Source organism: Argopecten irradians, chromosome 14 (assembly GCF_041381155.1).
Source record: "Argopecten irradians isolate NY chromosome 14, Ai_NY, whole genome shotgun sequence".
Taxonomy (NCBI): domain Eukaryota; kingdom Metazoa; phylum Mollusca; class Bivalvia; order Pectinida; family Pectinidae; genus Argopecten; species Argopecten irradians.
Genome location: NC_091147.1, coordinates 11,067,499 through 11,131,585, shown reverse-complemented (window position 1 = coordinate 11,131,585; position 64,087 = coordinate 11,067,499). Strand labels below are relative to the sequence as shown.

At 34.5% G+C, this 64,087-nt stretch overlaps 2 protein-coding genes and 1 long non-coding RNA gene across 9 annotated transcripts; all 3 read right to left on the bottom strand.

The window, feature by feature from the left end:
• Positions 1-15,307: 15,307 nt before the first annotated feature.
• LOC138308212 (uncharacterized) lies at positions 15,308-19,245 on the bottom strand. The gene is made up of 3 exons (XM_069249183.1): positions 19,094-19,245; positions 17,837-17,984; positions 15,308-17,068 (listed from the first exon to the last, which is right to left on the bottom strand). Exons 2-3 carry the CDS (start codon positions 17,976-17,978, stop codon positions 16,830-16,832), a joined length of 381 nt encoding a protein of 126 aa, XP_069105284.1. The 5' UTR covers positions 17,979-17,984; positions 19,094-19,245; the 3' UTR covers positions 15,308-16,829.
• LOC138308210 (tumor necrosis factor ligand superfamily member 6-like) lies at positions 19,094-49,770 on the bottom strand. Of its 7 annotated transcripts, none has more exons than XM_069249179.1 (8): positions 49,745-49,770; positions 48,393-48,500; positions 47,974-48,008; positions 43,008-43,459; positions 42,611-42,647; positions 41,622-41,735; positions 23,674-41,273; positions 19,094-19,320 (listed from the first exon to the last, which is right to left on the bottom strand). In XM_069249179.1, the coding sequence occupies exons 1-7, from the start codon at positions 49,753-49,755 to the stop codon at positions 40,858-40,860; spliced, it is 1,173 nt and encodes a 390-aa protein (XP_069105280.1). In that variant the 5' UTR covers positions 49,756-49,770; the 3' UTR covers positions 19,094-19,320; positions 23,674-40,857. The 7 variants fall into 7 exon arrangements, with proteins under 7 accessions (XP_069105280.1, XP_069105277.1, XP_069105278.1 ...); XM_069249176.1 differs by lacking the exon at positions 49,745-49,770 and adding an exon at positions 19,718-19,795 and having other exon boundaries at positions 48,393-48,510; XM_069249177.1 differs by lacking the exon at positions 49,745-49,770 and having other exon boundaries at positions 19,094-19,299; positions 48,393-48,510.
• Positions 49,771-55,346: 5,576 nt separating this feature from the next.
• On the bottom strand, positions 55,347-61,861 carry LOC138308349 (uncharacterized). Its single transcript, XR_011206119.1, has 3 exons — positions 61,709-61,861; positions 56,562-56,675; positions 55,347-56,427 (listed from the first exon to the last, which is right to left on the bottom strand). It is a non-coding gene; the product is annotated as an uncharacterized lncRNA (long non-coding RNA).
• Between the last annotated feature and the right edge of the window lie 2,226 nt (positions 61,862-64,087).

Genomic DNA, 64,087 nt, shown 5'->3' with positions numbered 1-64,087 from the left:
CCAGAGTTCGATCCCCGGACCGATGTTTTGTGCTTTTGCCGGGCATTCCAATTTCCTCCCACTTTAAGAACCTAGGCATGCTTTCGTCCCGGTCATCGAAAAGTTGCATAATATTCGCAATCGATGTATAACAAATACAGTACATATTTTTAATGATAAATAAATAGCACAAATTATGGTTTACCAACTGTCAATCAAACTACACGTAACATTACGTTTTGCATTGCGCGTGATCCATTCTTTGAACAGTCACACGCACGTGTGCAAGCACGAGGCGTGGTTAAATTTGTTTGTTGCTGATCGGACACAAATAAATCCATATCCATGACCACTTGATTTAGGTATTTTATCGGACTCATTCCGTCCGATTTTCGAATACCCTGCTGGTATGCAGAATGCAACACGTACATGTTATATTCATGTACAAATGTTGCCGCTTGGATGAAGCTAAGCTGGTGTCGGAATTTGTTTATTAGTAGTTTACCTAATGACTGAACGGAACATTAATAAAAGTGAAAGGGGAGGTTATTCTGACCTTCATGTATGAAAGCCCCCATCAGAAACGGTCTGGTAGGAGCAGCTTAACATCTACCTGTGAGTGATTAAATGTTTTATTGATTTGAGATATATAATACTACCCAGACAGACAGGTGTAAGCCTCCATTTCATACCCAGTCATGTAGCATCACCGACTCTCAATGACATGTTTACGTAAAGCGCCAAATACTTTCATTCATAAATTTCTCTGCAAACGTGATGAGTATGGTCATATTAAATGTATATTTCTTTTCAATAAGCTTCAAGGGGGTAGTGGTATGACCGCCCACGTGTAGCACGTGTTTGGGTGAATTGACCTGGATGACCTTTAAGCACATTTATGTAACATATAATGTATAAATAACATATGTAGGGCAAACTAAACTATAGAAAATCCCGTTTTGATATAATTACAATTATAATAGTTATTATTAGTACAATGATTGTAACAATTAAATAGATCAATCGACGCAATCTTACTAGATTTGAACCGTTGATTGGTTGGTTAACATTCTATTACCGACTAGGGCTGTTTCAGGACAATGGGTAGTACATTGATATCTATGTTTTGGGAGGCTGTGGTATGATTATGTTTTATATCATTGTGATAGTGGAACCTTATCATAGTGTTATCTCACTGTTTTATGCCGCTAAAAGCACCAAACAACACACCTCATCCCTTCATGTTTTATTGAAAATCGGTAATCGAGTCCTACTCCGCGACATTATGGGGTTTTGAAGTTGCCTTTGTTCTCACTAATTCTCAAATATTATGTCGTGTTTTAGAAGAACTAAATAATTGCAAAATGTAGTTAATTTCATTCGTGTCATTCCATTTTATGTTCCTGTAAACAACTAATAATGTTTTATTTATCAATCCACATAACAAACTATTTTTATAAGCGCACATTCATAAAAGGGAGTAAAAAAACTATTATAAAATATTAAGTTGGTTTAACTCATTATTTTTGCGTTGACCTAACACTTTAATCTACTTAGACTTATCGACACCTTGGTGTAAAAACAACTTAAGCCAACCCGTTCTGTTAAGAGTATTATGTTAATGTGTGATATCACCAACTGGTTTTGTCTTTGACATCCAATTACGACCTGGAACAAAAGTTCGGGATCATTTTCGAACACCAAAAAAACGCATAAACTAAATGATATCCATATGCACTTCAATTAATGGACTGATTGTAAAATTGTTTAGAGGTTTACATCGACGTGTTTAACAATTGGAAATGTTAACACATTGTACAAATCCCAGCTGATACAATTAGAAAATGTCTATTCCACTGGTTTCAAGTGCAGCTGAGTAATTGACCCTGAAAAGCTGTCGCAATAAATGCGATTAAATGAAGAAATAAAGACTAAACTAAGGTTAACACTGCGGCCAAACCGTCTAGTATTGGTTAACCACATGTATGTAAGGTTGTAAGTAAATCATCGGCATCAGATCACTACATCAATTTAGGTCCAAAGGCCTTTATCGAATGTAGGACATCATACTTTACAATTACAAATAATATTCTAGTATACACAATAATGTGCGCGGAGAGCGATAATCACGCTGATTATTTTGAGTCACTTAGCATCTCACACTATCATGAGGTAGATGTTGTTCGGTATTTCATTGAATAATGTTCAGATGGCCTGAGTACGCTGCATCTTAATAATACAAACCATTATCTCCCGGGAATGATGCATGCGCATAGTTTCTTTTTCTGTGCCATTTTAGCCAAAGGATACCGAATCCTAGGTATATACTTTTCTTTCTTTTGTAGTCAAAACAGTATATAACTGTTGTATCTGAAGATTTGTCAGAGTATACGATGCATGAGATAATCCTATCAAATGATTTGCGAGGGGTTGTCAATGAAAAACATGCCATTCTAAACTTCATTATAAATAAGAAAGATGTCCAGATATGCTAATGACCATTTGTATGGTATCATGGCCCAGCTTCACGATTATTCCGTAACATGAGGAATCTCTAATTTAAATTCTTTGTAGGAAAGCATTCAACATTTAAAGAAGGTTCTTTAACTAAAGAATGTCTCCTTAGCGCCTGTGATGCTTTCCTATGATAATTTTTAAGTTAATGAATGTTCGTAAAACTGGTGACTATATAATGTATGAGATCAATGACTCTAGATTAAACACTGTACATACGAGTTCAGGTCTCCTGAGGGATTGCCGTTGTTTGGTTTCAGATTTTGATTTATTACCAATTGACTGGACAGTCTTGGACGATAAAGGCTAATTTGTCAATGCTTTTATTAGAGATGTGGACGACGTAGAAAGTAGGAAGACATTAAAACTATAAGTGAGCATAATAGAATAATAACTATTGGTATTACAGAGTATTCAGTATTACATTGAAGATAAAGCCTTGTCTCACTTAACCTTTCGTACAGACATGTTTCAAAATGTTCTTTATATTGTGCGACTCCGTATAATATCATAACTCAGATGTAGGGATGATGCTCGTGCCATTTTAAGTGACCCATCCCGGGGGCAATATGATATCTGGACTTTTGTAACTATTATGATCGGCAACTGACAACCTGACAGAACTCTTTCATTTAGATGTACGGCTACCCTAGGGATGTACCTAATAAGATATACTGTTTGATGTTTATTTTTTCTCTAGAAACTAATGTTCATATTCTGTTGAACCATGTGTAGATGAAAAAAATAGCAGATGCGTCAATTAGAAGCTTATATTGATAACATTATCTGGTGCCTTTTATCGGTATTTAATTGAGGGAGAGCTGTTCAGTGACTCTGTATGTTTCAGTAAGGTAACACCCTTCATGCAAGGCAAATTAAAGGAGAGCTGTACCTATATGTTTTAGTAAGGCAACACTATAAGCTAGAGAGTAATTCGACTATTATACACTAACATTACACATCCTCCCAAACTTCCATGCACTCTCACTTAATCTAACATTTGACAAACGAGGGAGACCCCTTGAATGGCATTGTATTTTGAGATCTTAAAGCGATCACCATCAAACAAAGCCTAATACTGTATTACATGTGAAGTGTTTTTTAGGTCAGACTGGGCTTCCGTAGATTTGTACTCCACGCGTGAATTACCGATTTATATGAAAGTAGACCATGCTCTGAGCGAAGTATGTGTTCCTATTATAAATACATACTTCCAAATAGTCACAATCTATGTATATGATATAGTAGGGGGCCGTTAATGTTTGATGCACCAAAGTCATCAAGTATATTGGAAGAACAGTATAGTTTTTGTTTGGTAAAATATTGTTTGTATTTCATTATTTCATTGGTTGGCTCACCACGCTTTCTAAATACAATAACTCGATGATTACGTTTTGTTTGTACTTTTTTTTATTTTTTTTTAAAACTTATTTCCCATTATCTTTCCATACATGTGCATTGTAATGGTAACATATTTGGCAGAGCCAACGGAACGAGCACCAGGATTTTCTCGCTTAATCGTCGACATTTTTATCAGGACCTTGGTGTAATAAACAACTTAAGCCGACCCGTTCTGCTAAGTGTATACTGTTAATGTGTGATTTCACCAACTGGTTTTGTCTTTGACATCCACTTACGACATGGAACACAATTCGAATCATATTAGAACTCCTTAAAAACATAAACTAAATGATATCCATATGCACTTCAATTAATGGACTTATTGTAAAATTATTTAGAGGTTTACATCGACGTGTATAAAAATTGGAAATAGTAGCACATTGTACAAATCCCAGCTGATACAATTAGAAAATGTCTATTCTACTGGTTTCATGTGCAGCTGAGTAATTGACCCTGAAAAGCTGTCGCAATAAATGCGATTAAATGAAGAAATAAAGACTAAACTAAGTTTAACACTGTGGCTAAACCGTCTAGTATTGGTTAACCACATGTATGTAAGGTTGTAAGTAAATCATCGGCATCAGATCACTACATCAATTTAGGTCCAAAGGCCTTTATCGAATGTAGGACATCATACTTTACAATTACAAATAATATTCTAGTATACACAATAATGTGCGCGGAGAGCGATAATCACGCAGATTATTTTGAGACACCTAGCATTTCACACTATCATGAGGTAGATGTTGTTTGGTATTTCATTGAATAATGTTCAGATGGCCTGAGTACGCTGCATCTTGATAATACAAACCATTATCTCCCGGGAATGATGCATGCGCATAGTTTCACTTTCTGTGCCATTTTAGCCAAAGGATACCACATCCTAGGTATATACTTTCCTTTCTTTTGTAGTCAAAACAGTGTGTAACTGTTGTATCTGAAGACTTGTCAGAGTATACGATGCATGAGATATAAATAAGAAAGATGTCCAGATTTGCAAATGACCATTTGGATGGTATCATGGTCCAGTTTCACGAATATTCAAAGGTAACATTAAGGAATCTCTCAACTTTAAATTCTGTGTAGGAAAGCAATACACATTTAAATAAGGTTCCTTAACTAAAGGATGTCTCCTTAGCGTCTGAGATGATTTTCGATGATAATTTTTAAGTTAACGAATGTTCGTAAAACTGGAGACTATATAATGTACAAGATCAATGACTCTAGATTAAACACTGTACATACGAGTTCAGGTCTCCTGAGGGATTGCCGTTGTTTGGTTTCAGATTTTGATTTATGACCAATTGACTGGACAGTCTTGGACGATAAAGGCTAATTTGTCAATGCTTTTATTAGAGATGTGGACGACGTAGAAAGTAGGAAGACATTAAAACTATAAGTGAGCATAATAGAATAATAACTATTGGTATTACAGAGTATTCAGTATTACATTGAAGATAAAGCCTGGTCTCACTTAACCTTTCGTACAGACATGTTTCAAAATGTTCTTTATATTGTGCGACTCCGTATAATATCATAACTCAGATGTAGGGATGATGCTCGTGCCATTTTAAGTGATCCATCCCGGGGGACAATATGATATCTGGACTTTTGTAACTATTATGATCGGCAACTGACAACCTGACAGAACTCTTTCATTTAGATGTATAAGTTTGACATCCTATTCTGTCAAACTCAACGCAGCACGGCTACCCTAGGGATAAACCTATTAAGACATACTGGTTGATGTTTATTTTTTTTCTCCTTAAACTAATATTCATATTCTGTTGAACCATGTGTAAATGAAACAAAATAGCAAATGCGTCAATAGAAGCTTATATTGATAACATTATCTGGTGCCTTTTATCGGTATTTAATTGAGGGAGAACTGTACAGTGACTCTGTATGTTTCAGTAAGGTAACACTATACGATAGAGAGTAATTCGACTATTATACACGAACATTACACATCCACACAAACTTCCATGCACTCTCACTTAATCTAACATTTGCCAAACGAGGGAGACCCCTTGAATGGCATTGTATTTTGAGATCTTAAAGCGATCACCATCAAACAAAGCCTAATACTGTATTACATGTGAAGTGTTTTTAGGTCAGACTGGGCTTCCGTAGATATGTACTCTACGCGTAAATTACCGATTTATATGAAAGTAGACCATGCTCTGAGCGAAGTATGTGTTCCCATTATAAATACATACTTCCAAATAGTCACAATCTATGTATATGGTATAGTAGGGGGCCGTTAATGTTTGATGCACCAAAGTCACCAAGTATATTGGAAAAACAGTATAGTTTTTGTTTGGTAAAATATTGTTTGTATTTCTTTATTTCATTTGTTGGCTCACCACGCTTTCTAAATACAATAACTCGATGATTACGTTTTGTTTGTACTTTTTTTTTAAACTTAAAAAAAAACAACTTATTTCCCAATATCTTTCCATACATGTGCATTGTAATGGTAACATATTTGACAGAGCCAACGGAACGAGCACCAGGATTTTCTCGCTTAATCGTCGACATTTTTATCAGGACCTTGGTGTAATAAACAACTTAAGCCGACCCGTTCTGCTAAGTGTATACTGTTAATGTGTGATTTCACCAACTGGTTTTGTCTTTGACATCCACTTACGACATGGAACACAATTCGAATCATATTAGAACTCCTTAAAAACATAAAAACTAAATGATATCCATATGCACTTCAATTAATGGACTTATTGTAAAATTGTTTAGAGGTTTACATCGACGTGTTTAACAATTGGAAATGTTAACACATTGTACAAATCCCAGCTGATACAATTAGAAAATGTCTATTCCACTGGTTTCATGTGCAGCTGAGTAATTGACCCTGAAAAGCTGCTACAATAAATGTGATTAAATGAAAAAATAAAGACTAAACTAAGTTTAACACTGTGGCTAAACCGTCTAGTATTGGTTAACCACATGTATGTAAGGTATGTAAGTAAATCATCGGCATCAGATCACTACATCAATTTAGGTCCAAAGGCCTTTATCGAATGTAGGACATCATACTTTACAATTACAAATAATATTCTAGTATACACAATAATGTGCGCGGAGAGCGATAATCACGCAGATTATTTTGAGACACCTAGCATTTCACACTATCATGAGGTAGATGTTGTTTGGTATTTCATTGACTAATGTTCAGATGGCCTGAGTACGCTGCATCTTGATAATACAAACCATTATCTCCCGGGAATGATGCATGCGCATAGTTTCACTTTCTGTGCCATTTTAGCCAAAGGATACCACATCCTAGGTATATACTTTCCTTTCTTTTGTAGTCAAAACAGTGTGTAACTGTTGTATCTGAAGACTTGTCAGAGTATACGATGCATGAGATATAAATAAGAAAGATGTCCAGATTTGCAAATGACCATTTGGATGGTATCATGGTCCAGTTTCACGAATATTCAAAGGTAACATTAAGGAATCTCTCAACTTTAAATTCTGTGTAGGAAAGCAATACACATTTAAATAAGGTTCCTTAACTAAAGGATGTCTCCTTAGCGTTTGAGATGATTTCCGATGATAATTTTTAAGTTAACGAATGTTCGTAAAACTGGAGACTATATAATGTACAAGATCAATGACTCTAGATTAAACACTGTACATACGAGTTCAGGTCTCCTGAGGGATTGCCGTTGTTTGGTTTCAGATTTTGATTTATGACCAATTGACTGGACAGTCTTGGACGATAAAGGCTAATTTGTCAATGCTTTTATTAGAGATGTGGACGACGTAGAAAGTAGGAAGACATCAAAACTATAAGTGAGCATAATAGAATAACAACTATTGGTATTACAGAGTATTCAGTATTACATTGAAGATAAAGCCTGGTCTCACTTAACCTTTCGTACAGACATGTTTCAAAATGTTCTTTATATTGTGCGACTCCGTATAATATCATAACTCAGATGTAGGGATGATGCTCGTGCCATTTTAAGTGACCCATCCCGGGGACAATATGATATCTGGACTTTTGTAACTATTATGATCGGCAACTGACAACCTGACAGAACTCTTTCATTTAGATGTATAAGTTTGACATCCTATCCTTTCAAACTCAACGCAGCACGGCTACCCTAGGGATAAACCTATTAAGACATACTGGTTGATGTTTATGTTTTCTCTATAAACTAATGTTCATATTCTGTTGAACCATGTGTAAATGAAACAAAATAGCAAATGCGTCAATTAGAAGCTTATATTGATAACATTATCTGGTGCCTTTTATCGGTATTTAATTGAGGGAGAACTGTACAGTGACTCTGTATGTTTCAGTAAGGTAACACTATACGATAGAGAGTAATTCGACTATTTTACACTAACATTACACATCCACCCAAACTTCCATGCACTCTCACTTAATCTAACATTTGACAAACGAGGGAGACCCATTGAATGGCATTGTATTTTGAGATCTTAAAGCGATCACAGTCAAACAAAGCCTAATACTGTATTACATGTGAAGTGTTTTAAGGTCAGACTGGGCTTCCGTAGATTTGTACTCCACGCGTAAATTACCGATTTATATGAAAGTAGACCATGCTCTGAGCGAAGTATGTGTTCCCATTATAAATACATACTTCCAAATAGTCACAATCTATGTATATGATATAGTAGGGGGCCGTTAATGTTTGATGCACCAAAGTCATCAAGTATATTGGAAGAACAGTATAGTTTTTGTTTGGTAATATATTGTTCGTATTTCATTATTTTATTGGATGGCTCATCACGCTTTCTTATTACAATAACTCTATGATAACGTTTTGTTTGTACTTTCTTTTTACTTGATTTTTTCAAAAATTATTTCCCAATATCTTTCTATACATGTTTATTGTAATGGATACATATTTGACAGAGCCAACGGAACGAGAACCAGGATTTGTTAGCTTAATCGTCGACAGGTTTGCTATTATGTTGTTAAAGTCACAATGTTTACTAAAATACCACACAAATTCCTGTCTAATAAGCAGGACAGATAAAATGAGCGTTAGATTTTTATTATATTTAGAACATGTCGTAATAGATATCTTGAATTATATTTACAATACCATTATGATCAAACAATACATATTCATGGAAACTCTAAAACATACCATAAATGCTTTAGGGAAAACCTATTGATAGCGAAATACCGCAACCTCTCAATGATACAGAACGGTCATACACATTGCATGCAGGGGAGGCCGTCCGTAAACCTATTGATAGCGAAATACCGCAACCTCTCAATGATACAGAACGGTCATACACATTGCATGCAGGGGAGGCCGTCCGTAAACCTATTGATAGCGAAATACCGCAACCTCTCAATGATACAGAACGGTCATACACATTGCATGCAGGGGAGGCCGTCCGTAAACCTATTGATAGCGAAATACCGCAACCTCTCAATGATACAGAACGGTCATACACATTGCATGCAGGGGAGGCCGTCCGTAAACCTATTGATAGCGAAATACCGCAACCTCGCAATGATACAGAACGGTCATACACATTGCATGCAGGGGAGGCCGTCCGTAAACCTATTGATAGCGAAATACCGCAACCTCGCAATGATACAGAACGGTCATACACATTGCATGCAGGGGAGGCCGTCCGTAAATGACATTTGCTGTTAATAGGACTTACATTATAGCAAAAATAACTGATATAATCGATAATTTCGTTTCCATGAAAAACACTATTTATTATATAACGAGTACAAATGTAGATTGTAACTAATATTTAAGGATAAACTTGAAAATATTACATAAAACCAGTTTATGATGAGAGTGCACCAAGATTTGAGTGCTATATCTCCACATAGGACATAAACTTTTTTTTCAAATCAACCCTTATCGTTATCTCAGCGAATCAGAAGCGACGTTACAATAGGCGCCGTTTTTCCCCTTTACGGACCGATAGTGACATGTTATGACAATGAAAACGATCGTAACAAGAATATATATATATATATCTTTTATATATATCTTTTGTTTCAAACCGATGCGCCGAAAGGCTCAAGGTAATAAAAGAATTGAATTGAATATCTAAGATCGATTTGCAAAAAAATCATTCTCTGATGTACGACCTTCACACTACGTCCTTGTACAGTACAGGACCGTCCGCTGGTCTGGAGATCGGCACGTAGTACCTGTAACTGTGATGACGTGTAGATATACTTATGATAATTACCTGAATTAACGTCAGAGGTGACACACACATTATTCAATCTCAGGTGTATGCTCGATTTATTGTCTTCGGTATCAATGTGGCAAATCTTGCAAGAGCGAAATGTACATTCACGTACTTGAAAAAGCAGAGTCAAACATGCTACTCTTTATTATACTAAGCTTGCATTAGATCTAAAAATGGAACCTCTATTACAAAAACTGATTGATATTCTGCCCTGAATGTAGCCTTTGTACCTGGATTGGTATTGAATACACTGCACCGGTGAATGCAGAGTGTGAACTTTATACACCCAAATACATGTAAATGTTCCGTGGTGAATTTGTTATGAATGATATTAACATATGTATTACATGTCCTGGCATGTTTATGCAGACTATGCATTTGTAGTTAATGCGGTTTGCTAAATGTAAAACCAACTGCAAAAGGTAGGAAAAGTGCATGCACTTTAAATGATGGTCGTTTCTTTATCACAAAAAAATATTCGTTTTGATATTGTTTGATACTTTACTAATAACGTAAGATATACTGCCAACACAATACCTCATTACATATAATTATATTAAGTATGTAGACCGTCATAGACCGTTTCTCTACCGTAATAAAGACACATATAATGGGAAGAATATGGTGATACATTAGCAGACAAATTTATACCTTTATTTGGCAGATGTTGACTACGACTACTAGGGTTATACAAACTTGTATATTGTACTTTAGATTAATTAACAGTCTACGTCGTAGAAAAAGCAGATGATGGTGAATGATTAGATACTCTGTTTGTGATATAGGCCTGATTTACCGTCTGGTATTATACCGTTCTATGTTCATAATTACAGTGTCGTGTTTAGTAAATGGCAGAGATGGCCAATTGTTGATAAATTGCCATATTATTGACGACCATTCGCTGTTTATTACTCATCTAACATTTGTTGATGTTTTTGCAAGCATTATACTGAAGTGTCTATATATCTTCCCCTTAATTTGTCCTATATGCTATGTAGCTACCGATGCCTAATACAATTTTCTGTCCAACATTACATCTATGATCACGTGACATTAGATGTCCCTCACGTGATCATGTTACCTCAAACATCGATTACCTTGTTGTGAACACCACTAACGCATTTATCTGTTTAAATGTCATATAGATGTGTTTATAACATAATCTTCACTCGGTGTATTTATCCGATGCGGTTAATGCATGTTCTGTTTTAGGAACTACCAGACTGCTAGACTTTTACCAATTTTGGATTTATATTTTGTATAAAAAGTCAGGTCGTAAACTTGCACATTCATGCAAAAGAAAACGTGAACCGCGCCACATGGTAATAGGAAATCCAGCTTTATTTCCCGTGCCTACTTTTATATAATCCCCTTAACTCACCATTTCCTGAGTTGGTTTAGTGTTTTATATAATAATGAGCATGAATTATCTCCTAAGCAAAAGTACTGTTTCACATTTTCATATTGCCTTTCTCCTTCAATACGACACTGTTTAATCTAAACTTCCAGAACTACATGAGAGTTAAAAGCCTTTTTTCACAATTCACAAAATCTCAAATAATGATAAATACATGCTTTGAATCTCTTTACATCCGCTCTACCAAATGAATGAGATTATTCCCTATCAACCTTTCCCTGTATTTACTATACAACGATGAATTATATCCTTGACTCTTTCGTACGATCATTTCCCATTATGACTGGCTGACAGGGGTCGTTAGATCACTGACCACGAACCATAAATGGTACAGTTAGATTACCTTATCATATTGTGAAGTCACCGTAAAGTTCCTTTATGTCTGTTTGTACGCACTACGGTCAGAGGTCATGGCAAAGGTCACAGACTAATAGGTAGCCAGACAAATAGTAAGCTTTATGACCTTTTTCACTGCATTCTTAAAATTCAAAAGGTTAAATACAGCTGGTTTCTCATAAAAAGATAGATTACAATACAGATCAATAGCATTGTAACATGCAGTTGTTAATGTGACAGGCAAAATGTTCACGTTAGGAAATTGTCTATTATTAAACATCAAACGAGGATAATTTGAATAATAATTTATTACAATATTGATAAATAGCACTTCTAATCGCGCACAGAGGCGTTCCGTCTTTGCATAATATAGAGTTACCTCCGATTCGGGTAGGTACATGTATCCATTGTGACGTCATTATTTTTGTGAGTAAATCTCATGTCGTTTTCTCTGAAGCTATGACGTTACTTTCGCACATATCACGTCACAATCATTACCTACCTGCAAGAGCAGATAACTCTGTAATATGCAAATACAGAATTCCAAAAAATACGAATGTTGTTATCTGTCCTTTGGTTTTAGACTATGTCATAATTTTCAGTGGAAACGACATAAAGTAATTTTGGCTCACATTAAGTGACGTTGCAAGAGGGATTATTCTGTGATATGCAAAGACGGAACAGAAATAGAGATCACCTAGCCCATATAAGTGCACTCTGCAGAGATTGCAGTGCTCGTAGCAGTAAAATGGTCGTATGGATTATGTAAGTGATACCGGCGGGAACTAAGAGGACGGCCTACCCCTGTAAACCTTATGGGGTTAAATTTAATCCATTCATGCGAAATCATATTATACCTTTTGAAATGATTAAGTCTCTCTACTGTTACGTGGATTAGAGCTGGATGGTGTGATTTTCTGGACATGATTCCGGTCAGGTTAAGTGTTAGACGGATAAAGGGTGGGGAATTAGAGTTGAACTAACTAAGTGTAATCTGACGGTTCTAGAGTGTTATTAGGGGTACCGAGCCATTGTAAGTGTTGGCACCCTGCTACGGCTCACCTGGTGATTCCAACACTATACTACAGATTGTTTTTCTGATACTTGGTACGAGCTTTGGTCCTCATTGTTGTACCATTCAGAAGTTGGTAATACGTGCAAAATATATAAGGACCATTGTAGCTGGAATTATTGGGATGACAAGGTCATATTCATGACATTTGGTATGCAATACGTTCTGAAACTTTTTGTAGGATTTATTATTTGTAAAACCTTGCAACTCAAGGTTGCATAGCAGGTTAATCTCACCTGCTTTAAAATCAGGACACTAGCACAGGAATAGATGGTTTGACACGTCAAACAGAGGTGTAAATGCAAAAGAAAAAAGACAGACTTTTCTCGATTCTCTTAGAGAGTAATTGATTTTATTGGATAATCCATTTCAGAGCTAGTTCGAACATACAATGCAGAACTGCATCTCATACAAGTACACATTAATTCCTTTTGAAATATTCTATCATAATTAACTTATTTTCTGCTTCATGAGCCGCGACTTTTTGGGAATTTACTCTGCATCATTTATTTTTCGAAAAATACTGGTATTCGCGAAATTTCGCGGGATAACTCAAAGATTAAATTAAATGTTTTGCGAATATTTGTAAAAAAGTTGAATATTTAAAAAAATGTAACTTACCAAGCCTTGATCGCGAACTTATAGACATTATATTAAAAAAATAGTATGCACGAAAATAAAACGGTATACAGTGGTGGTTTAGTATAGTGTTCTCAATAACGCTCACCTCATATAAAGTGTCGGAAAGGTCACATAATTGACAACATGTCTGTGTCTCAAAATGCTAGAATTGTACCAATCATTGACTCATAGGAAGGTCACATACTATGCACTGTCTAATTTTGTCTGTGAATGGGTTTATAATAGGAGGTATTATACACATTTAACAGATGGTATTCTCAAATAACGCTGATTCATTTTATTACTGCCACTGTTAACGCTATAGGACATTTGAATATATCCGATGTGTGCAAGAATGATCACAGTGCATATCAATTTCTGATGATGAAAAAAAAACAGCAAAAAAACCCAACCCAAATCAACCTCCAAATATGGTTAAATGGTTAAAATGTCCCGATAAATTACCACCTTCTCTGATCGGGAGTTTGAATCCATTGTGAGCCAGTTGCCAGGTACTTACCGCTAGTCGGTGGTTTTTCTTCGGACAATCAGGTTTTTCTCCACCATCGAAAGCTGGCACACCGTTAATGGTCATGACTACTATTAGGACGTTAAAGTTATGATAATAAAAAAACATATAAAACAAAACCAAAAGGTTCTCATCCATCTGTACTGATATTTTTTTACGGATATTAATTTATATTTATAACCCCCGCAAATTGAATCGCAGTTAAAAGTACATTTGTTTACAGTAGTCGATATGCCTTTTCAATCCTTAAACATAATTGTGATGGTAAAAATGATGTTATCTATAGTATAAAACATATCTATAGTATAAAACATATCCATGATTTAATTTCGCTTAGCAGGAAGGCTGCCATTCAATTTGATTCAATAATATATTGACGCATGTCAAATGATTTATCTGGTTTTTTTTTTTAGAATAAAAGATATATAGAAGTGAGTGGTATTAAAACTTTAACTTTACAAATATTTTTACCTTTACCGCCAAGTGTAATAGTATTCAAGTATAAAGAGCCAGTTACAATTTTAAGTTTCGGAAATTGTGTGCAATACCAAATATTTCAATGATTTAAATATAATTTGATTTGACAGGAATTACTTACAAAAAAGTTACCATTGTATATCAGTTTAATTTGAAATATCCTAATGAATTCGAAGTTGACTAAGATATAATGTTTTTACACGCCATTAACAGTGACGAAAGGAATTTAAGATAAAGAAGAGGCGGAGAGGTCCGAGTATTCACAGAAAAAAACAACTACTGATGTGCAGTCAGTAACTCACAACTACCCCACTTTGGTTTCGAATTACGTAGTTAGGGACAGGGGGGTAGTTGTCATGTGTCTGGACACCTTAACCACTCGACCACTGTGGTCTCGATTGAAATACGAATCGACGAAATTTACCATACCATCCTGGTAAAGTAGAAGAATATCCCTACTGTGTTACATAACCATGACATGTTCATTGCATTCTATTTTGTTATTTCTTAAGATATCAGGAGTGTCAAATAAAAAGTTAACGATCCATTTTACGGTTATCAATGTGTGATTGTCTGCATACGAAGTTCCATTTACAAAATTGAAAAAGTTCAATAGAAAATACGAACGATCATGTCATGGAGTACAGTTACGGGCTAGAGTGGTTTATCACTAAAGTTTTCTGCAGAAGCATAAACAGCAATGTTGATGTTGAACATACGAAAGAAAAAAACCTTTTTACTGCCTTGGTTTTTTATTGTCAAAGAATAACAACGATTAAATACGGGAAACCCATGGTATGGATTTCAGTCCGCACAAGGCACTGACAAAACTCAATGCCAGATGACAGACCTCCACTATATCTGGAGGCACCAATGTATTCCTCACCCACAATCATACCTTAACACTTGAGATGGAATTAATGGACCGATAATATATAGGCCCTAAGTCGTGAAATATTCCGTCTTTGTGTATTAGAGAGTTACCTTCCTTGCAGGTAGGTATTCAATTGTGACGTCATTATTTAGTGAGCGAAATTCACGTCGTTTTATCGGACAAGTATGACGTAACGCTCCCGCTCCAAAACCGATGACGTCACGATCAGTATATACTAGCAAGAGCAGAAAACTAGAATATTTCCAAATACAGAATTATCACCAAATACCGAGTTATTTTGGTAGGCATCGTTTGCATTTTTCTAGTAATTAGAAATTAGAAAGCTGGAAAATTACTTGGTTGATGTTTGATGCATTCCACTCGTTTAAATGAAACTAATGCCAAAACAACTAATGCTATATTGTATTACATTTTAAAGCTTGAAGAAACTTGAAATGACACATGACCCTATCAGTGTTAGCCTTTAAGCCCTATACCAACATAGAGAGGCGATGCAAACAAGTTCATGACTGGGACTAATTTATTAAGAACATGAGCGAGCGCAGCACTTACACTAAGAGTTTCTCGCTTTAATTAATGAACGCACCACTACAGCACTAACTTCTGCACCAATACCTGTGAATGCGTATCATAGATAGACCTTATACTCTGACATAGCCGCTTATAGAGGTACATGAGTACCTACGGAAGAAACAAATGAAGTTAGATATGAAATATATCACTCAGAAATAGGCAAAGTATTTGGTTATGCTGATAGTGATATTCTATTATTTAATAACTGGCTTTCTCCATTCGATCTTCACACGATTCGACTCTTCATACAAGTAATTAGCCCATGATCAGCGAAAACATATGATGCTGTGACATGGAATAGGTCTACATCCTGCGCTTCTCTCTTACACACTTGTAGTTAACTCTCACTCCGCACTACTTCAATCGTTAATAATTTAATGATTATGTTCCGTCTCCTAAGTAAATCACATTCATTCCTATAATGTCCGTCTGAATGTAGAGTAACGCAATGTCAGTAGCATCACATCGCTTTCATAAATAAGCAGAAGGGCCAACCTATATTATTGTAATATAAATAGACTCTTATATCGTTCTTGTAGGTACAAGAATGTAATAAAAACATTTCAAATATCTAATGTTCCTTGGTTTGAAATGAGTTTAAACCATTTTTGTCCTCTCTGCAATTGGAATGTGCCATGTTCGTACCATAATGAAGATCCAACAGCATATTGATGTTCATTTTGAGCGTTTTTTCAACGTCTTGTCATGCACGTGTGGCCGTTAAATGCAAGTCCTTGGTCAGAAACACTGTAATTATCATTGTCCTTATCCCTAATAACTTCTGTGTTTACTTTTCGATAATGATAACTGTAGCGTCGTCCCTTGACTCACTGTATGGCCTCAAAACTCGCTGGCATCTTGCAGAAATCTGTAATGGAGGGTTGCGCCTTGCATGCATAAGTTGGTTGAAGCAATGTCGGAATGCTATCACTCTTTCATTTGGGAAGCTTCGCCTGCGTCGGTTCGCGTTCCGGCTCCTGTGCCTTCTGGAATTGAATGCGTTCTCGGCGTCAAGGATGGAAAAAGCTGCAATAAAAATAAATTATTATGAACAAAGGCGAAACGATGCTATATACAAGCTTTATTAAACATTCTACTTATTAAAAGTGGACGTCTTAGTGAATAATTTCAAATACCGGTATAGCCAGGTATTTTCGTAGGTAAAATTTTGGACAAACAAAACCCATAACATCAATTTTAGCCGTTGTAAAATCTTTACAATCAACGCAATGCCCAATGAAAATACCTTCCCGCGACAGTGACTGTCTCTACGGTACATTATTGCTTCCCTCAGGTTCGCCCCCTCCCCAACGACTTTGATTAACTTCAGTTGTACCCGTTGCTGTGGAAAAATAAACTTAAATGCAACAACTTTCAGATATATAAGTGTTTTCGTTGTAACGTTGCCTATACAATAAAGTTTTTCACATAAAACATGACGAATGTTCACATCGTCAAAAGAACATAATTTATAATAATTTACTATTACATAATATCCCATGTCAAACCTTGAAAGCTTTAGATTTTTAATCATAGTCACTCAAAAGTGTACTCTGTGGCATCATTCGGAAGTGAAAAGTGTTATGCTACATATAAATGTATGGAACTTCATAAAGGCGTCAATAAGCTACATGTGCTAGAAGGTATTGAAATTAATGTTGGTTGCTTTTAATTTAGATTTATAATCAGAATTCAATACTAGGAATAATAACAAGAGTTATCATTTCCTACTTAATTTCATTCCATATTACATATAATTCTAGATGTCCTGTTGAGAATATATCAAAGCCTTACCTTCATTTAGGTCCTGTTCTACCCTGAAGTGGTTCGACCTCAGATGTCGGGAATGACGGGATATGATTGGCGTGGCTGTGAAAATGTCAGCCAGGAGAACAACTGCTAGGACACACAATAACACACTCTTGTAAAGTTCCATTTTTGTCTGTGGAAATAAAACATTTATTCTTAGTTTGTCTTGTATAACCTGTAACATTCGGGAACTTACTAGAAAGAGTGGGGTAAAACAATGATTTAATTTTGACATGAATAATATAGACCAAACAATGAAAGAAGAAAATAAAAATCTATGAATATAGAATATATATATATCAACTATACCAAGCAAAGTGGCCAACCTATGGTGGCTACAAGAGTATTAGGACCCAGGTATAACGGGGTTCACAGCTGGCTGCACAAGTAACCACGTGGATCGGATTTTGCTGGAATTATTGGAGGCCAAGCCAGTTGTAGCTATGCCTGAACGGCCTCAATGGTTATGGCTTACAGCCGGCTAAAACCAGTTCTCCGTGTATGATACCATTTACCGAAATTTCGTTTTGAATTTGAACAACCTTATAGAATGTTTTCAGATTAAAAGATAGCTTCAAAGGGATATTTTACCATTGAGGATTATCTGCGCGTTATTGTATTACCCCCCTAGTGTTAAGTGCATACTGATCTGATCTGCGGTAATTGCATAAGAAAGACTTCTTCAGAAAAGGGCAAAGTCAAGTGCTGGATATCATTTCCACTCCTGAATTAATCATTATTGAAAGCTTGTTGAAATGTTTGAAATCAACATTCACAAATTGTAATGGCCTGGGGGCATTACGAAATAGTTCTTTAGAACAAACAAATGTTATCATGCTTAAGATTTAAGAAATTGTTTACCATATTGGTAAATATGTTACAAACTTATATTCTACCCGAAAGAGGTACAAGGATTTGTTACAAAACTAGAACAGTTTATTGAACTTGTTGTTCTATTGATACTAGCTTACCACTGTTAGAATAAAACCAATGTTCATTTCAAATCGATAAAGGCCCTTCAAAATAATGGTATGATGTGCATTGATTCCGAAAATATTCCTTATTGGTTCTTTTTATCGAAACTGTGCATATATTTAAAATCAAAAAGCAAAGCAGAACAATTATATTATAGATCACAAAATTTGTGCACACCAAAAGAAGCACGTGTTTGTTTAGAACGTAACTAATGGTTTTCATACAAATATCCTTAACATAACGAGAACAATACAAACTAATACTTACTTTTGTTTGAAGGTATAATCTGCTTGAAAAGTCAATGAAAAAGTTAATTCCTCTGACACGTGGGTTGGTAGGTTCCGTGTAGTGTGTTCACGATCGGCCCGGTGGAGTGGCGATCAGCTGATCCAAGTATGTCGGCCTTATATACCGGCGCGCCGGGGGCTCGCTACCGGATAAATACTCACATTTAAATACGTCATATACGGCAGCTGTAAGGGGAAAACCAAAACCTGGAGGGGAGAAGTCAGTAAATACGTCATATACGGTAGCTGTAAGTGAAAATCAAAACCTGGAGGGGAGAAGTCAGTAAATACGTATTAATACTACTTATTACTTAAGCGTGTATACAATATCAATTAACTGATTTGGTTTTTCTATCCCGCATCATTATGGTTACTTAAAATACATAACAGTTGTCCATCCCGATCGACTGTGATTTGACGGAAACTATAATCTAAAATTGCAAGTAATGTCTGCACTTTTATCTTGGTTATTTGGTTCAAAATGTGAAAGACGCTTTAAGAACAGGGGATCTGCTATAAACTACAGTTAAAAATTAGGAGAGATTGTAATACACGTATTGTAGTTAACAATAGGATGACTACAACATGTCGTCACAGTACTCACCGGGTTAATCGGCCGTTTTAGGCCCTATGATTGGCTGTCACATTATGACATACATTGGTGTATATTAAATTCGTTGGACTGTACACCCGATTTATTCCATACAGCAATGGATATGAAAATATGACAATCAATACTATTGTCGGGATGAATATGAAAATAATTAATACGATAAAAATATGACATTTTTACTTTCATTTGTTAATGTAAATGTAAACCCAAACCGGAAATAGACACCAGATAACAATAGAAAAGCACGGTCTCAAATGTTACATATTTATGACGTCAAATTACTATTGATGTCAGAAGGTTTCACAAAAATTACATATATTTAGTTCAGTACATTGTTTGTGATGAAAATGAAATATTAATGTATGATTTTTAAGTTAAGGAATAAACTACCAACAAGTAAAATAACTATCAAGAAATAAGGTTAGTATTGATACGTCATACCATGTCGTTTGTTTGTTATCAACTAACATTCTAGATGTAAATCTAAAGCTTCTGAAGGCATAGCGCCCTGGATAACCCGTGGTCACTCACGATCTCCACACGTGTAAGATATTTAAGTGACCGTAACACCAGGAGATCGAGGATGGCTGGCTAAGTAACCAGTATTTATGCACACATACATATCATACCTCTCTCATATGTTATCCATAGTTGATGATTGCACTGCCGTGTGCCGTTTGATTTAAAGTACAGTCAGGTAAAAGGTCATCATCATAGTTTGTATGTAATATATCATTTTCCTTATTTTGTGTTTTCTTTTCCTGTTTTAAATGTTTTCAGATAAAATGTCATTAATGTTTGTATAACTAAATTTTATTGGAAAGTTTAGAGAAAGGCAGTAATAATTTCTCACGTTTGAAGTCTTGTTTTAATTTAACCGACTTCTATCTAGTATTTTTACATCTCCTTCATTATGGTTTTCCCTATCGGTTTTATAATGTATCCCAAACGTTACTCTTTTCCCAAAAAACAATTTTATCTATAATATATCCTAATCCTATGATACACCACCGGTGACATGCTAATCACTTGTTTCCTGTGGATACGCCTTTTCTCGGTATTACAAGCGTAATTTCCTATTTAGAACGTGAGTGAACGCCACGAATGTGCCTAAAATACATCGTACATCATTAAAGAAGACGAAGCTTCATTCGAGTGTTATAGATTTCCAGTTAAAGTCTAAGCGCATAAGAGAGAGGAAATTGTTTACGGATGTCAACGTTAGGCTACCGTAGCTACGCTCGTAACGATTAATGCGCAATGTAACATATTTTGGACACATTTTACATGGTTTTAGGCAAACACCAACCCACATTATACTAGTAATCAAAGTCGTCATCGGTCCACTGTGATGCTGCAGGGTTTGAAGTTAATGGTGGGTGTCTGTAGGGAGTCCATATGGTAGACTATACCTAATACTTATAATAAATACCATAATGGACAATAGCTTTTCGTATTAACTCTAGTTTAGTATACAAATTGCGAATATTTTAAAGATTTCTTGAGTTAAGATTACTGAAAAAATATAATATGATTTATCAAATCTGCTATATACATCGTCCTGGTTCTGGTTAATATGCCCCAGTGTTGCCTCACCTACATCAGCTGATCGTACATAGTAAAATGTACATTGTATACTGTTATTCGTGCTGATTTCATATAACTTAAAAGCACAAATATTTCATCGTGTGATAAAAGCTTAATCCATAAGTGCCAACCAGACCGTGGCGACCTTGATTCACAGTCAATGAGTCATACAGTCCCTCGGGTGCTACCTTATTCAAAGACAAATAAAACATGTTTTCCTATTATTGTAGGGGCCATACAATCGTATGAGGAACTCGTACGATGTGACAAGAGTCAAGGTATTTTGGAAGGGAGTCACCATAACTTATTGTTGGTCACGATTCGTATAATTGGAAAGAATGAATATTTGTAATACTTTTATTTTCTTTAACTGATTTCCTATCACTAAACTACGTTTGATATACAGTATACATTACATAATAATTAATCATTTTATACGTGTTGTTATAAGTTATAAGGCAAAGTAGAAATGACATGTTTGAATATAAATTAAAGTAATTGATATTTGGTCATTATATACTGATTAATAAAACATTACATAATACCATTACGTTATATAGCAGTACATCCAATGCTGCAACCGAAAACAAATATCGAATAATTACATAATCTGCCACATATAATTACATAATCTGCCACATATAATAACTTTTGTACCCTTTGAAAAATTACATATTTACTTATAATGATGGTATCATTTTCACCTAATGAACTGTGATGAATCATTGTCTAGTAATTGATATTGGAAAATGTAATTGACAATTAATCGTTGTGTCATCTACAATATTACATAGAAGTTGAAAGTTTTGAATTGATCAAATGTATCGAATAACATAATCAAATATGTTACAGAAATAGAAAAGTCCTCTATTCAATGTTAGGAACCATACATAATATGAATATTTATCCAATTTAGTCATGAAATATTACTCTATATATAGAAGTAAGCTAAATTAATGCCGAACTAGCGTAAAGACAATAAGGTATTGTACATTTGAAATATCCTATCAACATGTTTGTAGTCCGTCGTTGTTAGGACACTGCACCTCATCACTAACCCACCAACGATATAGTGTGAATAGCTGGGGATTATGTAAGGCCCTGATGGACAGACTCGGGGGAAATCAGGCTACATAGACCTCATTAATTATATCTATATCGGCCACATGTTCAATACACAGTGCTGTACTGTCAGCACATTTCTGTACATTGTCCTCTCGATCAGCACCGCGGCTCTAATATCACTAATGACCGCGTTACGTGCTCAAAGTTTATCTGCTCTTTTTGTTTTATTTGTATTTTTTGTTTTATTTGCTCTTTACGTTTTTCCCCATTTTTATGGATAACATTTATGCTCCTTTTCGGTATATCACAACAATAGTAATAAATCATGCTTCATCATGTTATATTTTTATTCCGCCTGATATCCAGGGACTTCGCCTATGTCAAAATACTAGTGTAATATAGCACGGAACGATTCCTATTGACTAGAAATCCATTGTGACGTCATGATTTGACATCAGTTAACAATAACGTGATGTCAGAAATCCATTGTGACGTCATGATTTGACATTAGTTAACAATAACGTGATGTCAGAAATCCATTGTGACGTAATGATTTGACATCAGTTAACAATAACGTGACGTCAGTATCAGACGACGTCATAACAAAATGGCGGCTTCCGCTAAATTTTGCATCACATTTTGACGTTGAAATTCTTTAAAATGTGAGTTAATGTTATTGTGTAATAACATGAAATATCTTAAGCTTGTATACATTTCAAAAGATAGAATCTCCTTTCATAAAATATAGTATGAAACTCTCAATTAGGATCCTATGTATATTAAGACAATATTTATCTATATAGGCCATAGGTTCGAAGGATCATCTGTAAAACTGACAAGTACATGTACCCCGTCCATATCTACTTTGATCACGGAATTCATATCTAGAAACTACATCTACAACTAACATAAATCACTTTCGATGGTCTGGATGTATACACACGAGGGAAAAACTAGTAAAAAGCAGAGTGCCCTGAAAAAAAAATTAATTGGGGATGTCAACACTGAAATTCATATCCACGCCGGAAGTCAAACACCAGCTAGCCATTAGTAGATGAAAGATTAAATCACCATGTTATATGACCATCCAAATCTATCAAATCTACAATAGAGAAGATACATAATATTATTGCGATTACATAGATATTATATAGTAAGAATCGTACAATAAGGTTTTTAAGACAACCGATGTAACGAATCTTTCCGAATCATTATAAAATTTCTCGAAGCACCTTTTACATCTTGTGTATTTCATATTCAACAATGAATACTATTTTAAGCATAATAATACAAACCTGTTTAACAATTGAGGTTGATAGGCAATCAACGACGATGATTGGTCAGTAATGTCTCAGCGCAGGAAGTCTATGTAAACAAACATGTTTATTGGAAATATTCGGTATCAACTAATGATTTTCAATGATAACGCTAGTGCTTCCGCATTCTATGTACATGTACATGTACGTGACTCTCTGCATGTGATTCGGACAATGTGAAGACAAGAAAGCAGTGGTCGATCACATCATCAGCAAAATCAGAACAAATGCACGTGGACAAAGGTCAAGGTCGTATGTTGTAATATAATGATCTACATCCCCAATAGCTATTCCTCTGACGTCAGCTAGTTCCTCTAATCATTTTCCTGTCTCCTTAACGCGCATGGCCTGGGTTTCACCCTGAATTGCTTGGAGTTGAATCCTAGTAAGTTTATGTGGTCAGGTGGCTAGGGAAACAGTGTTTGTAGGCTAAGGATCCATTCAGGAACTGTGTCTATACCAAGCATGATTACTAATTACCTTTGAATGGCTGCAGATCATACTCGACCTGGAATCGACCGAACTACATATGTTGCGCAATGGCGCCAGGCAGCTTATTAATGAGGTTTTGAGAGAAAAAAAGTCAAATCTCTTTTGTCGTTTAAAAAAACCCAGAAGCACAATTGGCAGAATCATCATCAGCAACAACAACAAAGTAAATCGATCTGAAGACGGTTTATTTGTTTCCGTAAACATTTTAATATTGTGCGCTCAATTTAACAAAATTGAAAGAAACATTTTCTGAAATATAGTTACATTATTATGAGTGTTATTTTAAAATAACTTCTCTTTGTAGGCTACATCTGGTAGTTACAGAAAATGATCATATATTCTGTTGTGTATATCAATGATGTTAAATGTGGGACAGAAGCCTCATATGTTATACATGGCTGTTGGTATGACACCATTTGTCAGTAAGACACCGGAAGTCTAATGGGAGCGGTCAGAATATCCATACATATCTGATTTTATTCTTATTGTGTTTCGACAGCATAAATAACCTTTCTACAAAGTAAATATCAGTATTCTTAACAAATCGTTATTTAATTGTTTTGTTAAAAAAATAATTAAAATCATACTATATGCCATATCGTCAAATATTGCAGAGAACATATTTGGACTTTTACTATATCACGTCATTGTATAGGAATGCATGTATAAACATATATGTACCTTAATATTATACATGTGAATGCATAAAAAATGTACATTAATATTATACATGTACATGCATAAAAATGTACCTTAAAACTATACATTTGCATGCATAAAAATGAACCTTAATACTATACAGTTGAATGCATAGAAATGCATCTTAATAATATATAATTCAATGTTAGATATTTGTTTGTTATATCAACAGCCCTACATTAATCGTTTGATAGGGCTTTCTGTGTGCCCACACACCCAAATCATTTCGGTGAATGAACCTTTGTTGATCGCGTAAACATGATGATGACAAACATGATATATTATATTCTGTTTATGCATCCGGAACAATTGGTGCTAAAAATAGCACATCAACATTAACCGCACACGTAAACACCTTCCCCTTCTATGAAGGAGGTACATTCTACTGTGTGACCTGAAGGCTTATTCCTGTATAGGGTATGATAACAAAGATGTAAGAACAGAAAGAAAACATATGCATAATGAAAGGAAATTGATAAATTACAGGAATATAGAAATAAGTATGATGAAAAGAACATGACAGTAAAAACGATGTAGAAATAAAGCAGAGCATTTCATCGAAAAAGATGAATAGAATCATATACTGTCCATCTACGATACCCATATATAAACATGGTCAATTTTATCTTTAAAGATGCTCCACCGTCGACAGAGCATAAATAATACGGATCATTTGAACAATAAATGGTGTTTGATAGTGTATATGTATGTCTATTTTTTTTTAGTTTGATTTTGGTGGATCAGTGCTTCATTCCATATAGGATATAGTGACACGGAATTTTTTCGGGATGCAATTGATTTTTTAAAAATATTTTTAAACTAGAAGTTAATTAGAAACTCAAACTTTTCACTGTTGGTAATTGTGTAAATAACTTTTGTAACTAAAAACAATACTAAATCTCCTGATCCTGTTTTTTGATAATGAAAAAATACCATTTGTCAGCGGCGGAAAATCTTTTATTAAAAGAAATAATTTTGTACATCGTTTTGCAAAGAGAAACAACGCATTCTCCCTATGAAAGAAACTACACCTAAAAGAAATTTGTTTTCATTTTGGCTACAATCCTGCATTATTCTATTTGATGATTATAACTGGATGAAAAGGTATATCTTTAAAGTTTTAATGTTCAAGGTATTATAGTCTATGTAGCTTATGAATAAAAACAAACTGACTTAAGTGGCTATAGTTTATTATATTTTATCTACAGACTTCAATAATTCAATATGCTGCGAACCATTAATTTCGTTTTCCTATAGGAAGGGCGAAATCTGTCTGAGATGTAACATTTTTGTTTACGAGTCAATCGTGCGATGTCATACATGTATCTTGATTATGACGTCATTATTTTCTACTACGTCACAATAAACTTATAACATGTATGTAGGGCACGACTGAACGACTCAGTTATATGATAAATATGAATTCGTATTGCGCGTACACGCTATTGTATTTGTTATAAGACATTGATGACATTGCTTTACAGATATTTTCGGAATTTATCGACTGAAGAAAAACACAGAATCATCACGTTTAGAGTAGTCATTGAGGAAAGGGGTATTTTAGTTACTATATGTCTACAATTCAAGGACTTGTCAATACCTGTGACGTAATATATACACATATGTCATCAGCATCACAAACCTTTATAAGGAAACACTTTGATGGAAATCCTAAACCGAAACTCTAAGTAAGACTACTTAATTAAAATCACGCCTCGTTTTTCCGTGAAGAAGATAATTTTCGAAACTCTAGTGGTTACTCCACTGGTGTTATATGCACATCTGGACAATGCCACAGCACAACTGAAGGCAATTCAGGAGAAAGCAACTCACAGTCATGCGATGGTTTCTTATGAGATTTACAGAGAACAACGCCAAACTTCAAAACCATACAATACGCAATTATCCGATTGCTGTGATTAAAAACAAATGACCAAACTGCCTGTTGATCTGTTCTCTCACACAGAACCTTCAGTTTTGTAATGACATATTCCAAGGGTAGATATAACGACAGTGAGAGTAGCTCATGGAGTAATGGGCATGGAGGTATTATATGTTATATAGGTACTGGAACAAGTGAAATTTAGATTAATTGATATACTAAGACTATAGACTATATGGTTGTGAGAATTTAAAAAACATATGGGAAATATCATTTAAAGTGTTTTTTCCATATTTTCCTAAACAATGTTTTAAACAAAATCATGGAAATGAACAATTTATATTTGTTTGATGTTTTGTGAATTAGAACAATAAAAGCTGTCAAATTATTTCTGTGATTTGTTTGGTTTTGCTTTAAATCTCAATGTGAAATATAAATAGAATCAATTATTACAAAATAAATTGGTGTAGATATTTGAAATTGTATTTGTTTTCCAATAACCCTTAATATTTTTATTCAGCACGTCTGTATTTTAGTGATACATGTAACATGATAATTCTAAATTCATATTATCAAACAAGACTAACATTAAAGCAATACCTCTTCCACTTCGATCTCCAGACGTTTTTGAAAACGATATTTTCCCTAGAAATTTAGTGGGTATTTGATAAAACATATGCATGCAATCGTTAATTTTCTTTACCCTACATTTTCCTTTATAAAGAATGCCGCTTTTTATCCTGCCATTGTTTGCATAGTGTCAAAGAAACATGCAGTTTGGGTGGCATGTGGTTTATGAAGTGAAGATCGTTTTGACGTCTTTGTTCAGATATATATCAAACATAATTCATCACTCTAGATCTGTTTGATCAGAAAAACACATTTATGGAAACGTGATGAACGTAATGAGAATCATATGTTTTCTGCTGGCGGGAATCCCCGTATTCATTCCAATTCCATGAACTGAGTGACCTGACCTCGCGCTGAAAATGGTGTGTGACTTTGGAGGGGGTTACAAAATGGAGGAATATCTTACTTCTAAGTAGTTATGAATGGGTAGCTTGAGCAAAAGGAGGGAGAGGGGGATGCGATTCTGGAACACCAACTGTGTTACAATGGTCGTAAATGTCCCAACCGTTGATGTATCAAATGGGAGAGAAATACGTAGGCGCCTCAAGTGCGTAATCACCACCAACTAGTGTTCCGCGAAAAATAACCAACGTCATGCTAACATTTATCTTTTCATGGTTTAAAAAACTTAATGTAGTAAACAAAAGGGGACTGGTAAATAGCTATTTAGAACTACTTCCATTATATTCACATCAATTATACAACGTACTTAATGAAATAACATTTTAAAAGATAAATGTGGTATTATTTGTTGTTTATTTAGTTGATTATTTCATTTCATTGCAGCTACTTTTATTGATAAGATGATTTATTTTATTTAGTTACAGTATAACATGAATGATGATAATTTTGATACACTTTTTGCCCGAATGGTATTTTCATGCATCTCTCCACATTCCGATTTTTTAAGATAAATCATTAAGTGAACGTTCACAGCTGTTCGCTATCCGTCTGAAATAAATAATGTTGAAGTTAACAGAAAGCTTCATAATACTATTAATATTGATTCGTGCAAAATCTTCCATTTGATGAAGTTTGTCTGTATTTTTCATTTCTGAAGCCAGACGATTTTCCATAAGTTTGACTGCAGAAATAACCAGAAATATTGTCTCAAACAGTATCGTCTATGCCACATTGATGAACAGTTCACAACAACACCTCAGTAAAAGCGGATTAAAGTATTTATTTATCTTATGATTTATGATTCGTATATGTATATAATTCATACTATTTTTACTATTTTGTGTATACATGTAGGTATATATATATAGCTATATTTTCTTTTCTCTTAAACCTACTGATGTAATATTGAATCATCCAACACAATACTATAAGACTCTTTCATATTTGGATATGAAGGATAGGGATATTCTACCCGAGGGTCATAAAATGTAGTAAATGTTTTGCAACATTTTGTGACCCCTATCCTTCATATCCACTTATGAAAGAGTATTTTTCTTTCATACCTCGACGTTTTATTGCAATTTTACATCTATAATTTCCCGCCATTTTGAAATAAATTCGAAGAAAACCACGACTGCAAGTCAATTTTCCATATATGAAAAATTACGTGATATTTTCGTCACAAATTTTGTTGTTTGCATATTAATAGTAAAACCAGTCAAGTTTGTGAAAAAAATGTGAAAATTTTACAGAAGTAGTAATTTTGTTGACGCCGTGACGTCACAATGTTTTATTGCATGGGTAGCCATGCAATACAGCCTCAGGCGACATTTGTGTATTGCCCTAGACCAGCCAGTATTACACCCGTAGGTATGAAAGAATATTGATGCAATGCAATCTTGTGATGTCACAAAATTACTATTCATTCGGTAAAATGTACCGGGCACTAGGATTACGTTACTGTAAAGAACGCAAACAACGAGATTTGTTTTAAAGATGTCGCACAATTTCCATACACATGGAGAATTGACTTCCCGTCGCGGTTTTTCTTGGAACTTACTTCAAAATAGCATTATATCATATCGTAAAATAAAAAATAAGAAGGTTGAGGCATAAGAGAAAAAGACCTTTAATATGTGGATATGAAGAATAGGGATATTCTTCCCCCGGAATCACAAAATGTTGTAAAATCTTCTGCATTGTGTCACTCTCTGGAGAATGTTCCTGTCCTTTTTATCTACATATGAAAGAGTGTGGTATTATAATACATAATAAATGATTTGGAGATTATAACAAAAACATGCCTATGTCCTTGTTATATAATGACCCTTAGAAATAAGATTGGTCGATAATTGAGTATTTCAGAATAGGCATTCTGAATCCGGTTAAAAGTGCATTTTTATATGGGAACAGGGTGTCTACTTTGTAACGAAAAGACACGAGAAAAAAAGTTGACAAATTCAGCAGATAAGGTACAATGTATGAATAAATATTGCAATAAATTGGCCAGCTCAATTATATACTGGAGGAAATAGTCTTAATTTAAAATATTAAGTTCATTGCAATAGGGTTGTTTTGAAATGAGTCTAATATGTGTTTTCCCCTCTTTTCTCGAATACTGGTAAATATGAATTAAAACTTCGAGATGAGTTTCAAAAAATCTCACATGAACACCAATTCGATTCGTCACATAACTGCAACTTATATTTCAACCTCTATTTTGTTACGACCACGCATCCTCAAATCGAGGCATCACGGCATGGTTGTGACGTTGGAATAAAATTTCTGCCCGTCACAGCTAATACAAATCCAAGACATATAAGACATGTGATACATGCACGTACGTAATTTACACGGATGAAGGCACTTGATATTGGGTAAATGAATATACCGTGTTTCGTCTTAAACACATGCATATATCGCTAATTCAGCTCATTTTGCAGAATGCTCGTCATTAGAATCAACAAAACAACTGCAGTCGTCTGTATAGTCCCATCCTCGATGTTCCAGGGGTTCCGATCACTTACAATCTCTACACCCCTGGACTATCTCAAAGTGAAATTGAAGGCAGCTCAGCTTAACATTTGACCAATCACAGGCTTGCAAAGATTTCCTTTGAATACTACAGAGAGAGCGACGCCAAACATCAAAGCCACACAGTCAACCACAGTGTACCGTTATACGGCTCTTTTGATGTACATCAAATGACTAAATTACCTGTTCTATTCTGTTGCCTCCAGTTTTACTATGAGATAGTCCAGGGGTGTAGAGATCGTAAGTGATCGGAAACCCTGGAGTATCGAGGATGGTATAGTCCTTGTTATGTTACTATAGCCAACCCACTAGTACTGACTACTGACTGTATAACGAAGATACCCGGAAGTTGCCTTTTAATACCTTTTCCTATTACACAATAAGATGTCAGCCAACCAACGCATAGCGGTTACAAATGTAGTTACATTCACTTTAGGATCAGCAAACACTTATACGATATTCATTAATTGTTGTATTTTGCCGTTCGTTACAAGGGGAGCAACTCAGGTTATATTTGTTCGTAGAATGTAAAATAGTGAATTTTTTTTCATTAGATATACATGCAACATGGTCAGAGTATTTATTTCATGGATGATACTCGAACCCACTTCTGGTTCTGACCATTAATTCATTTCAACGTAATATTGTACGTGTTGAAATAACAAGAAGAATTCATACTATTTGAAACTTATGATGATTCAGGATGAACCGTTATTTTGTACACTGTATATGATACCTTCCATTGTTGTTACGAGCACACCTGTGCAGTTTAACGAAGTTTTCTTAACTAAAGGCAATATCCTAACATTACAAAATATTAAGGATGTTCATATCTTAAACATTAGCTTCGCTAAGAATCTCTTATAGGAATGGAGTGTAAGTTAAAGGTAGTTCGGCAGTTATTGTCACATACGAGTTGCCTCCCCTGAGATGTTAAACTGTTCTGTGGTTTATCTATTTTTATATGAATGAATTTGTTGTGAAAACCAATGTACATACTGAATATAAATGTAATGAAATGAGAGAGATGTTTGCATTCAAATTAAGATATGTTAGATATATGACAAATAGTGTGAGAGCCTTGTGAAAGGAAAGGAGTCATGCGTTATTGAATACAATGTTGTTTTGTTTCCTTTAGTTAAGGAATGCTCATAAAACATGAATTAGGTCGAATACACCAAACTACGATAGTAAATCACAGGATGGTCGAAAAAGCCCTTGGTAAAATACTTGGTGCTGACCACATAACCAGTATACAGTGTCCTTGTTAACATAGGTTCCCCGGGTTTGAAAAGAAATTGTATGCTATTTAAGCATTGATGTCACTATTTCATAATTTTATCGAGATATGCGGGAAATTCTGTTTGCAACCTCTGTGAATCCGCGCATAACCCGTTGAAATTTAAAAAAAATAATGGCATCAATGCTAACAATTTTTCTCGGAGTACTTGATAAAAATAAAAAAAAAATCATGAACGTTTAAACGTACGATTCTATTGATTTTCGAAGGATTATGTTCCCAGATTTTTTTCTTGATAGAGGTTTGAAGTATGAAAACAAAGAAAAATTAAAATTGAGCTAAAACCAAACACTCGCATTGTACGTGAATAAACTGCAAATTGGTTTAGGAAGATAGCTTGCTTTGATTTTTACAATGATGCCAGTAACATACGTGTATATTAAAGATATATTCAATTTGATTCTAACTATTGATAAAATTACTTGAGGGACTCAGACTCGATGTTAGAAACAGCGAAGTACCGTCGTACCCTCGCATTCCGTGGTAAGTATTTAATCGATATCACATAATTGTCAATTTTACTTGTGGCAAAACTTCAGAAATACAAATATATTGCTACAGTATTTTATATATCAAAGAAATACAATTTAACAAAGCATGACAATTTATTAACTCGTGCCCTATATATCCAGGCCTCGAACTCACGATCTACGGCACCCAATCGCCTAGCCAAACATAGCTGCGCCTTCTACCACTGCGCCACAATCACGTCCCAAAAAAGACGTTTCTATGAGAAGTGAAAGTCGGTTCGATTTGCTGACATGCTCATTGCGGAAATTGTCAAATTAAATTTGCGCATTCTACAGTATTTCATAGTTACAACACCAGACGATGAAATGTATCCTCGATTGACACCGGAAATATGCATACCACCAATTCCGTGGTACGTCATATCCTATAGATTCTAAGGTCAAAAACGTATAGAGTACGTTTTGGAAATTGATTATCAATGGTATTAATGTCTCTAGTAATCTTGTAAGTTGAAATCAGGATCGTTCGTCAAAAAGGTCAGAGAAAACAGTTCAATGGGTTCCCGGATAACCTTTTCACTCATTTTTCGAAAGGAAATTAGCTCACAAAACGACAATTTTAAAAACTAAATCTACTTCAATGGATATTTAATACACATTTCGTAATTTGTTGAAATATAAACAAGATGGGAATGGGCTTGCGTCATCTATATAATAAATTGCCAAACAGGATAAAAATCGATTTAAAAGATATGTAAAACCAGTGGCGTCGCTAGCAGGAAATGAATGTGCACGCAGATTGTAGTCCGAGCGCCGGAGGCGCGAATAATTTTGGTATTTCAATGGGTCAGGGGGGGGGGGGGGGGGGTTCCCCCTCTGGAAAAAAAAAATACGATTTAAAATAAATGAGATGAATTTTACGGTATATTTTTTTTTATAATTTTAAAGCTAATTTTTCGAATTTTTGAAAACGGATTGATTCATATTGCAGATTGAAAGTTACCTACATTTAGAAATTATATAATTGTAAATGTCGTCGTATCTTTATGCTAACATGTACTGTATTTTTGCCAAACACGGCCATGTCTTTGATGACACTGCAATTAAATGGTAGGCCTAGAGCAATTTTGATAATTTTGTAAGAAAACAGAGTTTTAATAGACAGTCAATTTCTTCATGCATGTAAGTGCTGATACTCTCATTGAATCATTTCTACACATGAAAAGGCATAGTTAAAAGTTAAATTGAATGCATAAAGGGGACGAAATAAAAATTGAATACAAATGTACTCTTTATTTGTGTCCTTATTTTATTGTGATAGCGACGAAGATTAGCCACATATCAAAGTTCATTGTAATAACATCCTCCGTTTTTTACCCATCGAAAATGTCAATAACGTTATCCACATAGCCAGAACCCATGCTCGCAGGTTTTAGGGCCCTAAGGCGTTTCATAACACTCTATAGTCAAACTTCCTACTGCTGTTGCCGTTGTTAGTAGCATCGTTATTAAGATCTGAAAGATCTTGTGTATAGTGGGATATAAGTTCTTGTTAGTGTCTTGTTCATGTCGGGTTTTCGGCTTAAAAACGTCAATTTTCTGACACGACCTCGCACCAACTTTTAAACCCTGGAAACGGAACGGAAACATAATTTTCCGGAAAAAGTAAACCTAAAAAGTAGGCGATTCGGGTAACAAATTAAAATGTTTAATGTTAGTCTCGGTTACGTGTAGTTATGACTATGATTTTTTTTTTAAATTGATTGATGTGCACGCAGTTGCGTTTTTGCGTCAATGGTAGCTACGCCACTGAAAACGGAGTGATGTTTCCTCATTTTTTCCCCTTTTGCTTCTGACAGCAGAATGATAATGCATTTTCTGCATTCTAATGCGTAAAAATACGATATTCGGCGATACCGAAAATGCCATGGAATTGGGGTATCGCGGAATTAGAGGGTTCGACGATAATTTTGGTGAGATGATTAATAGGTTTTTATGCAGATGTAAAAGCATGATTGAATAATAAAACTGTTTAAGAGTAATATTCCTCCATACAGAATGTAGTTACTCAAACCCATTAACATTAACATTATGTGACCGCTGGTGTTCTCACAGCATGCGTTAGTAAAAGGTCAAGTGTTCTTCCTATTATTATAATGAGACACAACACGAATCATACCACAACCTCTCACAGCATACACAACTCGTTGCATGGTGTTAAACGCAACCAACCAATCCTTCTTAGTCAAGTAACTGCCAACAGTTTACGGTATATTCACATAATTTTGAGTCGATTAACATTACACTCCAAGAATTTGATGTTTTATATCCATCTAAAGCCTACTCAAGAGATATATGTTAAAACTCCTTGACTCGTCTATAATTTTGTCTCATTTGAGACATTCTGATGACTTCTGTTAAAATCGTCCTTTTGCGATGTGTACGATGGTATAACAAGTTCAGACATTATGGACTTACTTTCAGTTACTATTCATCGATATATATTGTCGTTTTCATCAAATCAATTAGCTTAGTTTTGCGTTAATTCCATTAAACCTACCATTAAATCAAATATTTGAAATATAAAAAGCAAAACAAAGCTAAAGCATGACCTCTAATGTTATGTCATGAATTGTTCTTTTTTTCAACATTACGGATTGTTGGAAGGAGATCGTGGAAGGAAGTACTAGCATGTTTAATTCAAACACACTTTGAAATATGAAAAAAAACAACTTCAAATTCATCATGGTATCATTTTCTTTTAAACATGTATGCAAATAAATACATCAAAACGAGACAACAGTTAACGGTGCGGACAAAATAAAGCAATGCATTTTAATGTTTTGACTGTAATGCACATCCGTAATCATGTTACCTTAGTTCGTAATGTTTTATTTACCTTAACAAACTATGCCACTGGCCACACTGCGATACCTGTTGAAACTAAAACAGTCCATCCTAGATACTTTCTAAATCCAATTACACCAAACATTAACATTTAACGATGATATAGGTATAGTCTACGTATAGGAATAGATCAAAGAAGTAATATCAACATTAGTATAAGTACATCTCCGTTTCTGTATATATTTGTATAGGTATGTTATGTGACATCATTACATGTTGTGACGTCATAATTGTATTACCACGACTTCAGTCACGGTACTGTTTTCGTGACGTCATACTGAACGTATAAATACTTATTGTAGTTTGCCTTTACCGAAGGAGAAATGGACAAATCTCATACCGGTAAAAGTTTGGACCTGTCTTCTAGGGCAAGAGAATTAGCAATAAGTCTGCACGTGTTTGCACCTATCTCAGTGTCCATATGTGTGAAGAGTTTTACGTACCGTGACGCTATATATAACGTTTTGGGGCACGAGTGTCCATAGACTATCTTTTGTATATATATCTTGTCATTTTTCATTAGATGCACGATTGTATCCTATTTTAGTCGATTCAATTTCGATTCAAACATATTTTTATTGTCAAAAATACAATAATGGATTAGGCACAAGTTATCACAACTTAATAATGCCTTCTCCATAATACATGTATATACAATACTTTGACAGCATACAATCATATAATTATGTATATATACAGAAAATATTTAAAAAGAAATAGAAAAAAAAATCAAAATGAGTTTGTTGTTACAGACTTGACCTAAAATCTAGCACTATCTTTAATAAAGGTTTGTACCCATTGAAATATCATTTGGTTTTCCATGTTGGACAAGTGTGGAGCACCATAAAGCAAAATATTAATTGAATTATTACCATATTGTGAAACATTACGGAATAAACATCCCTTTGCCTAGTATAAAGACTACATTCAAAAAAAATAATGAGTTGCATTTTCACATTGATTACCACATGCGCATGATGGGTCGTTAATTATATTTACTCTGTACAAATCATAGTTCAGACTGCTACACGAATGTCGCAATCTTGTATGTAAAATATTAAACTTCCTTTTCCCAGTACAATAATAAACGGGTAAAGAATTTACATCAGATTGTATCAATGTTTTGAAGGTACGAACGGATGGCTGCTGTCTGACATTGCTAGGCAAATCATTCCATAATCTAATAGAAGATGGCAAGAAAGATTCAAGTGAACATGACAAACGAACTTTCGGAATAACATAGTTTTCTCTATTTCTCATGTTGTAGGCGGATCGCTCTCCAACTTTAGGAGGAAGGATATTGGTCAGATAAGATGGGGTTAGGTTATTATGGAGTTTATACATTAGAATAAGTTTTTTTTTTATTTTTTCTTCTTTTTACTAGAGGTACAAGATTGGTTTTGAAATAGAGTGAGTCTTTACTTGAGAAGGATGGCATACCCGTTATGATTCTTGCCGCCTCAAGCTGCACTTGTTCGAGTTTGTTAACATATTTTAGTCCAACCTCCTATACGTCTTTAATGTGTGTCTGAACACTGCGATGGCAATTTTCATCCACGCCACTCCATCCATGCTTCCATTGCTGACATGTGGACGTCAATAGCAGATATACGTTTTCATATAACGTGATGGGCAGGGTCAGAGAGAAAGAAGCATTCACCATCTTTGCGGCGAAATAGGAGATATCAACTTTCGGGATAAGATTTTCAAACTGTCAATCACTAGGCAAGCCTGGTGTTTATCATATTAGGAATATTGTCCCCTGAGTTGAGATTCCCCTATCTCAAACAAAGACGGGTGTTAGATTATTATCTAATATCTGTGTTGTTATTCAGAGTTTGTCCTATCCCATGTACTACCATCCACGAGAACTACTGCTAATGTAGAACAAATATACATGTACATACCTGGCTTACTATACGTTTTCTTGCTATCTGAAGGCAGAGCTACATACAATAACGCTAAAACAGGTTTTATTGTACAACATCGTTACCTTAGACACACGCAAACACAGCTAAGAACGATGGCGTTACACGTCTTTGTAATAACGGTTCAAACTCCCGTAAGGCGTGTAAGATTACGCCGCCGCTCATGTTTACCTAGCTGGTCACTGAAGTCGTCGGATAGGCTAAGCATTTAGGATGCTTCCTCTTATCGTCGTTTTGTCTCTTGCTTCAGGCACGAAATTTTGACCGCTAATGAGGAGTTTTAGAGACTTCCGAACGTCTCCTGCTTCAAACACGAAATTTTGACCGCTAAAGAGGAGTTTTTGAGACTTCAGAACGTCTCCTGCTTCAAACACGAAATAGAGACCGGTTATGGTGGAGTTTTAGAGACTTCCGAACGTCTCCTGCTTCAAACACGAAATTTTGACCGCTAAAGAGGAGTTTTAGAGACTTCCGAACGTCTCCTGCTTCAAACACGAAATTTTGACCGCTAAGTAGGAGTTTTAGAGACTTCCGAACGTCTCCTGCTTCAAACACTGAATAGAGACCGGCTATGGTGGAGTTTTAGAGACTTCCGAACGTCTCCTGCCTCAAACACTGAATAGAGACCGGCTATGGTGGAGTTTTAGAGACTTCCGAACGTCTCCTGCTTCAAACACGAAATTTTGACCGCTAAGGAGGAGTTTTAGAGACTTCCGAACGTCTCCTGCTTCAAACACGAAATTTTGACCGCTAAGGAGGAGTTTTAGAGACTTCCGAACGTCTCCTGCTTCAAACACTGAATAGAGACCGACTATGGTGGAGTTTTAGAGACTTCCGAACGTCTCCTGCTTCAAACACTAAATAGAGACCGGCTATAGTGGAGTTTTAGAGATGGCCTTATCTGACTTTCCCCGGACATATCACACAAATGCATTCAAACACAGATCCTTACTCATACCCACACTCACTCTCCACAGATATATTTACTCTCATATCCGTTTATATCTCTGTAACGTCTGCCATTGCAACAAAGATCACGTCTTTATCACAGTGGTAAGTTCAATGAATTCAAAGCTGCCCGTGATGAAATACAGATATGTACAAGTGCATTACATTTTCAAAGTTGGAATCTGTTCTTGATTTCTCGAAACAAAAAACAAGAGGCCCATGGGCCTTAACGGTCACCTGATTTCAGATACAGAATGAAACAAAGACATGCATATAAACACTATATATTGGCCCATCAGGCCCTTGAAGTCAGTCAGTGATTTTATAAATTTGACTTTTTAATCTATGAAGATTATGTGAATTCAGAAGAAAGATTTTTGAAATGTTATCCATTTTGACCCCTTTTGGCCCCGCCCCTCTGGTCCCTGGGGGTCGGCCAAGACCAATATGGATATGATGTTAAAATGCTATCTCAGGCTAATAATTCTAACCCAGATTGACTAATTTCCTATGAAAAATAGGCAAATAATGTTCATAAATGTGTTTTTCCTTTATAAACTATAGTAAATTTGACCCCCTCCCCAGGGGAAAATCTGAGACCCCAGGGTCATATAATTCACAATTTTTGTAAAGGACTTTAAGACCTTTCCATCTATGCAGAGTATTTGATTCAACCAGTTCCAGTATTTCAGAAGAAGATTTTTAAAGTTTTAGCCTATTTGACCCGTTTTGGCCCCATCCCTAAGGCCCCTGGGGATCAGTCATGGAAAATTTGTTGATAAGATTCAATGGCCATCACATAGGGATAATTCTGACAACAATTGACTAATTTCCTATTTTAATGACTAAATAATGTTCATAAATGTGTTTTTCCTATATAAACTAAAGTAAACTTAACCCCCTCCCCAGGGGGAAACATGAGACCCAAGGGTCATATAATTCACAATTTTCATAAAACACCTTAAGACCTGTCCATCTATGAAGAGTATTAGATTCTACCATTTCCAGTATTTAAGAAGAAGATTTTTAAAGTTTGAGCCTATTTGCCCCTTTTGGCCCCACCCCTCTGCCCCGAGGGGGTTGACCAGGACCAATATAGATATATGATAATAAAATGTTATCTCAGGCTAATAATTCTAAACAAGTTTCACACATTTTCTATGAAAATTGAGCAAAATATGCTCATAAATGTGTTTTCCCTATATAAACTATAGTAAACTTGACCCCCTCCCCAGGGGGAAACGTGAGACCCCTGGGTTATATAATTCCCAATTTCAATAAAACACCTTAAGACCTGTCCATCTATGAAGAGTATGTGATTCTACCATTTCCAGTATTTAAGAAGAAGATTTTTAAAGTTTAAGCCTATTTGACCCCTTTTGACCCCGCCCCTAAGGCCCCTGGGGGTCAGTCATGGAAAACTGGTTAATAGGATTCAATAGCCATCTCATACTGATAATTCTGACAATATTTGACTCATTTCCTATTACAAATGATCAAATAATACTCAAAAATGTGTTTTCCCTATATAAACTATAGTAAACTTAACCCCCTCCCCAGGGGGAAACCTGAGACCCCAGGGTCATATAATTCACAATTTTTGTAAAGGACCTTAGGACCTTTCTATCTATGAAGAGTATTTAATTCCATCACATCTGTGAGTGGAGAAGAAGATTTTTGAAATTTTAGTCAATTTTACCCCTTTTGGCCCCTGCCATAGCTCCCTGGGGGGTGAGGATCATATAATTCACAATTTTGATTGGCCTTATGCCTTAGAAGGTTTGTGCAAAATTTCATTGAAATTGCTTCAGCAGTTTTGGAGAAGAAGTTGAAAATGTAAATTGTTTACGGACATACGACGGACGACGGACGACGCACGACGCACGACGACGGACAAAAGGCGATTAGAATAGGTCACTTGAGACTTCGTCTCAGGTGACCTAAAAAAGGTAAAAGTCACATTTATGTAGCTTAAGTCAACGTTTGAACTTTTTACAGTAAGTTTTTACTCCGAGAAAGCATTGCCCTACACACTAAGGTGAAGTACTTAAAAGTTCTCGACTGAGATTCCAAACCACAGGGACCTGGCACGAAAATTTTTAACCAACAGTATACAATATATTATAGTATAGTATCCCTGTCCGGTCGAAATGTCGTCTCGGCTCTAATGGGCACCTCAAAAACCAAGCCATAATCACAAAATCTACGCTTGTGGTGGTAAACAGTACCCATAACTGTGTTCATCCACAATCTCCTTTGGAGGTGTTAGACCCGTACTTAGTAGAAACTCTATTTTAACATCGTGTAGCTCACTTACTTTAACCGTCACCGCCATGTTCATTTTTCTCTCGGAACGCTTCTCGACTTTACATATCGTGACTACATTATGCAAATTATGGATTGTTGTGCTTGTGGGTAAACTCGAGAAGCGTTCCGAAGAACAAATGAACATGGCGGTGACGGTGAAAGTAAGTGTGCTACACGATGTTTAAATGGAGTTTCTACAAAGTACGGGTCATGACACCTCCAAAGGAGATTGTGGTTGAACACAGTTATGGGTACTGTTTACCACCACAAGCGTAGATTTTGTGATTATGGCTTGGTTTTTGAGGTGCCCATTAGAGCCGAGACGACATTTCGACCGGACAGGGAAATGTCTACCTAGCATATTTTTCGTAAATTTCCCGATTCATCAAGTCATAACTTCGTCAATACTTGGCCAATTGCATTCATCAAACACTCAATGGAAAGATAAATTATTTCTCTTTAAGGTAAGATATCCGTCAATGTAGTATAGAACCAATTTATTAAAATAATCGCGGTTTTAAACAAATAGGTCCGTTTTTCTTGACCGCCGAGTTCATACCCTTGATACTATAATATGTATATATGTATACTGTTAGTTTTAAAAAAATCGTGCCAGGTCCCAGTGTTCCAAACCACCAATGTGGAATTCCCATGAAGACCAGATCACGCTACCTGTACCATGCCTAGGAAGCTTGCTTTTTCTGAACGTGACACCAAAGACAAGTTTGACACTTTCACGTAGATCTCATCACCAACGGTCAGACGTACCGTCGCCGAAGTGTAACTCGTGTGGTCGCTATGTGACGTCACGGGGTCAAGGTTCAACGTCCGGACGCTCTTCATGAGTAGTTGGTTTCCTGAGTTGGGGTAAATGACGTTGTACCGGTACACGTAATGGTACAGTACACTGCTGGACGTAGGGGTAGTAGGAGGAATGTAGGTAGAGAAGTAGACCTGACTGTACACAACGTATAGGCCAGTCGTATTCACGATCAGTCTATCATTGGATAGGTTCATCCCCTCTATGTGAGCTGTGGGATCATCCGATCGCCAGTTCCTAATGGGCTCGTTTTCATGATCTGGAATTATCAGCCGACAGTTGTAAATATCCTATCCCTTATGTTTTGTGATATTTTAAAAATTCATCTTCTAGATAGACGATTACCTATAACACATTTGAACTTAACACATTACATTTTCATTTTTTATGAATAAAGGACTCTTACAAATACATGTCGAATACAGTTGCTGTCTTGACCACAGAAATGTTCATCGAAGATTCAAGGGAGGTAATTATAACTCCTAGTCTGTTTCTGATTTTGATGCTCTAAGAATTTGAATAAAATATTTCATAATAATCACTAAAGAATAACGTGTGTACGTTGATTATTAAGGATAAGTAAATATACATATAAAACACAACTTACCATTCCTGAGTCCCGTATTTTGGACACCAATATGGAGGTGAGCGGAGGAGCGTCCCATCAGGCCTGTACCAGGAAGTGTGGTCTTGTTACAGCTAGTCTGGGCCGCGTTCGCCTCTGGTAATCATATATTGATTAATTTGTTTTTATTACGAACGCACCTTTCAAGGCAATAGCATTATTTCATTATCACAAGATCGTGCACATGATTATCGAACATTCTCTGTGCTGTCCATTAAGAATATATTAGTAAATACAAGTTAAGGTAATATATTATAAGACTCTTTCATACGTGGATATGAAGGATAGGGATATTCTACCCGAGGGTCACAAAATGTAGTAAAACCCGAGGCTTGCCGAGGGTTTTGCAACATTTTGTGATCCCGAGGGTAGAATATCCCTATCCTTCATATCCACTTATGAAAGAGTATTTTTCTTTCATACCACGACGTTTTACTGCAATTTTACAACTATAATATCCCGCCATTTTGAAATAAATTCGAAGAAATCAACGACTGGAAGTCAATTTCCATACATGAAAAATTACGTGATATTTTCAACACAAAGTCCGTTGCTTGCATCTTTTATAGTAAAACCAGTCAATTTTGTGTGAAAAAAATGTTAAAATTTTACCGAGGAAATAGAGATTTTGTTGACGCCGTGACGTCACGACGCTTTATTGCATGGGTAGTCATGCAATACAGCCTCAGGCGACATGAGTGTATTGCCCTAGACCAGCCAGTATTACACGTGTAGGTATGAAAGAATAACATTGTTCTTTACATATCCTTTGTGTATTATCTTATTGTCATAACATATTTGAATAAAGAAAATTTAAATTAAATGCCAAGTTTTGTGTGGTTTTATGTCATATGCCATTATCGTAATAATTCCGTTATTTTCTCTGATGCTTTCAATCATAGCTTTGATATTTCGGGGAAACTATTAGCTTGGTTCCTATCTTTAGCCAGTGTATAAGATATAATTGTTACCTTCAATGCATGCAATCTTGTTCTTTTTCTTGAATAACTGAAATAAAAAATAAAAACGTGCATTATTCTTACCTTCTCTTAAAAATTAAAAAAAATATTTGGTTCTTAACAAACATATTTTTTTGTAACGTTGGTGTCAATGTTATTAATGCTTATTGCTAATCAAATTACATTTCATATTAACTCGGAGTATCCCAATTTGAGACATCAGTGGAAGAACTTATGTAAAAATCTGAAGTAAAAAATCATCAGCTACTGCACATTAGCGCTTCTAAAATATGCATGCTTTCTGATTGGTTAAACAAATATCAAAGATTTGCAGAACGAATAAAAGGCAGCAACCGCCATCATAATATTAAACAGAACACGAATACGATGAGATCTATATAAATCGTACCAGATCGAACATGACCTTGGACTCCCTTGCGTTACACGCGCAGCACACCATAGCACCGCTCTCATCTGACGTCACTTCCAGTTCCCGTTTAAAAGCATTTTCATCCTCAAATGGGGACATGGTTAGTTCGTCACAAAAAAGACACACCTTCTGGTCTTTCGAGTCGACTTTCGTTTGCCAGAGTTCTGTGCGAAGTTGTTCTAAATTAAGGAATAAAATCGCTACACATATGGCCAGGGCAACGCAAAAAACAGCGAGGAAAATGGCGACGATAATTAGGACACAGGAATACCGGTCATTTGATTTCTTTGCAGTAAGAGGCCGGAATGAACTCGAACTGATACATGATCCCTCCGTCGAGATACTCGAGGATCTCTCGTTTGTCTGATAATTCAAGCTCGGCATATCGGGGACATCATAAGTATTGTAGGATGGATTGGAAGACATGGTGTCTGGAAATCCGGAAAAAAGGAGAAAAAACGTAATTAAATAATAAATTACATGTTGGCAGTATAAAAAGAAAATTTGTGAAATAGGCCAGACGGAATATGTAAGCAGATATAGACCATGGAAAATAACTAAAAGAAAAAAAATATTAAAAGCGTTTGAAAACACGTACATAATGATAAGATTATAAATAAAATGGAAGCTCGGTTTGAACTTTCCTAGAATTTGGAATCATATCATTTTTATCAGATTAATTTAGCTTTAAAACCTCCGTGGGCGATAGGTGAAAAATGACACCAACGCAACGCGGATGTAATTATTTTGTTATATATATTCAGTATCGTGTCTCGTTAATATAATACATCGTCACATCAGATCATTGTATTGAGGAACTGCTTATTACGTACATATTATTAAATCTATATTTTACCTAAAGCAGATACAGTAAAACTACAAGTAGATAAACATAGATGTCCACACTACGGAAGTTTGTGAATAAATATCATGATGAAATAGTAATGGCATGTAAAAGTAGTGAGAAGAATGGTGGCATTAGTTTATTACAAAAACACACTGCAGTACATTGTATAGGACCTATATATAGTTTTCTATAAGCCAACAAAACTTAACATTTCATTTTGATTCTTAAAAGTTGTTTCACAATTTCGATATATACGTGCAATTGTAATTTCTCCGAATTAGCTTTTGCTCTCTCTCTCAAAAAATGCACAATGTTCAGTTTTAATATTGACAGAATTTTGAGTAATACGGAAATTGATTTGGCCAACAAGTTGATATTTTCAGGGCCACCGGAAGACAGAAATTTTCAACCCTACCCGAAAAAAGGTTAATAACTGATTTATCAATATGTCATGTTACCACACATGAACTTCACGTAATTCTAGTTACAACATTAACCATACACTGGCCAGTGACAGATTGCTAAATAATTCAACAGTCGTGACGCTATGAAAATGACACTGTAATGATTCCAGCAAACCGCTTGCTTTCTGCCATATTTTATTAAAGAAATATTATCACATTTTAAGCCCTTTAATATTAATTTAATTTTATCTTCCAATCAATAATTACAAAATTTATATATGTACGCAGTCCTACTAAAACAACCAATGATTAAGGAGACAAAATTAAAAAAATACATATTTAATCATATTAAAATACGTTGATTATTAGATTAAATACATTTATTACATTTTTCAGAATGAAATATTATAAGACTCTTTCTTGCTTCAGTGATATAGCACTATAAAAAGGACAACAGTTCCACTATACAAGAAGACACGACAAGAATATACCGCAGTCTCCTAAAACACGCACCTTGCACAACATACACGCAACACATCGCATACATGGAAGGCCGTCCTTACATGACTATAACTGTTAATAGGACGTTAATTAATCAAACAAACAAATCATATGTGGATATGAAGGATAGGGATATTCTACCCAAGGGTCACAAAATGTTGTTAAACCCGAGGCTTGCCAAGGATATTACAGCATTTTGTGATCCCGAGATAAAATATAACGGTTATCCATCAAGAAACAAGTAATACCCTCTATCTAATCAATTGAAACGTAAATATAATAAAAACAATCTGATATTGATACGCTTGTTTAAATACAAGGTACAGAGCATGCATAACGACCCTTTCGTGAAGATAATATTTTTACAAATATACTTAAACTTAAAGTATCAGTGGCTAGTCGACATTGTTATACATTAGCGGAACAATTTTTAACAGCTGTAATTTTTAATAATTATGGGATAACATATAGTATTGTGTACTAAATCTATAATAAGTAAGTATTTATCAATTTGATGTTGTCGAGGATGCAGCAATTTATAATATACGCATCATACAATAGGCATCTCTAGTAGTAGAACTTACATATATATCCTACTCGTTAAGACATACCTGTGACGTACCGATGTGCATGTGTATTACGATATACAGTAGAACTGACACCGGGGTATAATGTAAACATACACGGAAGTTTAAACCAGGTACACGGGAAATACCCACATAACAACTACCTCTAACGTCCAATCACAGTCATACTGTCGTTCTATTGATGATTATTTAAATTTGTTCGTGTGGTATGAATTAACAACATGATTGAGTCTCTATGCTATTGTAGTCAACTTGATACCATACATCAAGAACGTATATATGTATAATACTAGTAATTTATAATATTATCTTGATAAAACCTTATAATTTATACAATTGAACATGTATTAATGACTACAGCTTCAAAAGCATATATCTACCTTGTAATTAATCTTTGTATCTCAGTTTTGAGGAATAAAAGAAATGATGATGATGATGATCAATCACATTTATTGTATAATTATTTATTTTTAACCTAAAAGAAAACCGAATAGAATGATTATATATGTTTAATGCAGTTTTAGACACGTTTGGCTGTTTAATATGAAGATTGGGATATTAATAGTAATCATAAAGAGAATTCACATTTTTAAAAACTTTCACGATTGAAATATGAACGACATGCATCAGTACCACTCGATACTGAATTATTTATTTAATGGAGTATCGTTATTTGTAAGTTGATCTCAGTGTCATAGGTAAAAACATGCATATGTTATGTACACACAATACCCATGAATTGTATGACTCATACAAAAGATGTTCTATTTTTAGGTCAAGGATATTCCGTAATATGAAAGGAAGTAACACCCGGTAAGATATTTATTACATGTATATAAGGTTACGGAAAACCCTTTGACATACAAAGTAAGCACTCATTATCTCTCTGATATATATATGGACTACATGTGAAGCCAACAATGCAAAGGAAATTCCATTTTATCATACATAGCTATATAAATAAGGTAAAAAATATGTCTGTTAAGTATTGCATTGGCAAAAAAATAGAGCCGGTAGGTCGGGAGATTTTGTTTTAAAATTGTCTTCCGCTGGTATTTTTTTCGTAGAAAAGCTCTTAATTTTTTCGTAGAAGAGTGGGAAAACAAATTAGGGTCAGGGGTAAAAAATTAGGGTCGGTCGGATAACCATAAACAAACATACTATTTGTTTGGCCTAAACGGGATTTCATCATAGAATACTTTTTTTTTCTCAAAAAGACGGGAAAGTATCAGATATTTTAGTGAAAATATACGTTGTTTTGTAACTTTTGTTAGTGAATAGCTGTATCAGATTGCAGTTCGTTTTTTATATGAAATCTGAACTCATTATGAAAGAACGTGACTTAATTTTCATATTTATATATTATCAAGTGTGTTCTCGTACAAAACCCCAATTAATGATTAAAACTTTGGCTAAAAGAAAATCTATTATCAAAGTCGTTAAAATAAGAAAAAAAAACTAAATGACAACAATAGATAATAAAACGATATACAATATCAGAACTACAATAAAAACTGAGCCTTCCTAAAACAGAAGCAAAGTAACAAGTCACACGTACAAGTATTCGAGGGTAAAGGTGTTCAAAATACAGTTATATCAGCAGTTGACATTGGTCAAATCTAACAGAAATCGATTACAAGCATAAAAACTTCAAAGTTGACAATATAAAAGCTAGTTATCTTGCGCTGATTTTGAAATAATGTACATGTTCTTCCGTTGCAATATGTGCGAGTTGTAAACATTTATATCCAAACAACGTTTGATGACGCCACCATTTCCTTCTTTGTCTGTAGTAAAATGGCGTCATGAAAATTACAGGTTTACTCTTAGTCAGAACATAAAATATTGTTACGATTGGATGTAAAATGACTTTCTATTATATTAAATGTTACTAATAATATACAGCAAAATTTCCACCCGCGTACTTTAATATGACCACTGACTGTAGGTACGATAGCAGTAGTGGCCACCTGTTTATGTTTATGTTTAGAATAGAATAATATGTTTCATTTCATGTGTATTTAAATAGATAAAAAGACAATGTCAAATTATTGGCAATAGTGTATTGGGATACATTTACAATGGGTAGAGGCCGCGGTGGTCGAATAGTTAAGATGTCTCGATATATCACCACAAGCCCTCCACCTCTGGGTCGTGAGTTTTAATCACATGAGGGGCTGTTGCCAGGTCTTGACAGCTGGTCGGTGGTTTTTTCCGAGTACTCCGAGTTTTCTCCGAGATCAAACCTGGTACGACCTTACATGGCCCTGTAGGACGTAAAACTTAACAAACCAAACCACATTACAATGGATCAAAGAATTCTCTGATGATTTGTAAACAATATTTAATGAAGATAAAGCAGCTCATTCAATAGCAATCCCATCATTTGCTACAACATAGCATTATGAGTAAAATATGATGTCATGATACGCCACTGACAAGTGAATATGGGTATAGTGTTACAAGTAAGTGCTAATATCTAAGTAATAAACACATTTAACTTGCAATTATAGACTGATGAATGCAAATTCGACAAAATAATTAAATAACAAAAATATTCTAAATTAGACTAGGTTTTCATGTTGATATGTAAGTATGAGTCCTACCTGTTAGGAAGAGTTCCCAAGGCTGTTGGACTATGCTAGAATGAGAAGACAATTAAAGCAATGCCATGTTGTTAGCAGTAAAAGCGACATTAAAAACAGGCCATCAGAATGATCTATTAGCATGCAGTTGAAAAGATGAAATATCACATAATGTTACTATGCAATCTGTATGATAACATAAGGTAATTTTCTAAGATGAACAGATAGTAAAGCAGAAAACTACATACATGTAGCTTAACACACGTATTAATATTACCTGTTACCAATAAACACAATAAAATATATTTAGTATTTATATCTACATTCATTTTAAAACAAGAGTATAGAAACAAAGAATCACATCAGAAGAACATTCTAATTAAATTTCAAAATTTAAATTTGCGGTATATAGATATCATCAATAATAAGAGAACACATACCTGGAAGGACCTACGTGGACATGCGGAAAGGTAACTTGAATGCTGGCTATATACATTGCCCTAGTTTCGCTTTCGCAATTTTTCATCGAATCTCTCGCTCGCTGCTTTCTGTAAATATATAACGCCCAAACCATTATGTTAATTATACATGTTTCAATCTATTATTAGCATGGATAGGAACAATACAGAAGGTTAAAATTAAGTTGGATTCTCTAAATCGCCATCGATTCGTTATACAGCATATACCACTAGGCTAATAGAGCATTTGTTTTGAAATTTACATGTTATAGCTTGTGAAATATCTACTTTCAGTTTCACTGTTTTCCTCGAATTATGTACTGTTTTCTGTAAGCTTAGTAAATTCCTCAATGCGTTCTAAATATAGAGTTAATATTATACTTAACCTATAACAAACGCAATATCTATATCGACCTAAAAACATTGTTCTTAACTACTAGTTTAGAAGCCTTATAAACATGCATGCTCGTATCACAAATATCTCGGTACGCGTCCATTGTTTGTATTTTAGAGATTAGAGATTATGAATATATATTGAAAATTTATGGTATACTGTGGCCTTGGTCTTTGTTCATCAATGACACATATGATCCATGCAAATATGTACAATGAACTACGGACCACATCGCTCACGAAATGTTCTTAACTGACTTTCCTCTTCATAATGTCTCCTTTGACACCGCCTCATTTTTGGACATTATTTCTAGATTTTCCAAACTATTTCAGAGGGGTCCATGTGGCAGTCTGGTTAAGATATACCGAAACACTACCACCAGCCTTTCACCGCTGGGTTTCAAGTTCGATTTTTACAGTATAGGTGCCGGGTACTGTTCATAAGTCGGTGGGTTTTCTCCGAGATCTCCAGCTTTCATCAATCTCACTTTTAATGTGATGGAATACACAAAACACCAATTTTATTTTATTTCCTCCCTGTCTACGGGAAGTTGTGGTAAAATGGGTTTGAAAGAGGAGTGGAAGCAAGAGTACGTATAAACCCATCGCTATCATCCTCGATACTCCAGGGGTTCCGATCACTTACGATCTCTACACCTCTGAACTATCTCATAGTAAAACTGAAGGTAGCCCAGAGGGAAAAAAAACTGAATCAATCACAGGCCAATAAAAAAATGCTTTAAAGACTACAGAGGGCGACGTCCAACTTCAAAGCCACAGTCAAACACATTGTACTGTTTTATGTTTTGTTATGCATCAAATGACTATATTACCTGTTCTGTTCCCTTCAGTTTTACTATGAGTTTTTTTTATATAGTCCAGGGGTGTAGAGATCGCAAGTGATCGGAACCGCTGGAGTATCGAGGATGATCACTATTGACCTATGGATCATCTTAATCCTTCAACCTCCGACCTCAGACAACAGCTTGGAATATCGCTGTGACGTCATGACTTGGCGACATAAGCTAACCCTGTGACATGATGTCAGGATTATATATAATCTCAGAGTTACGCGGTCCGCATAAATGCACAAAGTAGTCAATAGATTGTTACGGAAATGTCTAATGCCTGCCAACATTATCATATAGTATTGGAAATTGGTATGACTCATGAGCTGTAGACGTTTATATATTGTTAGATTTACACATAAAAGAGTTATATTTGGTAACGTTTTATAATTTCTAAAATGCTTAAATATCTTTCTCCACTGCGTGTACTTATTTATGGAAAATCCGTATAGACTAGCTATATATATATAGCGATAGAGAGTTATATGACATAATTGTTCCTGCATGTACTTTGTAAAATACCTGGAATGTTTCGTGTAATTCCTGAACAAAGAAGCATTAACCAATATTCAACGTGGAATTGCCGGATAATTTATGTAGGCTTATGTTTCTATAATTATTCAACATATTTCAGAAAATTACTCCATGAATGGTGTTACTTTTTTATTCAAGTTTTTAAAATCGCATACATCTGCTTACAGTTTACATAAATGTATAATATGAACGTATAAAAAAATATGAATATCTAACCAAAAACATTTGTGAAATTCTACAGTATATCCGTCTATATCAGGTGACTTATTATTTTTCATATTCTTTATTGAGAAAAGACACTCACAGTATCCCAGTTGGCCTTCTAATTGTTGACTTTGTGCAGCTGATAATTTGTTTGTAAATGGATTTGTTTCATCAAAGAAAGTATGTGGATTATTATCTTATTTTTTGTGTGTAAAGGTTTTCGTAATAAATTTTTTGTTCGTGTAATATATCTGCCAAATCGGTAACCTCTTCGTCATTTTCTTTAATAAGTTTAGGAATAAGTTTCTCCTGAAAGTGTCTCTTCTCTAAATTACAAAAATATTTGGTACTTTTCTCACCTTCTACTTTCCATCTTGCTTTTGCTCTTAAAATAATGCCATTAATTATACGACCAGTTCGACGAATAGGGGTATTCGAGGAATCCGGGTTCGAGTTAGAGGGGTTTTACTGTATTTTCTCTTAATGTTGTTAGTTTTAGTTCATTTTCGAGCTCTTCTATTTCTTCTCTTTGCCTATGTTCTGCTTTCTGTAGTTTATCTAAATTTGTTTCTAACTGTTTTTCTTCTTTCTCCATATCCCTCTTTTTCTGTGCTAAATAAGCAATAGTTATACCTCTTACACTAAATCTTACAGTTTCCCAAAATAAAGAGTCACTTATTCTAAAATTTAGTTGTAAACGGTCTTTTGCTTCAGGAGTTTCTGCAAATTGATTTATTACCTCATTTATACCTTGTTTAACTAATCTTACATATTCCTGATCTATCAGCAAACTATTATTTAATTTCCATGTTCCTTTTCTCTTTTTTTATTTTATGAATTCAAATCCTATTGAAATTGGACTATGGTCTGACCTATTCAATGAATGTGATAAGAGCAACAATATATATAGTACAATTATACAAAAATATAAGAATTAAAGAAATTGTATTACTAATTTAGGGAATAACCAACTAAATGAAAAAAAAAGTCTTTCGAAATGGACCTTGTATATAGAAGCACAGGATAGATTTTTTGTCCGGGTCACTGGTTTTTCTATCTAGTGTTATATAAAAACCAAGATATAGAGCACGGAATAAAAAATTTTAAACGTTGTAGTCTGCGGAAAATGATTTATTTTGCTGGTCGCTGCGTAATACTTAAACTAGCTTCTTGATATTCGTATCTGGGACGTAAAGAGGTAATTGGATTATCCTCTAGCTGTGATGTTGCTAATTTGTCATCACGTCAATAACGACATCGACACAAATAGCTAACATTCTTTTACGGTGATTTAATTGCATATTTGTGGTGTATGTGTTCATTTATTTGCGCACACTATGCAATATGCGTTATATTTCAAGAAAATGATTTTTGTTTTAGAATCCCAAATACACACTACACTGCGATCACCTGTGGGTCTCCGACGATGATAAAGACCTAACCGTACATATTTTGTGGCCTACTTTTGGAATTTTTCATTAGTGTTCAGAACTGAACTTCAAAAATCCCAAGTCTTGCAGGTAAAAACTGCAAAGAATATAATCTCTATTCTAATTTGTTAATTAGGACTTCATCCTTTGACCTTTGACATCTGATCTCTGAAATTAAATTACTATGAGGTCAGAAAAATAGAATATTCTGATTAGCATACAATATGCAGCTGGCCTTAAAGTATCTTCGTGCAAACTATTTTGCTTATCATTGAGTTGCTGTAAAACTACCCAAAGTGATACCCCTCCTTTGCCTTATGAATTTTGTTCAGAGAAATAATACACACTATACATTTCTTATCAGAACGTGTGTATAACCACAATGTCGCTTTTACATACATTCGTGTCCCTTGTTACAACACATTTTTATGTTGGATGTGTGTCTTTATAGACAGGTATCATTTATAACAAATTTGAATGTATAATCGGTATGGTATATATGTGCTTCTTTAAATAAAAATAGATAGTTTAATTGTACATTTGTAGTTATGAACCTCTTTAATTGTCTTCTCATTCTATTCTAGCATAGTCCAACAGCCTTGGGAACTCTTTATAACAGGTAGGACTTATACTAACATATCAACACGAAAACCTAGTCTAATTTAGGATAATTAAGATATTTTTACACAGAAATCTTCCTGGTCTTGTACATACAATCAAATATTGTTTTTTTCATTCATAATAAGGACAATGTCTTTTTTATATGTGTGTGTGTGTTAGTGTTCCGGGTTTATATTTAGAATGAATAAAAAAAACTAAAAAGATCGAATTGTCTCGATTAAAAAGCATTTACAAAATCTACAGAGGTTATTCACCTGTATTGGGTCTTCCTGGTTCTGTTTTGTAAAGCTCGTAGTACATGGGGCTACTTTTCCTCGTTCTCATTAAATGAATACCCAGAATACTCTGAGTCATATTTATAATAGTAATAGGTTCGACTTCCTGATTAACATGATGTATACTCTGCACGACAGAACTCTGTTACGGTGGCTGGGAGCTGATATGAAATTAATAAAATTATTGCGTGAGAACGCAATATTTTAAAAAAAATTATTTTTCATGTCCATTCCCAGCCACCGTACTACGTGTATATGACTATAGTGTATTGGAAGTGCTTTGATTGTGTATGATTAGTCTAACGTCCTATTAATAGCCTCTACAGGACGTGTCAAGTTTGTTGTGTAACAAGTGTTGGAGTTCAAATTTCAAAATTGATTAACTAACTATACCCTAGAAACATGGAGTCGTGTCACTTCGTTAGAAAACAAAACAATAATTGCTTTGTTTGGTCAAACAGGAAGTAAACTAATATGTTAAGATCAATAAGAACGGCATACAATGTATACATTATCTAACTAAAGACAATATCTCTCGCACCATATTTAAATTCAATCCGTATGGCAATACAACCGTAAACCATTAAGTTTCGCAAATATAATATTATTTTCAACTTATTCGACCGTAAATACATAAATTAGCATTTAAAGGGTTCTTACTTACAAATGTTTATGCAGATAAACGTATATATATAGTTAGTCGCGTTCGAATTCTCTCTCGTAATGAGGCGAAAAATGTATCGCGAAACAGTGTTTTACGTACCATACTACTTATATATATAGATATCTTAGTAAGTCTGGAGTCCATCGACTCAATTGTGATTACATGTTATTATATCACACATGGCTCATTTATTTTTGGGAATATGATTTTAAAGCATTAATAATCGGGAGGATGTTTGAAAGGACTAGCTCAGAATTAGACTAAAGTAAAGAGTAAAAGGAGACACAGGTGATATTGGAATTCGGTGATATAAGGATATGTGGTTTTGATGTCACTGATATAACAAATCATATATGTTTAACATACCAAGGATATCATTTTGAAGAGTAAGTAATTCTGTCAGTATTTTACTGACTTCAGTGATGTGTTGTTTCACACGAGAGCCTATATATATATAGCAATTATAAAATATTATAAACTGTAAACCATCTTTCTTTCGCGGCTATTAACTTTCGAGATTTGCATTTTAAAACAAGTTCACGAAGATTAAAAAATCGCTAAATGAAAAATTGAATGGAAATTCCTATCAATATATATACTTGTAGATAACACTTCGCGGATATAATCTTTTGCGAAATTATTTGGATCGCGAATTTCGCGAGAGTAAATCACACGCAAAAAAAAAAAAAGTTTGTTTACAGTAAATTTAAATGGTAATTAGACAGTAAGGCTCGTGTGCAAAATGATATCCCAAACGCATTGTGGGTATCACAATGAAATCTATATTTAAAACAATGGTAGTCGTTGATAATAATGCTTCCGACCAAGATAGCATAAAAATTAACAAAATTTCTAAAAAAAATATTAACTAATCTCTTTATTATCATTATATTGTAAACTGTTCCTTTAATTTATCCGCTCTCTACAAATTCATAATACGTATTAGCTTATTGATTTTTAAAAGATTTTTTAACCAATGGAACAAAAATGTCGTATATATACCTGCATTAAAACATTTAAAGGGAGACAACCGCTCTAAGCCTAACTCTAAAACAGTTTACATGTAGGGGTCCTTCTTATACTATAAAACCATTTTAGGAGTTAAATTTGATGGGATTTATTTTTATACACAATAAAACTTGACAGAATCTTACCCTTTTCCCGTCATAAATGAAAATGGATTAGACCACATATAGCAGGGGCTAATGAGGCCGCTTTAATGAACTGAAAGAATTATCAGCAAGGTTAAGGCTTAATTCAGTATCCAATGTTCATTTGATAATGTGAAAAATTATGAATTGAGACAAAACTGGTAACGAATTTACAAATGTTTCAATTATAATATATGTATTTTCTTTTGGATCAATTAAGAATATCAACATTTTTTTTTTCGTTTGCTCGACGCTGCATTTCTGGTGAACAATTGACTATACAAATAGTTTAATGTAACAATTCATCATACAAAGTCTTATTGATGCTACAGTGGACTTTCTCACGATATTATCTACAATACATCAAAACAATTTTACCTATTGATGTCCCGTATTAACCCCGATATCTGGATAACCTCCTTCAAACAATATAGTTTATTACCCTATTGCACGCGAGACATATCTCAGGAATCTCAGACAATATATTTCCCATAATGATTCCCATTGTTTTGCAGTTTAATAGACATTTCCTATCGGTCTCGGAAGGACGACAGTAAGTCTTGGCTCTCATATAACGGAAAGGCCTTACTGTTCTGTTAAGGAGAATTGCAATGGTGTTCGTCATTAACTAGCCAGATATATCAGACATTATAAACATAGCACGTAACCACACCGGCTAATATCGTCACAATATATTTGATATATTTTAAAGTTTACTTCAAGATGCCAAAATTGTCAAAACGAAAATTCAGAATTTATAATAAACTATCGTCTTTCGACAGCTGACAGCTGAATGTTAAGCTGTGCATACCGCGGTGGAGATATTTTAGTGAGGGAAACTCATGATGGTTAATGTAATTATCGTGGAAACAAAACAAATAATATGATTTGTTGGGAAGAGAGTTTTATTGATAAAACTGATAATTCCTATAACGCTATTTTACGTTTAAGTGACATGCGAGAAAAATCTTTTGTCACGCAAAAAGAAAACATTATTCCCCATCTGTTTAGTTTTGAAGCCTGGGTACAAACACAAATCGATATGTTAAACTTGTTTAAGGCATCAATTCCGTGCATTTAAAATTTGCTCCAAATATCATTATGTCCCGAGAAATTATCTAAGCACTGATATATCTGGTCACATCACCATGGGAATAGGAAGATTGGGTTTTTTTTTTCTCTCGAAAACTTTACGTCCATCTAAGAACGGCTAAGGTACGTGTGCTTTATATAACAAGTTTATGTATTTTTTGCACAAGCTAATTTCTCAAAATTACATTCTTTTAAAACATCAAGTTTTTTAATAACTTTGTAACGACGCGTTTATGAAGACATATGTCCACCATTCCATACGAATAATTGTCGTAGTTTTAGAAATATGAGGGTTTCCGTGTTTGATGTGATGGAATAATTTATCGACTGGCAGTATTTAAGGGTTCATTATTTCCTGCAACTCTTGTCAGGATTGGGTCACACAACCGGAGAGTCTTTTACCAACATGATTGCGTCGATTGAAATGTTAATCTATGAAGAGACCATGTGTACACAGTCTTTGTTGGTTTGGCTACAATGTTATTGTAGACACCGTCCATTCACCTTCCACTGTCATTAACTGACCTGACGTTGTAGTGTTTCCAATGCCTTGGAAACATTTTTAATTTTTGATGTAATTTGCTACTTCATACAAATATTATCGTTTTTTCTATAATAGATATAACATCATCTTTAATTGTAAAAATTTCAAAAAAATTTCGATTAATAAATATGCAGATTTTCACTTTTTCTTAACGAAGGTTTTAGTGTTTCTAGTGGGCTTCCTCCAAATTGTCAGTCCATTGACTTGCAGCAGACAATTTAAATCTTTCATTGGAGCTCTGTGGTTGATTTTGAATTGCCGCTGAAAAAGAAAGATGCATATCAAGACGTATTTTTTGTGTATTTTCGATTGCCGTAAAACCTATGTTCACAATACAGATTTTCTAGTATAATGACATTTGATCTTGTTTTCATTACGGATACATTTGTACGTACAAAAGCGTTCCGTTCCAGCTCCTTTATTTGTGATTTGGCTCCGAGATCTGCACTTTTGTTCTGCACAACTGATAAAATATGTCAATTGTATGACATATGTGGCAATGTGGCTTTCTTTCATCATGAAATGAGAGAAATAAAACATTTAAAGTTATTACACAAAGCATCAGATAGGTCACTAACAGCATACTTATTCAATTTCTATTTAGGTATATACAACATGTATCAAGACTATCTAATTGGAAGAAAAAAATCATCAATAATTTACATGTTTTATTACGTTACATTCATTTAACACATCTAAATAGATGCAAGGTCTATCTAATCTAATTTAGATATAGATAATTAATAAAATTTGCCAATAAAAGGCGTATAATTAAAGGATTAGAAACTGTTGTATGGTAATTAAACCGTGATAGGCCTGGAATGATCTACGAGTGATACCCTAAATTATTCCAAATGATGGCTGCTATAGGCATTGCCTGTTGCACAGTTCTCTTTGTAATGATATGCATGTTAAAATATTCTGAAATAAAGAGAATACAATTTTGTTCATGTCTACGGAGCCCCCTGACTGCCATCCCTCGCATTTATTTTGTTTTATCGAACTATTATATCGCTAAAGCGACATAATAATAGCTTCCAATTAAGAGCACACTTATCACTTACTTACAAATGTTTAAATAGATAAATGAAACGCTAATTTCCATAACACGGGTCGTCTCATTTTTCAAGACGTCTTATTATAGCGCAGTAATTAACTGTCACTACGCTAAGCGGCAAAACAGCGAAATGAATCTTTATCGTACCAAAGATTTACACAGGGAAGTTAGAAGAGTTGTAATTTCATCTTAGGTCATACAATATAAATGTTCTGGCGTTATTCATTTTTTTTCTTTCTTTCGGAAACGTATTGTGCCTTTGTACTTTGCATTCATTTCAAATAAAAAAGATATAAGTAACATTTTAATATCCTTGATACCTTATCTGTTACCTGTATATCTAAGCACATGTCAGTTTATAGAGTTATGAGTTGCCAACACTATAGACAATGTGTGCATTTAACGACCATACAGTTATGTATTTTGCATCAGCTTAATGCACTTATACAATGCATATGTCTGTCTCCATAGCTGTCTACAGTTATATCCATCAGTGTTTGAAGTGTGCATATCCTAGTCTAGATTCCTGAACACATATATGGTTTTCGTTTTTATTCATCCATTTTTTTTACATGTTATGCGCCACACATTTTAGTATGGATTTTTTCTTGATTACATAGCATCCAAATAGGATATCGAAATTGTACCAACCGTTTGGCCGTTCCCGCCAACTTGTTTACGATGGGTTTTCTCTTGTAGGAGCTTTCCATTTGAAAACAATTATTTTTGAACAAGTTAAAGAATATTCCCATGGGGATGATAAATTCATGAATAATTTTGAAACTTGCTTTTTCAACCATAAATTTTCATTCTCTTGCATATATTACAAGTTAGGACGCCATTTTGTCCAGTATCAACAACGTGAAATTGTATACCGTCGCTACCTTTATAGATTCTATGTAGACCCAAAAGACACCAACCGTGCCCGCATGCATGGGGAATCAGAGTCATTTAACGAGGATACAATACCAAGGCTATGCATAGGTTACTCTCATTAATCCAAAATGAGGTTCGGTCAGAGAGTACATTGGTGTTTTACCTTGAACATATATCTCTGTATATATCACTGATCAATATATATACACCTACTTTACTTCCCTATCTATCAAGATAACTCATGAATATTATAAATGTAGCGTGATGAAGACTTTTATAATATTGTACACCATGAAGGTCTTTATGGCGTTTTATTGGGATATCCCCCGTTAGGCTACCGTAGTATTTTTTTTAGATATTATTTTATACATATGATTGTAATTGTAGGTGTCAGTACATTAGGGGTGCATTGTGAATCATAATTGTATGTTATGATAATAAATGTAAACGTTGTGTATCTGTAAAATGTAAATGCAGACTAGTTGTTAACGATGTTCCATCGCCACCAGAGCATTGCCACTATTTATAATTTTGACAATAATTGGTGTATGATTGAGTATATCTATATTTTATCAACACATACACATGCATACACAATGTAAGATTTCATATAAGATAATATGGGTTGTTTTTTTAAGATTTTTTTTCAGAATGCAATTAAGTATTATAAATACATTCAATTGGAAGTGGAATCAAAACCTCAATCTTTTCAATGCTGGTAATATGGTAAAGTAAGTACTTTTTACTGAAGAGATATACTAATTTGTCGGCTTCTCTTTTATTTACCATTCGTCGGCGATTTATATACAAATAAAGTAATATTTTCATATATAATTTGTGTTTAATAAGGAAAAAATAAATTTTAAGATACAAAACTATCAATGTATGTTCTAAACACTCGATACTCGTTTACTGTAAATGTGAACGTAGAAACGTAAACAATACCAGTTCATTAAGAATATTAATTGAAACCCAACATGAATACAATATGAATTTATAATGAATATATTATTCAATTGTCTCCTTGTAATTGACCTCATACGTATCAGGACACTTTCCAGTTATGCAAATAAACATATTTTACCTTACTTTGTCGGTATAACTGTCGTCAAAATACCAAATATTCTCCATTCCTTTTAGGCTAAAAGTTGAATACAGTTCTAGTCATTATGCTTTTTATCTGGGGATTGCATCTATATATGTCTATTTTATTTAGTACAAAATTGTATGGATAGCTACATGAAATTGATAAATAACAAATCTTGATTTGTTAACTTTAACACCTGAAACATCAAGTCATATACTAAAATATTTGTACAAAGGTTGTAATTTTATATCTTGTATAATGCTGACATGTCCCCGGTCAGTGCCAAGAGAAAACTCTGAATGATAATTTGTACTTCATAACTTTATAACTACCCAATATTCTATAATTTATTTTAAAGTTATACCTTTATATGTGCCGTAAATTTCATACTCATGAATCAAGAAGAGTTTAACAAAATTGTGAGAATTGCAATACTTACAATGCATAGGGCTTAATTTTACAAAGTCAGATAATAATTCAGTACTGCCAAAATCCCGGTAGTAGTAGAAGGAGTACAGAAGTTTGATAATAAAGCCAAGTTACGGTCTACCATTTCATTTCACATTTCGACAATTATAATACCAAATGTAAAGTGACAAGAAGAACCAATCCGGTACATAAATTCTGTGTTATACCTAATGTCTGTAAAGCATCATACATGTTTGTCCTAGGCTTTGAATTATTTTCACAGCTCAACTCATCAAAACATAAGGGTTTCAATGGATTGCTAAAAAATAACATTTAAAAAATTGCGCCCAGTTATGGCACATATACCTTTAATTGATTTATCTATCGTTTTGAAAAGACAACGCATATTATATCATATGTAAACCAAGCTATGGTCGAGGTGACACTATTAGTTCACGATCTCAAGAAGTATGGGTATCTGCACATTCTTGGTAATTTTTTATGTGGCAATGCATTTCTGTTTGTCAGGGGAATAGGTGAATCGCATGTGAAGATAAGTTGGTTTACAGTAAAACAAAATATTTACTCACACGATAGATATGAATAATTTTGGTTTCCTTGCAGTGTATTAAACCATACTTTACGCTATGTGATCCATAAATAATTATTGTATAAACAAATACTGGACAAAATGATAAATGCGTTTCTTTTAGATAGGAACTTCAATTAGCTGACACAGATAGCTAGCCCCTTTGGTACTGATGAGGTAGTCGGCCGTTGCGTGCGATGAAACTACTACTGCATTACGACGATTGACCAGACATCGTTCAATATTCAGAGAGTATGAAGTTTCGTCAACAAGAATCTGGCAAGAGTTATATGATGCAACATTTTAGATAAATAAATTATAGCTTCATAATTAGGTGGTTAAAAAAGCACTACATACACAGGTTCTCTCTGCTCTGATGTGGTCGGCATACCTTATATATAACTCAACAATGTTAAATTTGTTTGTCGATCATTTATTCACTAAATGCCAATACTTAAAAAAAAAGAATTTTATTTCACAGTATTACATATACCATTTAGTGTATTGCTAAAGTTTGATAACAACACCAAAAGATGGGGAAACAATTACAACAACGCCCAGTACGTCCGTGAATATGTTACCAAACTGAAACATCAAATAACGCTAAATTGCTCACTCTTGTGAAATTTGATCGCCGCGAAAACGTAGTTACACATGAAAACATAACGACCGAAGACCTCATCAGTACCAGTAGGACTAGCTATCTATGTGAGCTATTTGTCTGGGTCGTACCCCCGACAAGATTAAGCTCTGATCTAAAACTGCTTCAGTGATATAGCACTATAAAAGGACAAGAGTTCCACTATACAACAATACACATCACAGTCTCCCAAAACACGTAGCTCGCACTACATACACGCTACACACTGCATACATGGGGAGGGGGGCGTTCTGACATGACTGGCTGCTAATAAAACGTTAATTAATCAATAAATCAAACAAACCTCATTACAATATTTTAAGAATTTTCTTTAAAAAAATGTGTGTGTGTGTGTGCCTCTAATATCGTTGTCTGAATGTCTGTCCCCTAAAGTTAGTTCATGATATATTTATTTATATCATATGTTCTAAAAGTACATGGCAAACACTTAATGATACTTCAATGAAATGATAATTTCCTATTCTAAACATCCTTCAATTAATATTAGTATTGTTAGCTTCTATGATATACATTTGGTAGATACCTGACATCGCCTTTGTACATCATCACACCTATATGTTTGAATCATAGTATTGATTTCTTCATTATGAAATGATAAAGTCGGCACTTTAGAAAGAATATCACCAACGCCAGGGATCTCGGGTAAAAAAGTGTGTGGATAGAATTTGATGTCTTCAGAAGCAGTAGAAAGCAGGAACATTATAATATATTCACACACAGGTCCCTAGGTGCCAGAGGGTTGTAATTAGCTATTTCATTTTGAGATTTGCCGTCTCCCATATTAACTGTTAAAACATAAAAATGCATTAAACCTTGAAGAGTCATCTACGTGTGTCAAATTAATATTAAAATATTTACCAATACCTGTATTTCCAGAGGCACTATGGTCTCTGTCAGCTGTACCTGTGGGCTGTACACAAACACCACCCTCACACGGATCATTGGGTATTCATGGAACAGAGTAAACAAGTGTCCAATCTCTCTAAAACAATACACACAATCAAGTCATGTTTATATGTTTGGGGAGAGGAAAAAGTGTAAGTTTTAACCTCGTTGTCACGTGTGACATTCATGTGGTTAAAAATAACAAATACAAACAAAATAGTATGTTATAATAAAAGCGCTAAGTTGATTTAAAAATAGCATTAATAAAGTTAAATGAATGTGATGTCTTTCGTCATTGTGTAAACAACAATGCCCAAACATCTTATTTTAAAGCAAAATGTATTATCGCTAAATAGCGTGATGATGACTATATATTAGCCCTTACGATTACTAATGCGGCACAACTATTCCAATCCTATAGATTCGTGTAAAATACTCCCATCCGTTCCATTCTCTAATAACAACGATTTAAAATTTGTATATGACAAAACATTTGATTATTATGTAAGGAAACTCAAATTATTTCTATGTTGCTTAGTGATGAAATGTAAACAAATTAAAGATATACATAGATACGATATAGACAGGCTAAGATGACAAGACTTGAATACCGAGTATGTAGTTCCGGTTGATGAATCTTCACGCTCTATTGAACACATAGAGGAGTCTCTAACGTGTACATCGAAGTCATGAGGATAAATATTTAACAGGTGTGCTATGATGCTCAGCGTTGAGTAGTTCTCGGTTCCCAGTGTCTCCAATCCATAGTTTGGACGGTCGGTACAAAGGTGTATTGTACCCAGGGTAAAACAGGATTGATTGTAACGGAAAACACTGTCTCATCACTCACAAAGGAGTAAAACGAACGAAACTTCCCGTATGTTAAATTAGAAATTATAACAATCATCTCCACATCTAACTAGACATAAAGAGAATAATAGAATATATGCGTCATGTGCATATCTATGTGATGTGAAGAACATCTCTTACTAGTCATAACGCTAATAATGGAAAAATATATGCTATCAATAGACTGTTGTTATCGGCACGGGTCGATGGATATTTCCACGGTATATTTATTTGTCCACTTGACATTCAGCTTCCCATCATTGTCACTTGAAAGCAATTGAATCCTTAAATATATCTAGACATCAAGAAAATTATAGAACAAAGTCCCACGTTTATTTATTTACAAGGTACAAGGAACACGTCACGCATAACATAACGGAAGTATAAAAATACTGACATCATATTTAAGTCTACTTATGAGGAACATTTCTATATATAAGTAGTAAATATTTGTCACATTATACATATATATTTTGAAAGAGTGATGGCACATGATGATTGGAAAATCAATTTCTATAATTTTGCGGGAGGGCAAAAATATATTTCCCATGACATTATATAGGAGTATTCTCTCTTTCGGTTTAATGAATGAATCTTTTCCTGTGCATCAAAGAAGTGTCTGGCTTCGAGCGAAACCAAGTACTGTATATAAAACCGGCAATTTGGTTTCGTTTTGAATGTCGTCTATAAGGAAATGGCTGCAAGATAAACAGAATACTATAATTAGTATCTTACAACATAAAGTTTATTTTGGTCCTCGACACGGAAAGTCTTGCACCAAAATAAAACTTGTATTGTTAGATACTTAAAAGGACAATTCACTCAGGCTAATTCTTTTACATAAGCAAGAAGCAAAATATGGCATAAATGTATTGTTCTACATTTCTTATGAAACATATAACATAAAATATGGACAAATTCCAAGTCATTGTTTAGTATTTTAATTAATATCGTTGAAATATCAAATCGTTGATCAATACGATTAAGTAGGTACACTATGGACGCTGTACCCATACCGGAGTCAAAGTCACACATGTTAAACAAATAAACTACATAACCACTGAGGAGGTGATAAAATGATTTTTTTAGGCAAGACAATTCACCTAATCCTTTACAAAATCCATTGAAAAAAGTTTGGTATTTTACACGGGTTATTCATGATTTCAGAAAGAATGACAACATAATGCGATCAAAAGCTTAACGTAAAATCCAAAGTAATTCAGAATCACTGAATATTACAATACGTTTGCTTGCTTTAAAACTCAACTTTATTGCTTAATTGCATCCATACAAAAAAGATCGATAGCAAAACATACATAACACACAGTAGATTAAAACAACAACTTAAACATTGATCAAGCCCGCTTTCCTCAGTTCAAATGACTTTTTAACAAAGAGGCCTAAATCCTGCAGAAGTTTTAGATCATTAGAAGAAAAGAGTCGTATTAAATTTTCAAAATCTGTTAGATGATGGTTGATTACATCTTTATGTCTATTAAAGAAATTTAT

What these genes read in the sequence shown, in the direction of transcription:
- LOC138308210 (XM_069249179.1), bottom strand. An exon ending in GTCCACGTAGGTCCTTCCAG is followed by an intron (nt 48,009 to 48,392) that starts GTATGTGTTCTC and finishes TTCTCATTCTAG; the next exon opens with CATAGTCCAACAGCCTTGGG. An exon ending in CAAGATTGCATGCATTGAAG is followed by an intron (nt 41,736 to 42,610) that starts GTAACAATTATA and finishes TATGATTACCAG; the next exon opens with AGGCGAACGCGGCCCAGACT.
- LOC138308212 (XM_069249183.1), bottom strand. Translation starts at nt 17,978, where the DNA reads ATGGAACTTTACAAGAGTGTGTTATTGTGTGTCCTAGCAGTTGTTCTC. An exon ending in AGAACAGGACCTAAATGAAG is followed by an intron (nt 17,069 to 17,836) that starts GTAAGGCTTTGA and finishes TTTTTATTGCAG; the next exon opens with CTTTTTCCATCCTTGACGCC.